Raw genomic sequence first — 70,330 nt, 5'->3', positions numbered from 1 at the left:
TCCTGAGATGTGAATAGATTGAAGTAAACAGTTTGAGTGTAATGGAAGTTTAATCAATTTACTATCATAGTATATACTTCAATTCTGATGGAAGATCTGCATGCACATTGATGAAGAATTAAACATGAAATCACGTGGCAAAGGTGTGGGCAACTAGACAAAAAGCTCCAACACATTATGGGTTCAGATCTATCAAACGTTAGTGGTATCAATCTCAATTTTTGTTTTATGGATAATGTTCTATAGAAAAAAGAAATACTACGTATTGTAAGGCAAGTATCTATTTTTCCCCAGCTTTATTTACATTATGTTTGTTGATTAAACAATAGTTAAGTCTGTTTCGGATGAAAACAATGGGGCCTTGCCGAAGGCCTGCTGAAGTGGCTGAAGATTGGTCCGGTCCAGTTGATGTTGGGCCGAAGGTTTCCTGCACAACTAAAACACGTAAACTGGCCTCGGGGGTGGATCCGAGGAAGACCCCTCCGATGCCGAAGTCAAACAGTGTTTAGAGAGAAAAAGCTATGCAAGAAATTTAATGCTTGAGGCTTTGTTGTGTGTATGAATGAATGAATTGAAGGCTTTTATACCTTTGCACATGATGAGAGGAGAGTAATTGGGCCTTTAAATAGTCATGGGCTGACCATGGCAATTCGGACCAAAGGACTCTTGGTTGACTTGGCTTGATTGGAGGCTCGGGCCTTGACCTTGGAATATGAAGTCATTTAGTGACCAGGCCCAATAAGATAATTGGACCCAAATACATGACTAGGCCCAATTAGATAAATTGGACCCAAACAACTTGCCCCCCAGACCCGATTCGGAAGGATGACGGGTCGGGTTTGAATCCGATAGGAAATGGAGGGAAGTAAATGATTTAATTAAATCAAAAGATTTAAATTCTTTGAACAGTTATTAATTAAATAACTGTAATTTGGATAATTAACAGGAAGTGGAGTGGATAGTGGGCGGTTAATCAAGAGAAAGAGTGTTTAACGGTTAATTAAGGAGGCATTTACGAGAAATTTGAACTTTTCGACCTTTGGGATTCTCCTTCCTGGAATTATAAGGTCTGATTCGCATTTCAACTTCATTTCTTCACCAACTTACACTCAAATTCTCGCGCAAACCCATTTTCGCTTTGAATTTCCAGCGTACCATTTTCGAATCCAAGTTCGAGACTCAAATCCATCGCTTCCACTGATTTGACCGGCGTATTCCGGCCAATTTGAAGGTAATTTTCTCCGAGCTTTTTCGATTTTCTTGCCCTTTTTTAGGGAAATTCTTCTCCTCCTTTCTTTCCTTCTCTGAATTTGATTATGGCTCGAGAAAGGAGGCGTCAGCCGGGTCGACGGGGTCAGGCTAGGGATCCCCGTGACCGCGCCGACATTTGGAACGGGGAACAAGCCGGTGAAGACCCGGAAAGGGGGATTCCGGCAGTTCCTTTAAACGCCGCGCCGCCTCAGCAGGACGTCGAGGCCGGCGAGGCGGAGCAACCTGAGTAGAGAGAACAGGCTGGGCAGGCTGAAGATTTTCCCCCTGTACTCTAGGACCTGCTTCCTGGGCATGCGGAATGGCAGGACGCCGAGGCCCAGGACGCCATGGTGAGAAATACCCCATACTCATGGTGGGTTCGGCATGCCGAAACCTACCGATTCGCCGAGCAAATTGAGTTGCACTACGGAATTTTTGAAGAGGATAGGCATTGGTGCCGAATGCCCTCGCCGACTGACAGGATTCACCGTCCCCCTCCTGGGTATGTAGGGGTGTACACTCGGAAATTGCAATACGGGCTTCGGTTTCCTTTGGATCCCTTCGTCAAGGACATTTTAATAAAGTACAGGATCTCCCTGTGCCAATTAACACCCGTTAGCATTCGACGGGTGATGACTTATCTCTGGGTGTGTCGGTTTTTTGCTGTTGAACCGAATTTGCACTGCTTCCGAAAGATGCATCAGCTAGTGTAGAACCTCCAGAGCGTGTACGGCCAACACGGGTCTTCAGGCTGGTGGCGAATAGAGAGCCGCCCCCAATATCTGACTATGTGGACGAACGACTCCTCGGATAAGGATTGGAGGGGTCAATGGGTCTGGGTTAGAGTTCCCGCTGATCCGGAGCATCCATATTTTTTCGGGGCTCCACGATACCTCTCCAGGCCTGATCCGAACATGCAAGACTTGGGTCCTGAGGACCCTGATGCCACTAGCCACCCGAGTTATGAGCAAATGAGCTTCTTCGGGAAGCAGAATAACCCTGGGGGAGTTGGCCGAATGAGAACTCTCCCGGCCAGATGGCTTCCGGATAACCATTACACTTTCCAAGAGAAGATGTTGGCAGTTGTCGGCCTCAGCCGAAAGTACAGGGGTGGTAAGTATGTTCGGCTGGGGCCGAGGACTTTAACTTAGTCAATTTTGATTTGTCTTTGATGCTTATTCCCTTAGTCTAACCTTCGTCTGTTCTTTTCAGAGCTGAGCGAAGCTACCTCGGGAATTGATTATAACCGGCTCGGGGTGAACGCTGAAAGGGTCATTCTAGACCGGGCTCCGGCAATCACAGCTCCGAAGAACCATCCGCTGCATCTGCACGAAACGGGTCTTCAAATTGAAGCCGCTGCCGAATACACCAAACAGAAGCCTTAGTGGGAGAAGCGAGATCCCCTTCGGCCTTTATTACCTGAGGAAGCACAGGCTGCTCAGACAGCAGCTGACGTGTCCCGAGTAATCAACTCCTTGGAAGGAGGTGTTGGGACGTCTGGTGCTGCTGAGGGGGATATCCCTGCACCTGGAGTTCAGCCGAGGGTTCCAGTAAGTTCCTGACTTGCTTGGTTTTTTTTTTTTTTTTTTACTCATACTTTGCTGCCCCCCCCCTTTCTGCAGTCTGAGGAAGGGAGCGGAAGAAGAGAAGGAAAGGCGCCTGCTCGTTCTGAAGATCCATCTTCGTCAGAATCTGAAGAAATGGACGAGCAGCCCTTAGCAAAGAGAAGGAGGAGGTTGGCCGTGCTGGGGCCTCGGCAGTTTCAGATGGGGATGAGGCCTACCGGGGGCATCCTCATACGAGAGCCTGATGAAGGTAGACGCTCGCCGAGGGCTCCCCCTCCGCCGGAAGCTCCGCGTCCTCAAACCCCCCCTCCACCTCCCGAAACTCAAGAGATGGAGGTGGACCAAAGAACTCCTAATCCGAAGGGGGGGTTCAGGGACACCCTGCTGAAGAATATGAGAAGCCGATTGCTGAAGGCTTCTCAGATGATATTGATAGGGAGGTTGACGCTTTTCTTCGTCAACTTGATCTGGGGGAGGAAGCAGAGAAGGTCGTTGCTGCTGACCCTGGTGGAGACCAATTGGGCTCCGCCGAAGGAGAAGGTCATGCTGAGCCTGAGAAGATTCAGGAGGTTCCCTCTTCCTCCTTCCCCTTATTCCAGATGCTGAACTCTGGAGATTTGGGTTTCTCGGCCCCCCGTATCACAGTCCCAGAACCTGTTTGGGAACGAATTTGGGGCCAGAACCGTGAAGGGGCTGCAGGCTACTTCGACGACTTGACTAGCATGTCCGAAGTGGACCGAGCAAGGGTGTGGTCGTTGAAGGTCACGGCTGGGATGGGAGAATCCAGCCGAAGGGTCCCTGACCCTGCAAGAGACAACCAGCGTTTGCTGATGCAGGTACTTAACCTTTTAGTTTCTTTGCTTTCACTCAACTCTTTTCCTCCTTTCTGGCTCTTTCCCTTTTTTATTACTTTATTTATTTCAACTGATGTGCCCCTGCAAACAGGTTGTGCACAATCAGACTCTTACTGTAGAGTTGATTGACACCCTCCAAGACAAGTTGGAGCATGCCTGGGAGGAGGCAAAAATTGCCCGGGAGGAGGCGAAGCTTGCTGAGCTAAAGCAGCAGGTTGCTAAAGAGAAGCAGCAGCAGAGCAAAGAGTATGAAAAGAGGGCTGCTGAAGCCATTCAAACCTTCTGCTCGGCTATGGAGAAGGAAGTTTTTCCCCCGCTGATGGAAGGGGAGAAATTCCTTCAGGAGCAAATGGGAGTGGACATCTCCAAATTTAAAGCTGCCATCGAGAGCCGAATTAAAGAAGGAGCTGCTGCACAAGCTGAAGTGCAGCAGAAGCTGGAAGCTCTTGAGGTCAGCAAGATGGCTGCTGAAGAGGCTCTACAGGCTAGGGATGTTCACCTTTCTGCTGCCCAAGCTGCTGCTGAGAGTCAGGACCAGAAGCTGAAGGAGTTGGAAGATCAGCTGAGAGTCAAGGGAGATGAGCTGACCCAGGCCAAAACCGAAGCTTCCAACGTCCAGCTGGAGCTTAATGAGCAGAAGACTTCTTCCTCCAAACTCTCAGAAGAGTTAGAAAAATCTAAAAAGGATTTGGAGGAGAGTCAAAAGAAGTTGGTTGATGCTGAAGCCCTACTCCAAGTCCGCCTTTACACCCAAGAAGAATATGAGATGGGCTACATTAATGGGTTTAAGGTGGATCGGAGGTTGGCTCTCCATGCTGAGCCCTTGCTGGATTGGTCCAAGTGTGCGCTTTGGGCTCAGGACCCCGAAGATCCGCACATGCTGTATGCCACTCCTGCTGAGCATGAGATCCTTCAGGCTGAACAAGCCGAGGAGGAAGCTGAGCGGCAGGAGTTGGAGGCTGAACAGCGAGCCGCTGAAGCTCAGGCAAGGGCCCAACCTGCCTCCTCTGCTGGAACCGAGACTGCCCCGGGGCTTGGCCCGGTTGATCAGCCTGATCCTCCAACTGAAGCATAGGAAATCGGGCAGTCGTCTTCAGAATCTTGCGGATCAACATGTGCTTAACTTCAGACTCGCCGCTTTCTGAATCTCTTTTTGCCTTATCTTTTTGCTTCAGCTTGCCTTGATGTACAAACAGTTTATTTTTGTTTCTGTACGTATTTCGGCAGTTGTTATTTTCCGCTTGTGGGCGGCTGCCGATATAGTCTTTAATTTATTTGAACTTATAGCTCACTTTCTGAGCATGAATCATTAATCTGATGTTCCTTTCTTCAACTGCTTTGCCTTATTTTGAGTGTTTTACTGTTTTTGAGCTTGAGAAATTCTCGCAAAAATTTGCTAAGTACAAAGCTTTCAGCTTTGAAGAATTCTGCTGAACATAAACTTGCACTGGTAGTGTCTCTTGCCCTCCCAGAAATCTGAAGATTCAAGTCTTTGGATTACTGAGCTGGGTTTTGTTTCTCTATCTTTTAAAAATAGATATCCGAAACAATGCTTCGGATAATGGCTTTCTTGGATACAAGGCTCAGTTAAGGCAATATCCCAGACTTGTCCATGGGCTCGTGTCTTTGGAGAACAAGTCTTACTGAAGTTTGACTTCAGCTGAAAGACCAGAGTTCTTTAAAAAGGCGAGTTTGTCAGCAATCTGAAACCCAGTTACCCGGAGGCGAAGGTTTCAGACGAGGCTGAATAAAAAAAAAAAAAAATTCCAACAGTTGCTGTTATCCTTGATTTTCTGTCTATCTTTAAAAAATGGATATCCGAAACACAGGGCCAACTGAAGGCAATGTTTCGGATAATGGCTTTCTGGGATACAAGGCTCAGTTAAGGCAATATCCCAGACTTGTCCATGGACTCATGTCTTTGGAGAACAAGTCTTACTGAAGTTTGACTTCAGCTGAAAGACCAGTGTTCTTTAAAAAGACGAGTTTGTCAGCAATCTGAAACCCAGTTACCCGGAGGCGAAGGTTTCAGACGAGGCTGAATAAAAACCCTTAAAGAGTAGATAGATCAAAGAAAACTTTGAAAGAATAAAAAGTTGCAAATATTTATATAAATGGTGGCTCCAAGGCCTTTCATTAATTCAAAATGTACTTACAAAGATTGTTCTGCCCCGAAGAGTTTACACATGATATTTCTTCAGTACATCAGCGTTCCAGTGATTTTTCAACTCAGTTCCATCCAACTGTCGAAGTCGGTATGTCCCTGGCTGAAGCTCATCACAGATTTCATAGGGCCCTTCCATGCAGCTGAGAGTTTCCCATGGATTCAGCCTTTCTGAACTACAGCAGCATTCCGAAGGATAAAGTCTCCAATTTTGAGAGGCCTTGCCTGGACCCTTCGGTTGTAAAATTTGCTGATTCTCTGCTTATAAGCAGCCATTCTGTCTTGGGCTGAGTCTCTTACTTCATCGAGGAAATCGAGAGATTCCTTCATCAGTTGCTCGTTCTCAGCCGAGAAGCGGTGCACTCGCAAACTCTCAGAGCCGATTTCCACTGGAAGGACGGCTTCGGCACCATACACCAGTTCAAAAGGTGAATAGCCCGTTGCCTCTTTTTCAGTTGTCCGAAGGGACCAAAGGGTTCCTGGGAGCTCCTCCAGCCACTTGGACTTTTGATCTTCCACCCTCTTTTTGAGGGCGTTAAGGATCTGTTTATTTGCAGCTTCGGCTTGTCCGTTACTTTGCGGGTGGCATACCGCTGAATATGCCAGTTTGATGTCGAACTGATCTGTATACCGTTTCAGCGGTAAGTTATCGAATTGCCTCTCATGATCGAGGACAAATACCTTCGGGATGCCGAAACGAGTGATGATATTCTGCCAGATAAACTTTCTGACAGTTTGCTCTGTAATGTTCGAGGCTACTTCGGCCTCGATCCATTTACTGAAATAGTCAACACCGACTATCAGCCATTTTTTCTGGTACACAACATCTGGAAATGGTCCCAGTATATCCAGTCCCCATTGGGCAAACGGGAGTGGATTAAGGATCGGCTAAAGATCCCCAGCTGGCTGATGGATAACTGGTGCGAATTTTTGACATTTTTCGCATTTCCGGACCAGCTCCTTAGCATCTGAGATCATGGTGGGCCAGTAATATCTGGCCCTCAATGCCTTGTGGGCTAAGGTCCTTCCCCCGATGTGGTTCCCGCAGATGCCGAGGTGAATCTCCCGTAGGATATAATCTGCATCTGTTGGTCCCACGCATTTCAGCAATGGGGCTGAGAAGGACTTTTTCAGAAGCTCCCCCTGAAGACAATGAACCTTGAGCTGGTTCTCTTCAGCTTGGAGGCCAAAATTCTATCTTCGGGAATTTCTCCCCGAAGCTTGAAAGCTAGGATGGGGTCCATCCAGCTAGGCTCCGGGTCAGCGAAGCACACTTCAGGTGCTTCGTCGAAACTTCTTTCTCGACGCACTTCCACATATACAGATTTGTTCAGCTCAGTGAGAGTTGAACTGGCAAGTTTGGAGAGTGCATCGGCTTGAGTATTCTGACCCCTTGGGATCAGCTGATCCTCAAAAGTTCTCAGCTTTGCAATGACTGATTTGATCTTGGCAAGATAGGCTATCATGGAGGGCTATTTGGCCTCGTAGCTGCCACTGATCTGATATGCAACTAGCTGAGAGTCTGTTTTCAGGCAGACATGCTCGACTTCTAGGGAGATGCACAATTCTAGGCCAGCGATTGCTGCCTCATATTCAGCTTCGTTGTTCGAAGCCTTAAAAGAAAATTTTAGTGCATACTCAAAGGATTTGCCTTCGGGAGAGGTTATCACTACCCCTTCCCCCGAACCATTTACGGTGGAGGATCCATCCGTAAACACGGTCCAGACTTTCCTTTCATTGTCTAGCGTCTCTTGGTACGAGCATTCGGCCAAGAAATCCGCTAGAGCTTGAGCCTTGATGGCAGCCCTCGGCTGGTAGCTGATGCTGAATTCGGTGAGCTCAAAAGCCCACTTGGCCAACCTACCAGATTTTTCAACTTTGCCGAGAACTTTTTCCAGCGGCTGATCAGTTAAGACCACTATCTGATGGCAATCAAAATAGGGCCTCAGCTTCCGAGCAGCTACCACTACCGCAAAAGCGACTTTCTCGAGTAGAGGGTAGTGAGTCTCGGCATCCGTCAGAGTGTAACTGACGAAATAGATCGGTTGCTGAATTTTGCTTTCTTCCTTCAGCAGCACTGCACTGATGGTGGCTGGGCTAACAGCCACATACAGATACAAAGTTTCTCCCTCTGCTGGGCTAGCCAGCGTTGGGAGTTGAGCCAGATGCTCCCGAAGCTACTTGAAGGCTTCTTTTTGCTCTTCCTCCCAAACGAGATCTTTTGTTTTCGGGAGTTTCAGGGCTTTGAAGAAAGGTAACCCCTTATCCGAAGCTCTGGAAATGAACCTCGAGAGGGCTGCCATTCTTCCGGTGAGCCGCTGAACATCCCGCTTTGTTTTCGGCTCAGGAAGGTTGAGCGCTGCTTTGACTTTGGAGGGATTGGCATCAATCCCCCTCTTGCTGACCATGAACCCAAGGAATTTCCCTGACTTCACGCCGAAGAGACACTTCTTCGGATTCAGCTTCATTTGATGCTTTCTTAAGGTGGCGAAGGTTTCAGCCAGGTCTTTAACATGGTCCTCAGATTTTTTGCTTTTGACGATCGAATCGTCAACGTAGACTTCCATGTTTCGGCCCTTTTGATCGGCGAAAACTTGATCCACCAGCCTTTGATAGGTTGCCCCCGCATTTTTCAATCCGAAGGGCATCATTTTATAATTGTACACCCCGACGTTCGTGACGAATGCCGTCTTTGCTCGATCGTCGAGGTGCATGAAACTAAGCAAGGCATGGCCACTTGTCGAATCGACTAGCTGATCGATCCTCGGCAAGGGATAGAAATCCTTCGGGCAAGCCTTATTTAGGTCCGTGAAGTCAACGCACATCCTCCAGGTACCATTGGCCTTCTGAACCATCACCACATTTGCCAGCCATTCTGGATATTGACAAGGCTCGATGAAGCCTGCCTCCAGCAACTTTTTGACCTCGGCTGCGATGTCTCGGTTCTTATTAGCGGAGTAATTCCGCTTCTTTTACTTAATTGGTCGACACGTTGGGTCAACATTAAGCTTGTGGGAGATGAGGTCTGGACTTATCCCGGGCATATCAGCTGCCGAGAAAGCAAACACATCTCTGTTGTCCCGAAGGTGCTGAATAAGTTCACAACGGGTGTTCGGATCTAGGTCCATCCCGATTGTTACACATTTCTCAGCGTCTCCTTCAGCCAACTCGACCGTTTCAGTCTGCTGGTCCATGTCCATTGCTGATGGACTGGACTCTTCACAATCTGGCCTGTTGTCTATGTCAGTAGGTGTCCCAGTCTTTTTGTTCTTCGGCTGGCTCTCTGAGTCTTTCGGCTCAGCTGAAGAGCTAGCCTTTTCCCTTTCTGGCCCTTTTCCTCTGGACACAGATCCTTGGGCCGAAGCACTTAGGCCTTTCGGCTTTTTTGTGCTTGGCTCTCTTTCTTTTTCTTTCTCCTCCTCATCCTTGTCGTCGTCATCTGGGCGACTAGTGGATGGCTTGAGGTAGTTGCACCTTCGGGCGTCCTTTTGGTTGCCCTGGATCCTTTCGGGGAAGCCGGCGTCTGAGACGTAAATCATCAGCTGATGATAAGTTGAGACGACCCCTTGGATCTCGTGAATTATGGGTCTCCCCAAGATCACGTTGTACACTGAAGGAGCGTCAATGACCAAGAATTCAGTCATGACATTCCTGGCTGCCTCATCGCAGCCGATGGTGACAGGAAGTGTCACCTTCCCATCTGGAAAAGTTGAAGCCCCGTTGAATCCGGATACCGGGTAAGGTACCGGCGTAAGGTGCTTGGGCTTCAGCTTGATTTGATTGTAGGCCTTTCGGAACAGAATGTTTGCTCCGCTGCCACCATCAACAAGGACCTTGCTGACGTCGTGGTTGGCCACCGTGGCGATGATCACCAACGGGTCCTAGTGAGGGAATGTTACCCCCCGGCAGTCGGCGGCTGTGAAAGTCATGTTCGGCACCGACGACTGGGGAGGCTGAATGTCAGCGTTGTTCACCTGGTGGGTCAGAGCCCTAAGGTGTCGCTTGTGTTCCCTCCGAGAGCATATTCCTCCCGAGATAACATTGATCGGAGAGAATTTTCCCTCCGCATTTTTACAGTTCTTCTGGGGGAAGTCGAGGTCTTGCCGAGAGTCCTTTGCTGACTTCTCGGCCTCCTTTTTCTCGCGGTGATCCGCGATGTATTTTTTCAAGTATCCCTTCCGGACCATGTCCTCGATCTGGTCCTTCAGCTGGATACACTCCTCAGTGTTATGTCCCGGAGATTCGTGGAACTCGCACCACTGATTTTTATTTTTCCGCTGATACCACTCTGGGAGTGGTCTCGGCTTTCGGTAACTCTGCTCTTCCTTCGTCACGCTGTAAATTTTGGCGCGTGGAAGAGAGTGCGGAGTGTAGGACTCGTATCTGCCTGTGTATGAGGCAGATTTTTCCTTCTTCGGCTCGTTGGCCGAAGATTGTTCCGAGGCCTTGGCCTTTCCCTTTGTCCTCTGGCCTTGACCCTCAGACAAGGGTGTTTGTTTTTGCTTCCCTCCCCCAGATTGAGGTTGGGTTTTTGTTTTGTTCCACTCTTCGGCTCGGATGAATTTATCCGAGGCGTTCAGAGCTTCCTCCAGGGTCTGCGGGGTATGCATGACCATGAAGTCTAGGAACTTCCCAGGCTGAAGGCCATTCTGCATTGCAAAAACGGCTAGCCCTTGGTCCAGCTGAGAGACGCTGGATGACTCGTTGCTGAAACGGGTCAGATAGTCTCGGAGGCTTTCGGCCTCCCCTTGTTGCAGACCCATGAGTTCTGCAGTAGTCTTCTCTCGGCGGTTTGCCGTGGAAAACTTGCTCCTAAACTTGGTGGACAGGTCATCCCATCCTGTTATAGAGCCTTGTTTCACTCCCTTGGAGATCCACGCTTGCGCGACCCCCTTGAGAGTGGTTGGAAAATATTTGCACCAAGTCGCTTCGGACCTGGGGCAAAGATGCATATGAGCCTCGTACGAGGCAATGCGGTCCTTCGGATCTGAAGTCCCATCATATTTGATGTGCGACGGTATTTTAACCGTGGGCACGTGCTCTTCCAGTATCCATTGCTCGAATGGGGAACTGGTGGGTAGCATAACGGCCTTGCCCTTGTTCCTGGCCGAAGGGACCGCGCTCCACCCTCTTAGAGAGGTAGGAGTGGTTTTCGTCCCTGGCTGGGAAGTATGGGCCTCGGCTGCAGGGAACAAGAGGCGACTGTGCACGCTCGGTTCCTTGCCGCCGAGTCGGTCGAGGACGCTTCGGCGAACAGTCTCAGGTTGTTCTCGGCGAGCAGATTCTGGCCGAGAAGCTGAGATGCTGCTCTTATGCGTTTCTGGTCGGGGGGTTGAGGATCCTCTGAAAAATTGAGGGTTCTTTTTCCTCTCTCTTTCAGTTCTCCAGGTATCCTCTTCCCACTTTTCCAGTTCCCGGAAGGAAGGAGGTTTCCCACCATCATGGTCTAGCTTCCTCCGCTGATGCCAGGTATGCGGAGGAGTTCGATCGCGAGGTGGAGGCATATTTTGTGCCCTCATTGCCTCCATGAGCACTGCTAGCGCTCTCACCACCTCCTCCGAGCTGGGCCCCGTCAAAGGGGTCCTCGGCTGAGTGTGGGAATGAGAGCGGATGGTCGATGGTTGGCTTTGGGGCACTGAATGAGTCCTATGATCGGACTGACCTCTGCTAGACCGAGAGGGACTCGGCCTATGATGAGAGTTGTGAATTACGGGAGAAAGGGAATCCTCCCTGTATGATCCTCCCCCCGAACTGGCACCCTTGGGAGAGTTCCGGTCCGGTGAGGGTGATGGTGTAGGAGTTTTAGGCTTTTCGCCTGCTCCTTGACGGAGGCTTTTGCTCTTGCGGTTCTTAGCCATTGCTACTAAGATGATTGCAAGATGATTTTGATTAAAGATTTGGCTTGAAGATTTTTGAAAGTCTTCCCCACAGACGGCGCCAAATTGTTTCGGATGAAAACAATGGGGCCTTGCCGAAGGCCCGCTGAAGTGGCTGAAGACTGGTCCGGTCCAGTTGATGCTAGGCCGAAGGTTTCCTGCACAACTAAAACACGTAAACTGGCCTCGGGGGTGGATCCGAGGAAGACCCCTCCGATGCCGAAGTCAAACAGTGTTTAGAGAGAAAAAGCTATGCAAGAAATTTAATGCTTGAGGCTTTGTTGTGTGTATGAATGAATGAATTGAAGGCTTTTATACCTTTGCACATGATGAGAGGAGAGTAATTAAGCCTTTAAATAGTCATGGGCTGACCATGGCAATTCGGACCAAAGGACTCTTGGTTGACTTGACTTGATTGGAGGTTCGGACCTTGACCTTGGAATATAAAGTCATTTAGTGACCAGGCCCAATAAGATAATTGAATCCAAATACATGACTAGGCCCAATTAGATAAATTGGACCCAAACAAAGTCTATTAATGATGGAGTATAAAACATATTAGATGATAAATTGTAATAGTGATGATGAATTTGTGACAGATTATCAACAACAAAAATCTGTACACTCCATAGGGTAATAAAAAAATCTGTACACTCCATAGGGTAATAAAGTTATTTTTATCAAATTATCGATTAGTGGAGAAGTGGTGTTCTTGTACGATGTTTGTAATTTTTTCGCTTAGCTTAATTACAATTAGAATTAAATTATCATTGATATTCTTCCAAATATAACTAATATACATAAGTACATAAACAAGGGATGAATTCTCGGTAGACTGGTAGAAAAATATAATACAAGTAAGGTTTAGAGTTATTTTCAATGCATAGTATTTTAATAGCTTAATAGGGTCCAAAAGAGAAATAAATGGATGACCTTTTGACGATTTGAGGGTCTATGTCCATACTATTCATCATTCAAAAAACTCTCAACTACGACTTAGTCATTTATAAGTTTCTCATATGCAACACGGTGCAAGCTATACATTCGAGGTAATGATTCATGTATATTGAATTTTTATCAAAATAATGCATGTATGATATATGTGAATCCCTTAATTTGGGATCGATCCGAAAGAAGCTTTATTAATGACAAGCCCAAAAATAGGTTGTCATAATATCAAATTATCAACATAAAAACTTAAAAAGCCAAATGGAAAATAAAACAAAGTCATCAACAAATTATACTAGGTTGTTGTCAATTTCTCATAATTACACTACACTTTTTGCCTATTTGTATGCTTCATAATTGCTTCCCTTAATTGATGTTTTTTTTTACACATTCCCTTAATTGATGTTGAAGGAGACATTATTTAGATACTAAAACAAATTTACTCATTTATTACTTCTATAAACATGTACGGATTATGTGAGAGATATAGTCGAATGGGCCATGGCCCAGGATTGCTCAATTGTTCCCACTGCCTACAGGTCTAGTCCATCTTATTTCAGATTTTTGCATAGTTAGTGCCGTTTAGACTTTAGAGTTAAACAATGTTGGAATAGATCAAGTTAATACACTTTATATCTAATAAAAATGCACTATCCTTCATCCTTTCAAAAAAATATAAACATTCACCCTGAGATGTATCCCTAGGACCTCATCAAGACTTTTTGCTTCCGGGCCCCGTGACCTTCGAAATTCTTCAAAAACGTGAATAAAATTTTGGAATTTTTTTACCTTTTTTTCGTCCAGACATAGAAATTACCGAGATGTTTAGCATGGTCTTAAAATACCCTCCAAGAGTCCAATTAGGTGTGTAGAACCATCCAATTTGCCTTAAAACGGTCAATTTACCAGTTCACAACTTGCACCAATTTCGTGAACTCAAGCCTACCACGGACATTTATGACAACATATAATGGTCATATATGGTTACAAACGACATTATATTATCCTGAGATGTATCCCTTAGGGCCTCAAGTCTTTTCGCCACGGGGCCCGTAACCTCCGAAATTTCTCAAAAAACCTTCAAATTTGGAATTTTATGACCTTTTTTCGTCCGGAAATAACAATGGCCGAGAAGTTTACCATGGTCCTTAATATCCTTCCGGAGTACAATTAGATGGGTGGAACCATCCAATTTGCCTTAAAACGGTCAATTTATCCGTTCAAAACTTTTACGGATTTCGCGAGCTTAAACCTACCACGGACATTTATGACAACATAATATAATGGTCATGTACGGTTCAAAACGACATTATATGACCTCGAGATATATCCCCTAGGGCCTCAAGACTTTTCTCCACCGGGCTCCGTGACCTCCGAAATTCCTCAAAAAACATGGATAATAGCCTTCAATTTTGGAATTTTTTGACCATTTTTCGCACGAAAATAAATTTTTTTGAGATGTTTAGCATGGTCTATATGGTTCCAAATGACATTATATGACCCTAAGATGTATCCCCTACGGCCCCAAGACTTGTTTCTACCGGGCCCCGTGACCTCCAAAATTCATCAAAAGCGTGAATAATAGCTTTTAATTTTGGAATTTTTTGACCTTTTTTCGCCCGGAAATAAAAATTGTCGAGATGTTTAGCATGGTCCCAAATACCCTCCAGGAGTCCAATTAGGTGGGTGGAACCATCCAATTTTCCTTAAAACGGTCAATTTACCAGTTCATAACTTGCACCGATTTCGTAAGCTCAAGCCTACCACTGACATTTATGACAACATATAATGGTCATATATGGTTACAAACGGTTTTATATGATACTGAGATGTATCCCCTAGGTCCTGAAGTCTTTTCGCCACCGGGCCCCGTAACCTCCGAAATTCCTCAAAAAGCGTGGATAATAGCCTTTAATTTTGGAATTTATTTACCTTTTTTCTCCCGAAAATAAAAATTGTCGAGAAGCTTACCATGTTCCCTAATACCCTTTAGGAGTACAATTAGGTGGGTGGAACCATCCAATTTGCCTTAAAACGGTCAATTTACCCGTTCACAACTTGCAGCGATTTCGTGAACTCAAGCCTTCCACGGACATTTATGACAACATATAATGGTTCCAAACAACATTATATGACCCTGAGATGTATCCCCTACGGCCTCAAGACTTTTCGCGCACCGGGTCCTGTGACCTCCGAAATTTCTTAAAAGTGTGGTAATAGTCTTCAATTTTGGAATTTTTTTGACCTTTTTTTCGCCTGGAAATAAAAATTGTCGGGATGTTTACCATGGTCCCTAATAACCTCCAGGAGTCCAATTAGATGGGTGGAACCATCCAATTTGCCTTAAAACAGTTAATTTACTCGTTCACAACTTGCACCGATTTCGTCAACTTAAGCCTATCACGGACATTTATGACAACATATAATGGTTTTATATGGTTTCAAACGACATTATATGATCTTGAGATGTATTCCCTAGGGCCTCAAAACTTTTCTCCACCGGCCCGGTAACATCCAAAAATCATCAAAATGCGTGGATACTACAGAGTACTTAATTTGTTAGCTTAGAATCTTTGAGTGGTTTAATTTATTAAGAGTCAGCGGGCTATTTGACTGACATATTTTGTATCACACAGTCACACACTTTTAAGTTACAAATAAACTAAACCCAAAAGAGAAGGTAAAAATGTCTAGAACTTCCCTAACTATACCTACTCATTTGTTAATGCCTTAAAAAAAATCTCAAAGTTACTCGAACATAAAAATGTTAATTAATCTATAATTTGATATCGTTTCATACAAGATTATTGCGTAAACTAAAATTTCAGTCTTCTATTTTTAATTTTCCCTCCTTTGAAAATTCAAAAGATTCGTTCTCTAATGGTCACATCTTTTTGACATGGAATCCTGGGGTAGGTAAATTTATTTAGAAAAATCAACTTCCTTTTTTAGCAACTACTAGTGATTTTGCTGATCAAATTATAAGATCAATATGAGCTGATCATATCCAAAAAAAAAAAAAAAAACTGTATTTTGGTCTTTGAGAGAATCTCATGTATACTATAAGTTCAAACTTTTACAACCTACTTTCATCTTACTCTTGCTAGATAATAGATACTATTAACATATGTATCTCTAGTCACTCTAGCTAGCTAAGTAACTCTTTCCATCTTAATTGATTACTTAATCATAAATTCATAGATATAACTCTCAATATATAAACTATATATTTGGGTTATTCCAAAAAAAATTAAAAATTGATCTTAGTTTCACTCAAGCCAAAATCAGTTTTTCTCTATTCGTTTGTACCAGTAACATAATTTTTACATAGAAATTATACTTGTCGTTCCTGTATTGATCCAATTTTATAGGATATCTCAAAAGAGACCAGAACATAAGCATTAAACAAGTTAGTCATTACATATGTAGTACAAAAGAAAACAAACTTTTCAACTCTTGAAGACGGCCCTTTTGTGTAAGATTGATCCTCCTCTTAATCTAGCCTTAAACACAATCCTATGAGCGAAAGCATAGATTATGAGCAGAGGAGAAGTGCTTAGAAACAGCCACCAATTGAAGTCGGCCTTGATCAGTGGTGTTAAATGTCGTCGTCGTGGTGGTGGTAACCGTAGGTACCGGTCGTCTAACTTCTCCTAGAGAAGATGCACCAAAACATGCATATAATGATTTGAGTAAAAACACCAAGTACCAACTACTACTTATGACCTTCAACATGTCAATAGTTTTTAAGAAAGAGCACAACAAGATTGATTTTGAGCAATACGTTGCTAGTTCTCACATTTAAATAGAGAGAAGCTAGCTTGGGGAATACGAATAAGTTGGACCCATGCATGAGTTTGAATTTTGACTAGTAATCTAATGTACAGCGTTTGAGCAAAATAAATCATCCAATGACATAATTTATAGTCATATTGAATTATTGATTGACATATTCAATTAATGTTTTCGAGATTTTTCTTTTCTTTTTTTTTTTCTCTGGTTTGGAGGGCCAAGCCACATCATATTTTATACTCAAGAAATATCATTGGATGTGACTATGCGAGGTAATGTATTGAAACTTTGGTAATTGGTAGTGCTCTATCACTTGCAAGGAGTAGGAATGCTTTTGTTGAATGACAAATACTATGAATTTGCCCTTTACAATTGTCTTACTTACATAATTACATACATGTGTATTCACAGTATATCATATGGGAATTTAGTAAGAATCTTGGGTGACACATGTCCCGCCATTTTAAAACATCCCTGCGTTGAAAACAAAAAATAAAAGATATACATAGTAATAAGTATTTACTCTGTTGAATTGGCAATTAACAATGTCCCACCAATTTAATAATCCTAGACCCGCCTCTAATACGCATGTCAATTCTTATGTGCTTAGTGTACATTGGACATGTATTACTTTAAAAGTCACACACATAGTGACATAGTGCTAACATGTTTCATTTTCATTCACACGTCATAAAATCCTTTAGATACATCCAAGTATATATAGAATAATAGAATCCACACACTATATCAATTTCACTTAACATAAACTTTGTAGTAAAATTAATTTTATAGCCAACCACAACATAGTGACAGTGTAGTTAGATTGTTAGAATTACTCGGGGTTTGTTCTCCTCCACAACTTTCTTAAAAGTATCACAAGCATAATGCAACTTTTTTAACAATGATACATCAATAAAGTACAGGATTAATGTGATAACATACTGTTCTTTTCCTTTTACTTAACATAATTTGCTCTGTTTTAATATAAGAAAATAAGAGAGATACAAAGTTACAACCTACAAAGTATAGAGATAATAGTGAGGCAAAAATTTCTAATACTACAACATCTAGCATAATGTTAGAAAGACTTCTGTCTAAGTTACTGACGAATCAATAATTTCTAACAAAAATTATATGTATACCATCTAATTCATAATATTATTCAAAACCTGAAAGTGTTCCTTCTAATCATACACAATAATTTAAATAAAGCTACCAATCTAGAGGTTACTACAGCACAAAATTCGTCGGTGAATGGATTTACAATAAAATTTCACCCATGTATTTCTAATCTATTTGAGGCGCAGCCAAATGCTTCTTACTGGACCTAAATAAGTTGAAGCAATCAGCCAAAGAATCGGAAAGTGCCACTTGAAAGCAGCAGCGCGAAGAATTTTCAACCCCTCCGATTTTTTTCTATGTACATGATCTTAAAGATAAGCTATTTGTCATCTTTCACTAGCTTCAAGCTCTTCTTGGTCCTCTAAGTGTGTCTCCTCCCGACTAGCATTAACTCCATTACTCGCCCCTTGATTTTCCGAACCATGTCCAAAGAAAAATGAGGAAATAAAGCCATCATCCACATAAACTTCATCATCACTTTCCTTCTCTTTTAGCCTCGAGTTAACATTAACACCCATCCAAGAAGGGCAACTATGCTGAACCTTAAAAGCATCTTGAGGGTTGAAACCGGAAGAAGGACTAGTTTTTCCCCTCGAGCAAGAACACTCAGGAACAGGATGCGAGAGAAAGGAGATTGGCTTTGAAGTGTTGAATGCTTCCAGGGGACCATCAAGCAATGTTCTTCTTAAATGCTTGCGAATCGATGAAAGCCATGTTCGGTTAGCTGGGTGCATGCCCTCACGGAGATCATCTACGAATTTGGCTACTTCTTTTCTGCAGCAATCAAGTAGAGAGAAAATCAGATTCAGTTATAGACTTAGCTGTTCCTCTTTGGCACTTTTATTAACAATGTTTACCTCCCAAGTACCAATATAAACCGCCCTCATTTGCAACGAAAAAGTACCGACTTTTTCATTTTTATACAAAACTTCTATTTAAATAAGAAAGTGCAAGTTTATTGCAAAACACCGGCAAGAAACTCAAACATGACAGATTTAAATTTCAAAGCACAGAAAAGAGAAAAGACTACCTGTCAGGCCTATATGTCACAGAAGCAGCAGACTGATACATCCGATGCCCCATAACCAAGCTAGCAAAATTCGGGCGTCCCTTACCATCACGATCAAATCCCGGAATAAAAACATCAGCTTCAACACAAACAATATAATCAATGGCTTCCCAAAGCAATTTATGTGCATTAGTTCTAAGCTCCATCACAGTACTCTCAGGCTCATTATCACTCTCCGCTACCCAACCCCACCACCCTTCAATATTGTACGGATACTTAGACCGTGCAGGAGGAGGTGGTAATGGACGGGGTCGTGGGACCGACTTTTTCCATGCTTCAAGCTTCCTTTCTTCTACAACTGAGGGGGGCGCTCTTGGTGGAGGGTCAACAAAGTTTGCCTCACGGCCGTATAGCCTAGTCAGCTCATAATTTGTGCTGAGGGAAGTCCTATCTGCTACATTATCAAACATGGCATGCAGAGGAATTAACAATCTCTGACCGCCAAAGACTTCTCCACCAGAAATGTATATCACTGAGTCTGACCGATATCCATATGCACGGAGAATGATGCCAATCTGAATAAACACAAGGTTCAAAATCTTCTAATGCTAAAAAAAGAGTTGAAAATGATAGAATTACGATATTAAAACACTTACAAGGAAAAATAGATCATTTTGTTCTGTATTTCTGAGTAAAATTAAATTACTTTTTTAATAATCAAACATGGATAGTTTCATTGAGATACCAGACTTGGGCTATGTAATCGTGTATTTCAACTTGTACATTTTTTAAAATTGCAGTTGCACAATCATGATGAAAGAGCGGCAAGTATAACTAAGATATACACTTTATCATGGTACTCAAGAAAAGTGGACCTCACATGATTAACACTTACAATGGGGTTAAAAGGTTGTTAAAAGCATAATTAAGTGGACCATGTGCTTTATATAAAGGTAATAGTACAATTTTTACCATAAAAACCTTTCTTTTGTAGTGTGTTGTAGCTATTGTGACACTATGTGACATTTTCATTTTAAGGTAAGTGTTGCAACTACAAAGAAACGGAGGAAGTACTTGAGTAATTTTGGATAACAAAATATGTTGACAGATTTCTAACCTCTTCCGGCATGAGGGGGCAAGAACCATTGAGCCTTTGTTGAGCTGAATCCACAGAAAGCTTTCCTTTCACAATTCCCCGCTTCAACATCCACGACCTTTTGTGTTGAATAAGCTCGGTATGCACATCCTTCAGAAGTTTAAGACAACCTTGACATAAATCAACTTGCTTCTTCGCTGATCTACTATTAAGCATTGACCAAGTTTTTGAGAGTCATTACCTGGAAAAGCTCTGCACAGCCATAGTATGCCAAAGCCTCTCTGGTCATCCCTGGTTCATATGCAATGAACGGCCTACCAGGTGACCGTAACCTAGAAGGAGAGTTAAATATAAGCTACGTTTCACATTTATTAAAAAAAGGGAGGGTATTAGCTAGAGAACTTGAACCTTCTTAATATCTTGGTGGCAAGCTCTTGGACCTCATGCCGAAATTGTAGGGCATGAAATGCAACCCTGCATCTCAACCTCTGAAGTTCTTCAAGATCAGGAAGAAGGTTTGACTGCACCAGATACAACGAGACGATGTCAAGTGATTTAGAAAATCAAAATGCAGTATTTCGTAAATTGAGATGTGAGATCATCAGCAAAAGAAATGTGCTCCCTTACATACATTCTCACAAATCTTGTGTATTTGAACACAACCATGCATATATTCCAACAGTCATAATACACTTGACAAGAATCCAAACAAATATTTGCATTGCAAGAATTTTAAGAAATACAAGTAAGAAATTGATATAGGAGAGGGGAAAAGGCGATCACCTGCAAGCATCCACCGTCTGAGACAACAAGTTCGACAACTGAGTGCTTCCTCAACGTTGGCAAAACTTGATGCATATAGAAATAAGGAGATGCTGAGCTCGGTACCTTATATAAAGGGATCGCCTTCTTCCTCCTTGCCTCCTTAAGATTCTTAGGAAGAGTCTTAACAATATTGACATCTTTAGCTAATGCTGCCATGAACTGATCTTCATTGTACAAGTAAGCAAAACTTTTAAACTCGGAGCTGCAAATATTAAATCACCCAATCAAGTTAATTGATGAATGTTTTTCAAAAACCATTCTTGGCAAAAAACAAAAAGACATGGGTGTGATTGGAAAGGGCCATCAAGAATATCAATCACCTAATTCCCTTGCTGCTAGTGGTTGAGAGGATTTCAGGGATCACAAGAGTAGCATTGATCAGCCGTGCTATTGCAACAGCATCCGCAATCTACAACCAACGATGAGCCATTATAAAAGATAGAAAGAAAAAAAAAAGGGGGGGGGGGGGCTCGAATAAATATATATCAAATGAAGTGGTGGTCTTACTGCATTCCGGATATCATGGAAACCACCTCGAATCCTGACAAAAAGGAAGCCCGTTGATTGCAAGCTGGGAGCTGTAACAAGTTAGGAAGACAATACAATCTCAAGACAGCATACCAAGTCAAGAACTGTACAACTTGAAAAGAGAAGCAGATGTAGGCAAGCCAAATTCAAATCTAAAATTAAAACTAGGCCTGTTAGCATGTAAATACAACTAAGGGGATGGAATTGAACCAAATATATCTTCATACACTGCATTGTTGTCTTACTTGAACCCTTTATTATCACTTGTTTGAGAATCTTTAGGGAGTATAGACTTATAGCAATATGATACTCGGATAGTGTAGACTTAAAAGTGGCAATGGATTGTTTTGACCGAGATTAGTCTATGTTCAATTCCAGAAATGAGGCATTTATTTCAATCACATCATAAGGAGTATTTGTTTAAAAAAAAAAAAAAAAACAGCATGAAAAAATCATTCAATATTAACTTTGTTAATTTCTACACCGAGTCAAAGTCAGGTTATCTAGTTTCAAATATAGTCCATGTCTAGGTCGGATCAATTTTGCCAAGCCTATACTCAAATGCTTCATAGTAAATCCTTAGATCAACATCCAAACCATTACTTGACCCCCAAGCCCGTAGTACAATAAGAATCGAAGGAGTAAAATTTCGGGTGACAGTTGTAAGTGACCTCTAGCAAACACCCGAGGGGTTAACTTTTCTTACGGAACATGGATGACTTAGACATTTGAAACAAGAAATTACAACCCATCATACGCTCATTTCAAACACATTTTCTACAACCGAACAAGTCATACCCCCTATGATAGCTTAGACATTTTAAACAAGAAATTACAACCCATCATAGATCATACGCTCATTTCAAACACATTTTCTACAACCGAACAAGTCATACCCCCTACGATAGCTTAGACATTTAAAACAAGAAATTACAACCCATCATAGATCATACGCTCATTTCAAACACATTTTCTAAAACCGAATAAGTCATACCCCTACGAAGTCAATCATACACACATTTTTCAATAACAAAACACAAAAGATACTAGTAACAGCAAATTATGTAATTAAAGGAGTCACCTAACTCTTATCTGATTTTCAGAACCAATACTAAATGAAGAACAGACCATACCACACCATAGAATAGTAAGCAAAGAAAAATAAGGCAAAGAAAGAGAAGAATTCACTGACCAGAATAGGGTCCTCGAGGATTTGCATGTGGATACAGAGATCCCAACTCCCTCACTGGGCCCCATAGCCTTTTATGCAGGGGACTCTGCTTTAATACCCAAACAAACAAGGACAATTAACATGAATTTCATTTATGATCATAATATTATTACTTAAGTTCGATAATATCTTGAAGGGTGGTACTCAAGACCTGAGATTGATCGCGGGTACATTACTACCCTTTGTGGGTATTAATCATCGGCCCTACTTTAAGGCCGATGATTATAAATTTATAATGCCCATAAAACCAATCATCTTGAAGAATTAGCTTAGTTTGCTAAAGATTATCTAAAGTATAGGGTCGGTCCATCTAAAGGTACAAAACATGAAAACGAAACTACTTGCAAGTTGAAAACTCAAACTACCAGACACAAAAAGGGGATTACTTTAAGGTTCAATTATTCATCATTACGTTGAAAATTCAATAATTTTTTTCAAAAAATTGGATTAAAGCTAAAAAGCTACTATATTTACTTAATTAACCCTCAAAATCCATCCCTAATCAAAATTAATATAATCAACAATGTAAAACCCTTAATCCCAAATTAGATGGGTCCACTACATGAACCAACATTTTACGACCATCTCTTCCTCCATACTCGAACACGACATTAATCAAACATACATAAACACAAAATGCAAACAATTGAAACAATAATACATCAGTTTCAAGCAATAAAATAGTACGAAAAATCAATAAAATTAAGAGTAAAGAAAGAACATTACATTTCTGGGAAGATCTGAAGTACGAAAAATGGGTTTCCAAGCAAAGATTGAAAAAGAAGAAGATCCACCATAATTATCAAAACCAGAGTGATGTTGTTTAGCAGTATATCTAGCAAGCAATAAAAGAGTGAAGAGAGAGAAAATAGTTAGAGACAGAATCATTACAAAACCACCCCATTTCATTCTTCCTTTCTTTGATTCTCCTGCACCTTTCCAATTGGATACCCATCTCATCTTCATCACCATCTTTACTTGATCCCCCATTTTCTCTCTCTAAATTCCTTCAATTTGCATCAAAAAACCCAGAAATTATAAATTATTACTGTATAATAATACGAAGAATTTAACACTCTGGCTGTCTCTTTGTCTGGTGTCTGATTTTGGGTTTCTGTATTTCAAATTTATATCATATTATAAAATTGGAAAGCAAGAAATTAATAAGTATATAAAATAAAATATTTGTAAAAGAAAAAAGAAGAAAACTTTCATCTTCTCTGTTCCCAATAAATATGGGTTCCTCTGTTTTGTTTGTTTTCTTTAAAAAACCCAGATTTTGTTCTTTCAAATTAAGCAAGAAAGAAAGGCTAAATCTTTGATCGATGATCTCGTTAATTCTCTCTCTAAAATCTACTTGAACAAGTAACAGTAGTACAAACAAAGACAGTAGTAGTACTAGATTAATTTTAAGGTTTTTTTAAAATTAAAAAATGGGGAAAGAAGAAAATTGAAAAAAATAAAGAGTTGGTGAGTTTTGGGTTGGAAGAAAGAGAGAGACGAGTCAAAGGGGTAATCAAGTGAGAAGATTTGCCACGTGAGATGATACGTCTTTAATGTCTCATTGCTAATTTATGGGTGTTCCTTGGGTTAGAGTACTTGGAGAGATTGGTTGTATAAAGAAAATCGGTTTAAGTCGTAATCAGTAAAATTAATCAGTTTGTGTACAAATTAGGGTTTTAAAAGTTGTTCAACTCGAGATCAACTTATAGAATGATCGAATGTGATACGACTATACGAGTATGAGATTTAGGTTGTTCGTTTGAGATTTTTTGTAATTGAATCTTGATTTATTTACGTCGTTAAGGATTTGAACATCCAACCTTTTATAAGAAAGATAGTTACTTAATCATGTAAGTCAATCATAAGCTATGTTATAAACATGAAAATAAGAGAGTGAGGGATAACTCTAGTGGTTAGAGCTTTCCTCCCAATTCAAAGAGATCTTGGGATTGATTCTCACCCCCGCCCTTGTGGCTCTCTAAACACCAAAAAAAACAAAACATGAAAATAAATGTATATAATTGATAATCACAAGGTCTAATTAAGATAGCAAATGGTGTAACACCTGGACTACACACTAGTTATAATATATAAATAGTGTTTTTAAAAAAATAATTAAAAAAAAATAATTTACAATGCTAATTTAATAGTGGGAGACTATAGATACTTCATAATTCATACAAGTAATACAATAATTTTTTTATTGTTTATTTTTAGGATTAGGAGTAATTCAATTACTACGGAGTAATTTGCTTTTATTCCTTATTCTTTTCCCCAACCTTAAGGCCTCACTTGCATAACTAGCAATTACCTAAGTTCAAATCATGTAGTTTTCTTTGTTTTTTTTACTGATGTTATACTGTTACGGTATAATTTGGAAAAATAAGTAAAAAAAAATTACCACAGTTTTGTACTTATACGAATAACTTGTTAGTACTATTCCACGTCAAAAAAAAAAAAAAAGTACTATTCCCTCCCAAAAATAAAACGAAAACTTGTAAGTACAGATGTATAACAAGTTGTAAAGTTCGGTAGATCGGTGGTAAGAGAAAATGAATCTAGGAGAAGAAACTTATACAGAAATACAAGTACAGGATGTCAGTAGTATTTATACTTGGTAATTTAATTCAAGTAAAATGACAAAATAATTAGTAAAGGTGGAGTGGGTGGATTTTTCTGATTAAAAAAAAGGGAAAGTAAATTACACTTTAGCAACACTCTGACATCTAAGGAGGTGAAGTAAAGTAATAAAGCTGGGTTTAAATTATTTCTCCCCCCCCCCCCCGTCAAGATGGTCACAAAATGGTAAAATGGGTTTTAATATTCTACATTGAAAGGTCCTTTGTGTTACCCTATCTTCGGTACCATATTAGTGGATCATCTCAACTAAAAATTTAAACTGATAATTGAGTTCCAAATATATGTTTTATACTCTATTAGTTATTAGTACTAACGGTTATAATCAGTATCAATATAAGTGATATCCATAAAACTGAACCAATGAGTTTATGTATCCGAATTTTAAGTACCCAAATTTTCAGATCGGTTATCGGGTATCCAATAAGATTTTCAACGATGATAACTAAACTTAATAATGTAGTTATAGTATAATATATCATTTAACACTAATTAACATCAATACTACATGATTTTGACCAAATTATTAATAAAGCTACTAATCATTGAAATTATAAAGTGATTATGAAGAGACATATTAGAATAGATTTTGGAAAAATAGATTTAAATAGGATAAATAAACAAAAAATTGCTTATCGAATAGAATTGGATAACTGTTAATTTTAAAATGATACCCAATAATCATACCCGATAACAAATTATCGAAATGGGTACCCGAACCGTTATTGGATCGGGTACCCTAATTTTCAAAATGGTTACGCATTGGGTATTTAGTTTTTTCGGGTAGTTTTGCTCGGCCCTACTCCCCCGGTCTCTAAAATGTTATTCTATTGTTAATACCTTGATTTTGTATTCGCATTGAACCTAAAATAAATCATTCAATCAATTTTTTATCAATAAATACTTCGCAAGGCCGTAATGTTGTAAGTAACACAAATCATGACTTCTTATCTCAAATCTTAAAAGCTCTGGGGTTCAAATCTTGTCAGGTGAGGATACTTGGAGCCTTAGGGAACGGGATCTACTTACCGAGACCAATGAAGTATTATACATAATTACATACGGAGTACTACATATGTGTATACGGGGTATCTACAAGACTACCACCCAAAGATATAGGATGTAGCTAATCTAGCTATAGACTATAGTAGAAATGAGTGGTGTAATAGATTAAGCCAAATGGAGAGAATAGTCCGTAAATGTTGCATTTCAGCATTTGCCATAAATTTGGTGCAGAATATTTGGTTCATAAGTTTGAAAATAATCCACCTACTTTTTCATAGTTTTTCTCCAATTGCATCAACTTAGCTGCAGATTGTAGGTGGAAAGTAATTACTGTACCACACATTTTTATTGGGAACACTATTTTTAGTTTCCCTTTCAGCAAACATGAAATTCAATTTCTACTTTATTTAGCAAAACGTATAGGCTTAAAACTAACACCACTTTATCTTCTATTAGTGCTTCATTATTATGATAGTGCTAATTGCTCTATATTTGTATAATTATGTGGGTTTAAAACTTTAAATGGGGAGTAACGTTTTAAGGTTACATAAGTTTCTCATTGTGCATTTTAGAATTAGAAGAGTATGATCCTCTTAGTGCTTGTAGAGTTGTAGTCACAAAATTAAATCTTGTATGTTTAATCTTGATATGAGACCTTGTTGTATTGAAGATTTGAAGTTAGTGCTTCCATCATGTACCTAACTTAGAGTATGATTGATCAAATCTTGTACGGTCAGCCAATGCATCCATTATGTATAATTGTAAATACTTTAGAACCGTTGCAGAAATTAAATATAACGAACAATAAGTTATTAGACTACTATTCAAAGCCTATGATGTTGTTAAGCCTAGATTGATGAGAAGAAGACGAAAAGAGTAAGAGACTATGTGCTTGTTGCTTGGTTGACGATAGATAGCCTTGAATTTTTGCTGATGTATTCTTTAATTTGAGTCCCTTTAAAGATTAAGAAAGCCGTCACTCATTTAAGCGCCTTGTTATTTGAATAATACTCCGTATAAAACACAATAAATTATCGACCTTTAATTAACATATAAATTACCCATCTTGACTTTCATTGACCTAATTGGCTAATTAGCCATTGAATTGACTTTCATTGACTAGAACTATCCCTTTAAAAGTCAATTCAATGGGCCTATCATGGTTTATTTCATTGGGCCTAGTTTTCCAAAATCAAGGAAAAATGAAGACATGAAATTTACCTTAGGACAATATGGTAAATTAAAGCTTTTATTCTCTCCAGAACTTTCTCAATAGTTGCAATGAAGGGGCAAAATAGGAAAATCAAACCAAACCTTCAATTAGGTCAAGAGCTAGACACAATAAAATTTTATTAAAAAAATATTTTATATAATTTTTTTTTAAAAAATCTTCCAAAATTTTGCAACATTGTAATGCCACGTCACTAAAAACACCTTAAATCACGGAACCACTTCCACGTGGAGCTCTCACAAATGCCACGTAATAAATAATTCTGTTACAAATTACAGTAATCCGAGTTTTTGCAATATTCCCATAAATTACGTACAATAGTAACCTTTAGATTTTCTTTTTGAAAAGGGGCGTTTCGAACTCGCATTTGATTCGCGGGAGAGAGAGAAGAGAGGAGAGAGAGTGGCAAATTTACGAATTAATCGGAAGATCAGCATTGATTTCCTTCAAACCCCTTAAATCTCAACCGTCCGTTGCTGATCTCTCTCCTCTCATTGCGCTAATTTTCCCCGGTTGTCGTGTTTTGTTGCCGGCGGTCAGTTTTCCGGCGGTGAGTTTCTTAAATTTCTGAAATCAAATTTCATTTTTTTTGAAGTTTTTATGGAATTGGGTATTTTGGGTTTCAGAATTTATGTGATATTTTCTTTGATCATGTTTGATTTTATTTTCTTAAGTCCCATTTATTTTGCAATGTTGATCATATGTTCATATTTGATGTTTATGTAAATTTCATTAAGTTGATAATTATTTGATGTAATTTGTAACAAGATTGATTAAAAATTTTATATAGTATGAAAAATGTAGCTGATCTTCCCCTGTTAATACGGTGTGTTTTGGTAGAAATAATTGCATGATCTATATTTCTTTGAAGCTAAAAATCCTTGTTATATACCTTTGGACATTTTATTATACACCCGGGTGCACCTAATGCTTCTAAAAATTGTTTGGATGTACAAAATTTTGTTACATGCACTATTTATACTTTGAAAGGATTGATGTATTATTAATTCATTATTGATTTTAGGCTTTTAGGAGTTTTTGTGATTGTTACACCACTTTCAAGAATATTTGACAACGTCCCTTACACGCACACACATAAAAAGGACATTGTTACGGATAATGGAGTGTATTAAAGAATGCACACCCTTTTTTATATTATTTTGCACCAAGGATTTATATAAAGATTGCACATTTGTAATTGTGGTACACAAAATACGCGATACCCCTTGTTGTGTAATGACATAAAAGTAGGCTTAAATGTCGCCGTATTGGTTTAGGTTATATTCAATTGGTCACGGCTTTTGTTTAATGCCGATGATGTTTGGTAATTTTTTTTTTTTTTTTTTTTTTTATTGGAAACGGATTCAACTTTTAGAGATAAAATAGATTGAATAAATGGGTAAAATTAGAATGTTTACTTTTGTTGTTTGAGTTAGGACATAGAGTATTTATCATCAACTACGTATTTCATATAATTCTCTTGTTGGCTACATCATGTATGGTAGATGTGAATTGGGGATTGAAGTAAATTAGTGGCTTGGAAGGTAAAAATATTATGCTTAGTGGTTCATCGTTTTGTTGGAAGTGAAGGTTTAACAGGGGAAGTGGTTAATGAATTCATCAAGCAAGGATGTTAGAAATTCGTGGCAGAGTGATTAGTCCAACAAAATTCTATACTTTTGTTGTTGGTGAAGAAGAATATAGTCTGGCTCTGGTACTTTGTTTTGTGTTATTCTTGCTTGCATAGCTGGATGTTGTTGGACAGATATTAATATGTATAAAACACACATTACATATATTATGAAATTAGTCGAAAATTGGAGTGACCAAGTTGGTAGTTAAGAGGTCATGCCGTCACCTCAGGAATTGAAGAGACTGGTGGCCTTGCACCAGTATGTCTGTTTGTTTGGAATGTGATATAGAAAGAGACGACTGTTGATGTATGTTTGTTTGAAAAGTATGAATGAAAGCGGTGACCATTGGTGATATTGTTTTCAAATTTGGGACTTTTATAGTTGTATGTTTGGCCATGATTGCGATATGTGTATATGGTTTTAATGTTAGGCTCGTGTCCATATAGCTTCTCTGCATGTCATAGTCAGAACAAATGAGTTCATTGTTTAGGCTTTTACATACATCTTGATTTCCCAAGTTGGATGCTTTTTTATTTTCCCTGGGAACATTCGATTGACTAGAAAATTAAAAATACTCAAGTCTGTCCTCCATGATGGGGTCTAATAAGTACCACAAGTCAATTTGTAAATCCTGTATTAGCCTATGAACCATAACTAGTATAAATGCAATCTTAATCAAATGACTATACTTCCAAATTCTCGTACTGTACCACTAAATGTATTTGAGGACTAGGAAATTTGAAGAGTGGGATTATTTTCCTCTCATTATATTAACATATTTTAGGTGTGGGGATAATTTATGTTGGGTTTTAATTTATTAGAAATTAGTGTGGCGTTCTTGCACAATTTTATATTAAAAAACCTTTTATGTTTATTTATTTACACTTTTTAATGATTTTTTCTAATCTAAAACTATTTCACCAATGCCTGTAAACTATTTCTAATCTAACACTAAAACTATTTCACAATGATTGTTTTCAAATAGGCATTATTTACAGCCCTTATTGTATGTTAAAACTTTATTGAAGTTTATATAATATGTGAGGATTTGTACTTCATAGAATTGGTTCTTTAAATGTATATCAGTATTGCCTCATTATCCTCAGGACCTATTATGAACTAGCTGTCTAGCTTAAGGCGGCTGTTTCCAGATTAATCTAAATTTTGGTTTTTGCTATAAGTTGCAAGCTGTGCACTTATGTTGAGTTTATGAATACAGAGAAATGTCTTATGTTTTCTGATCAGGATATGTATGTGCATTCTTGATATTGTTTGTTTCGTGTCGTTAAGTAACTTAATTGTCCGTTTATTTTTAAATGCTAAAAAAATTATTAATCTGTCTACAAATGTTTGAACTTTGTCATATCCCAGCGTAGTGGTCAGCTTTGCCAATGTAGTTCAGACTCAGTCTTGACACTGAATCAATCATAACTGAGATCCATGGATGCAAGTTGACTCTGGCTATGTTAACTATGATCATTTGGATTCCAATTATCAAATCTACAAAGTCAGTGCCAGCACGGGGGCTTGGTCTGTGCTCCGGAGAACAACTTTCTGCAGTCGCCACAGCAGAAGCTGAAAGGTTCCCATTTCTTTCTTCCTTTCATGTTTCTTAAATTAGTAAGCTTTGTACAGAACTAAATGGCTGCAGCATCAGTGAGAGGGCCTCTGAGGGGGGAATCATGCCTCAACAGTAAGACAATGGAAGGTGATCAGGCAGGAAGAAGACGTGTCTTTGTCCAGACTGAAAGTGGTTGTGTCATGGGAATTGAGTTGGATGGATGTGAAAATGCTCGTACTGTGAAGAAAAAACTGCAGCTTTCTCTCAATGTCCCGACTGAGGAGACGTCATTGACATGTGGGGATACAGTTTTAAAAAATGATCTTAGCACCGTCAGAAACCATTCACCGCTTCTTTTGACTAGAAACTGCTTGCACCGAAGTTCATCTACACCATGTCTTTCTCCTTCTGTTAAGGATCTTTTTCAAAGAGATCAAAGCAGCCCAATAGAAGTCATTGGTTGCTCAAGTAATTTCTTTGGGATAAAGCAACTGGTGAGTGATATTGTGGAGGCCTTGAAGAATGGCATTGATCCTATGCCTGTGCGTAGTGGTCTTGGTGGTGCTTACTTTTTCCGTGATTCTAATGGTGAAAATGCTGCAATCATTAAGCCAACTGATGAAGAGCCTTTTGCTCCAAATAACCCTAAAGGTTTTATCGGAAAAGCTCTTGGTCAACCGGGACTCAAATGTTCAGTTCGGGTGGGGGAAACGGGTTTCAGAGAAGTAGCAGCTTACCTTCTTGACTATGATGGTTTTGCCAATGTGCCTTTAACTGCTCTTGTGAAGGTAACTCATCCAATTTTCAATGTAAACAATGACGGGGTAAATGGGAATGGCCACCAGCAAAGAGGGCATACAACCAAAATTGCTTCATTTCAGCAGTATATTCATCATGACTGTGATGCTAGTGATTATGGGACCTCTAGCTTTCCTGTTTCTGTTGTGCATCGGATAGGAATTCTTGATATTCGCATGCTAAATACAGATAGACATGCTGGAAACCTTCTGGTCAGGAAGCTTGATGATGGGGATGGGCGTTTCAACCAGGTAGATTTGGTTCCTATTGATCATGGCCTTAGCCTCCCAGAAAGTTTGGAAGACCCTTATTTTGAATGGATCCACTGGCCCCAGGCATCAATCCCTTTTTCTGAAGATGAACTTCAGTATATAGAAAATCTTGATCCTTTTTATGATTCCGAGTTGCTCAGGGTGGAGTTACCGATGATTCATGAGGCTTGCCTCCGGGTGTTGATCCTTTGTACAATTTTTCTAAAGGAAGCGGCATCTTTTGGGCTTTGTCTTGCTGAGGTTGGTGAGATGATGAGTAGGGAGTTTAAAGGCCATGCAGAGGAGCCAAGTAAGCTAGAGCTCCTATGCATCGACGCCAGATCACTCTTGCAAAGGAGTGAGATGGGGATAAATACTAGTCCAAAAGATGAGGATGGGTTTCTATTTGATTTGGAATGTGAGTTTTTTAATGGGAATTTAAGCAGAACTTTAGAAGACAAATTATCATTTCAAAAGACTTCTGGGAAAAATGGTATGGATTTTCTTTTTGAAGTTGAAGAGGGCTCTGAAGAAGGGAAGAGGATAGACACAGCTACTGGTACCAAGAACAAAGAAGGCAGAATCGGCGATGTGGGGGACAACACTTGGATACAACAACAAGCAATACAACAAGAAAGATGCTTTAATGGTACACCAATGAACAAAAGTGCAAATGAGCTTTTCTCCTCAAGTTCAAGTTTTGTAAATCTGGTAGATATGAATGAAGACGAATGGCTGGCGTTTCTTGATAACTTCCAGAAGTTCCTGCGCCCGACATTTGTGAATCACAAAGCAGGGAGGGCGGGTCAAAGGCTTATGCCGAGGTTTGGAACTTCATGCAAGTTCTAATAAGCCCTACTTTGCGGAAGTTATGGGTACGAGGTTTAAAAATAAGAATCTAGAGTGAGCTATATAGATCTTAGGTTCTTTTTCAGCTTCGTATATGTCACTGAAAACAGGGCTGTTGTAAATATTTTTGCTTGCTTGCGAGTTCTAGTTGTCAATCCTATGGAAACAACACCTCTAGTGTTTCCTTTCGTAGATCTTCCTCGTGCGGTTGTGCCAAGGGATGACTATGTTCATTACTCCTCTCTGTCCCTCGCAATCTTTAAGGGATGGGTGGGGTATCAAATACAGTGGGATAATGTTGTTTTATACTTGTGTATTTAGTTGCAACTATAGTGTATGCAGTATACTTCGTATTTTTCGCAACGTCCTATACAGTCATACTACATACATACTTGGTAGATCTTTGCTACTGTTTTATGAATATACAATATTTGTATCATCTTGTACGTCTTGAATTCTTAATTGTTTCTCGTTTGAGAACCAAACATGGTGTGATGTAGTATCCTGTGGGCATTCTTTCTGTCCTCGCTCAGAGCTCATGACAATCAAGCACCGTGAGTATAGTTATCGCAGAGGAGTTCGTAAGTCCTACCTGCATTAGTTTCTTATGTTCCATGTATTTACATTCACTACGATGTACATTGTACATAGTACAAACCAAACACAATCTTTCTTCCTGAAATTTGCTGCTTATATGTATTCTATGTCGAACCAATTGAGGGATTGTATTTAGTATTTACAACTGCGCTTTGTGGAAAAAAAAAAACTAGGATGATCTTAATTTTCATTCTGGCTCAAAATTTTACTCAACTCCACTTGTTGGTCTTCAATCATACTTGTTAATCGGTTAAGATCATCCCCAGCAAATGACATTGTTCCAACTTTAGGCAGACGTCTCTGTTTTATCTTTACTATAGCCTGAGAGATTTCTCCGCTACTAGGGCGCTTCCTTGGTGTCTTATGTAAACATCTGAAAGCAATTTTAGCCAAACTCTTCGCTTCTTCCGAGCTGCATTTCCCGATTAGTCGCTTGTCAAGTATCTCATCAACTCCTCCATCTGGGTCCATTGTCGCCTTTACAAGTAAATAAAAGACAATCTCTGTCAAGATTACAAGATTCTAAAATAGAATTTAATTCCTCTAATAAGAAATTCTGTCAAAGAACTAGCAGAATATCAAGTGTTTCAGAGACGTGGAAGGAAAAGACTCACAAGATTGACATAATCCATCAAGTTTTGGTGTGGATGTATGGCAGTTATAAGCTCAAAAAAGATAACCCCTAAGCTGTAGATATCACTCTTTAAACTGGACTTGCTTGTAGAGATATATGCAGGATCCATGTAGCCATATGTACCTTTCAGGCTTGATTTACGTCCATCAAAAACCTCTTCCTTTGAAAGCCCAAAATCAGCGACCTAACAACAAATGCACAATTTGTATCAAGCGAATGAGAGTAATTGTTTCTAGAATTCTTGTACATACTTTGAATAAAGCCTGAAGTCATTTGTTTAATGACTTCAAACAAATTTTGTTAATTATGCTCTGTAAACATAGCCACCACAGCATGCAGTCCAAAATCTCATATGAACATATCTCAGGCATTGGCATTGGCCTGTTGCTTGATGGAAGCATAATCATTTTTCAGGAAACTGCTTATGTTTGTTTTGTAGAGTAAACCCAAATGTTTATTCAATAAGGGATCAATGGAATACAAATCCAATATATAGTGCCAGAGAGTACTTTTTTTCTTAGCTTTTATGCTTACCTTTGCTCTCATAGAGTGATCCAGTAATATATTAGCACTCTTCAAGTCCCGATGTACAACTGGTGGAACTGCCTGTTGCACAACACTCTGTCATGATCAGAAAACTTGAGCAAAAAGAGTATGGTAAAACTAGAAATTGTAATAGACTAACCTAAGGAGGGGTAGTATGAGTATTCTAGTAGTATTAGTTCACTAGGTTAATAGTCCTTATTATAAATAGAGAGGGAGGGGAAAGAAAAGAGTAGGCATGAATAGGGTTATTGGAAATGGAACATAGCAACATCAAGTTGTATAGGAGATTTGTAGGCTAAACCTACTACCTTTGTAAGCTTTCGGCCATTATCAATCAAAACATCAAGCTATCATCTATTCATCTTTATTCGTTTGCTTTGTTAAATCAGAATACTAAGCTAGAAAATCAGCCTATTACAGAAATTGGTAGATATCACATAACATACCCCCTCATGAAGATACTCAATTCCATGAGAAATATCAAGAGCAATTTGAAGTCTCTCATCCCAAGTCAATGTATCATCTTCACCTGTCATTATTTAAATCCATCAATTAATTTTTAGAAGAAAAAAAAAAATACTTCGTACATGGTTTCAAAAATATATATATATATATATATATATATATATATATATATATATATATATATATATATATATATATATATATATATATATATATATACTTCGTATATAGCAAGAATAACGTCCGCTGAAAAAAAAAAAAAAAAATTGATACAAAACCTTAGCTTTAAGGCCTTCAACATAAGTAAATAATGCAAGAGCCCAATTTGGGATGATAAAAAACTTGAGAGTAGATGGAAGGACCAGTACATACTGTATAATCTTTTTTCCAAACTGCCATTGCTCATGTACTCGTAAATTAACATGTATTGCCCTTTATCCACACAGTAGCCCACCAAATTCACTAAATTTCGGTGATGCAGTCTACCTAACAAAGATACCTGCATTTTTAAAAAAGTATTGTTATCAAATATTTGCACATTAGGTTGCAGACAAATGCTATACATTGTTCTGTCTATTTAGATTAAAGAATAGGCCTGAATGCTTTTAAGGTAAAGTCATAGATCGAGTCTTTACCTCGGTCTGGAACTCTTTCTCACCCTGCCTAGAGTTGGAAGCTAGTACTTTGATGGCTGCCACTCCACCCGCAGGCATTGTTGCCTTGTATACTGGGCCAAACGATCCCTCTCCCAATATGTTTGTGAAATTTTGAGTAGCCTTCTGAATATCCCTGGCATTAGAATAGACCTGTTAGAGTAGCAATTGCAAACATCTCCTTAGTATGAATCACTATAATAAAGTCAGAAACAAGAGACACTGACCATGTAAACCAAAACAACACCTAAACTTGTCTTATTACAACAATAAGCCAGTATTTATTCTGTTGCTAGCAGAGTGATAAGGTCAACATATGACCTAACATTGTTTTGGTAGAATCGCCTTACTCTTTAGTTGGACAAAGGAAGAGAAGAGTCTGTTTAAATAATTTAAATTGAAGACATCAAAGACACATTTCAGATAATCCTGAATCAGAACCAAGTATCATAATAGAGAAAGTGTCAGAGTAACTTAATTTCCAAATCAGCCCAAAGACTATCCATTTATATTTTCATGGATGTTCATTTGCATAATTGCATCATCACTAACATCTTGTCAATACTCAATAGTACAAGATATTAAATAGATGATAGGTACCTTTCTCTACAAATATTCAAAAGTGTTGTAATAAATTTATCCCAACATATATGTCACTAAAGATGGTTCTCCATGTTCGTTTGTTTCATTATGAAATGACAGTAAGCAACCATTCTCCACTTGTCCCCCAATATTTTTATACAGGCAAAACAAGTTGCGAGTTGACCTATAAATTGTAGATGCATTGACCCAGCAAGAAACAGGTTAAGTAGCTTGACCAACAATATTTTAATCACAACTGCAAAATAATATGCATAAAACCTATGTCAAAATGATGAACAACTAGAACCAAGGTATTTGCCATTGGCTCATTTTCTACCCCATCAACACTATGGCATGGTCATCTTGAAATAATCATGATTTCAGGACTTGAAATTTGCGTTTACTTGATTAAAAAAAAAAAAAAAAATAAGGGAACAATATAGGAGTTTTTATTTTTATTTTTTTTGATAGATAGGCAGATATCAAATAAATGACCAAGGTAAAAAAAAAAAGCTACCCCCACCCTCCCTTCCTGATATATTATACTAGTATTTCTCTATATACCCTATGACTCAATGAGAGAAGCATCAAGAGGCAGAACATCGTAAAGCACCAATTGAGACCATAGAAAACCTACTTGTACAAGTATTTTGGTATGCCTGAAACTGAAGTTGTTCGATCCTTATTATGATGATTCAACCATAAGGGTGGCAAGCTTTTGGCTGGGAGATCTGGTAGAGGGACAACAACAGATTCTGACATCGAGGCACTCGAGTCTAGTCCCAGGCCACAGCCATTCTTGCGGATCGGGCGATTTGATATACCAAGATTCTCAAAATCTGAGCGCCTTTTGTACCATCTAAAACAGAAAAATACCACTGACGATATGAAAATGCCTAACAAAACTCCTGCAGAGGAGCATATAATGGCCAACTCAGTTTTGTTAACCATGCTTTGATTTCTTTATGTATGTAGGCAATGAGAGCATCTTAAACTTCTTTTGAGCTGACTGCATAACAAAGTTAAATAAGAGGTGAATTACAAATAATTGATTGAAAACAAAACATACAACCTAGGTAGTGTTTAACTGAACATCAATTCCTTGAAATATAAAAACAGATTGCCTCTATTCTTACATGACTGCCCAAGCCTTATTATCATTGAGCTACCAAAACTAATACCGTCAAGAAGAGCCAGGATAACAACACTAATAACTGAGCAAGCAAAACACATAAATCTTGTGAAACTTTTGCCCTTACACCTACTGTCATATGAATGGGAAACTCTGTAATCTATCAGGTTGCAACTAGCTAATCTTGTTGACCACTATGTATCCATACAAAGAGAATTAAACAACAAATTTGAGTTGCACTATGCAAATGGTTCCACACATAAATTCTAAACATTACATATTGTACAATTTTGTCCAGGGAAGGAAACTTTGTATTACTTGAAACCCGATGTTTTTTTACCTATTTTGGCAGAGAAGACAGTCTGCCTCCACATGCCCCAATTATAGTCTCAACTCTCAAGGGCACTTAACTCATCTATTGAATTACTCTGATTAGGATTAAGTGACAAGTCATAAAACTTTCAAATGGACTTAAATCAAAGAAAACAGTGGAAAAAAAGGGCAATGTCAGCCCTGAATAAAGTATAGCACTAGCTAAAATAGTTAGATGATCTATAATGTCCTTGCATACAAAATTTTGAATTTTGATACGGCCTTACCAAGTTGTCATAACCTGAACCTAAATTCGTAATCTATAAGATTGCCTAACATGGACCGGACAACACGCGATGAATCAATGACTATCATCATGATGGCCTAATGTGCACCGGTGTAGGCACAGCTTTGCATCAGCAATTTTCCCTTCAAAAAAGCAAAATCCCCATTCTAACTTTTTTTTCTTTAACCTTAGAGTCAATACAAACAAATGTGGAAGATCAAAACAAATCCTAAAATTTCCTTATTCTTAAGATTCAAAGGTGAGCCCTAATTACATTTGCATAACAGAGATTTTTAAAAACACCCTGAAATAGTTATTCACTGCTTAACATGACAATGCTATTCCTAAAAATACCAACAAATTCTTCTCATTGGAACTATTTACATAAACAATCATACAAATACAATTAGGGTTTGCAATTATCGTTCACCATTTTGCCATATCATACAATTAAACCAAGACAACAAAATCTCACAAATAAACACAACAAACAAAGATCATAAAACAAACAATTAATGGAAATCCTGAAGCTTTATGATAAGTTCATGAACTGGGTTTTGCGCAAACAACAAAATTAACATCAAATTGCTACAGAAATTATGAAAAATTGCATAATTTTCAAAAATATAATCATTGATCACTAAAGAGAACTTACCCTTTTATTGCAACAAGATGAAAACCCAGAAAGATTGTAGCTTTGCAAACCCAAAAATCAAAATTATAGTGGGTTTAGTAGTAGTTGTTTAGACGATTAAAGAGGGAAGACTTGACTGATTCTTGATGGAGTTGGTAGAAAATGAGAGTATTTGTTTTTAATAAAGAATACAAAAATGAAAGAGGAATAATTATGTAGAGCAAGAAAAAGAGGGAATTGGCTTAAGTGATGTTTGCTTTAGGAAACAAACAACTCATACAACTTACAACCAAAATGACGCGCTTGTGTTAATTAGTCCAAGTGGAAGAGGGGTAATGGTCCATAACGGAGTGGAATGGACCCGTGCATAATATATTATCCGGATTTGAAAATACAATATTTTAAGTATCGTGTATTTAAGGGACAAGAGGTTTATACGGAGTAGTAAATGAAGTAAATCCGATTCAATGTTTTAACATGGGAAGTGATTATTGAAGTTGATGATGGAAACCCGAATTCCTTATCTTCGTGCTTTAGAGATAAAAGTTCATATTAGTAATTACATAATTAATAATGTCTAATCTTAGAAGCTATGTATTGGATGTGATTCATTTATAGTACAACAAATTTCAACTGTCTAATCTTCAATTTTCTATTTATGTACTTGTTGATGACAGATCAATAGATCATGTACCATCATACCATATACCTCTAGCATATATGATTAATTCCTTACATTTGACTGACACTTCTTAAATATTTTAAGTTACTGATTTAGAATGGGGATAAATCTATGGTTTAGTGTCAGAGATCTAAGTCTAATTGTTAATTGTTTGTTTCTGATACTACCAGTGCACCAATAGGCAATAACTGATGTAAAGCATCACAAGTACATGAACTCCTACATAGGACTTATACAATTAATTGTGACCGGCTTGATCATTCACTGAGGCAGCAAGCAAGCAGTGAACCGCCGTGAGGAGTGAATGTATGTGTATCACTGTATTGGTAGGGTACAAATTTGCTAACACTGTTGTTCCTAGCCTTAACGTATGATATCAATACTAAGGCACGTAGCACCAAGAAGTGGCGAATGCGGGTTTGGTGCGGTTAAGAAGGATTGAAGGGATATTGTGGTTGTTGCATCACTTGTTGGATATCCGCTTGCAACAAAGCCCATGGAGGTGTGTTCGAAGTGGAGGGGGAGGGAACCTTTTTTTTTTTACTAAGTAACACTAAGCTCTCTGTTTTGCTAGTATTGTTATGATAGACTTAAGAATAGAGTAATATTTTGCTACTAAATATAGTTTAGGTTAATCTTTCCCTTCAAAAACACAATTTTGAAAAGAAAAAAATGAATTAGCCTCAAAATCATAAACTGTTTAAACATTTAAGGTCTTATAATCATAGAACTTAATTAGTAAATTGTGAAATTAGGGCCTTATCATAGAACTATATGCAAATTTAGGGTCTTATCATAGAACATTTGCTACTAAACATTTATTATTTTGCTAGTATCATAGAACATTTAGGGTCTTATCATAGAGCTATATACAAATTTCAAAGATATATAATTAACTTACATACAAGTTCTAGTGACATTGTAGTACGAATTTATAATGGACAATAATTTCAATTAAAGCATAACTAAAAATCTACTTCGTATGTGTTTTTACTTGCTTATAACTTAATAAGCTTGAACACACAATGTGGCTGTCCTGGATGACACCATGGATTGTAAGCCTTGTACTGAGCCCAAAACATGCTATGACAAGCCAGTCAATAAAGCCCATTAACAAGAGGCCCAATAAAATACCCATCATACAGTTTTCCAAGAATTGATACTTCTCCATCAGTCCATCATACTGAAATTTAGGTTCAAATCAACAAAATCAGCTGCCATGTGAATATTCCATCCAACCATATAATATATAAAAATAGTATTTCATATACGTAGTATTTTTTTGGGTGCACTACCTAGTTCACCCTTTAGGCTAATTTTAAGAATGTATCTTACAAATGTCATTCTATGTACTTCATGTATAGTATAAGTGCAAAGTTATAACAAAGTAGGACGTTAGATTATTTTCAAATACCCCATATAATATGAAAATTTTAAGGTGCAGGCAGTTGTACCTTACTTGGTACAACCAAAAAATGCAAAAAGAACATGTAACTATTTTGTAAAGAGCATACAATTATTTTGTAAAGAACATATAGTTATTTTATAACAAACATCTAATTTTATATATTTTTTTCATATCTAAAGAACATCTGCAATATTAATAAAGAACATGATAATATTATGTAATAAACTTTATCTATATATAACCACCCTAATTTGAAGACAAAATTTAATAAACATTTCACATTAAGCAATGATCATTATGTTGCAAATAAAGTACATTACACTAACTGATCAATGAACATAAACATATTTTCTTTTTATTTATTTTTTTGGTGCAAATATGTTCTTTTCACTCTAGATATATGTTCATTACATTTTAATAGTATGTTATTTTTACTTTAGGTATATGTTCATTACATTTTAATAGTTTGGTCTTTTCACTATAACTATATGTTCATTACTTTTATATATCATGTTCTTTCTTACAAAACGACTGTACGTTGCACCGTACAGGCACCTGTAGGAACCAGCTATTGTTATATAATATATTGAAGAATAAAATAAAAAATAAAGAAAATTAACTAATTAATACTAAGACCTCTTCACCTTAAAAAAATAATATTAAGTAAAAGTACGTTCAGTTCAGTAAAAAAAAATTCAGTTCAGTAAAAATAATTTCAGTTCTGTAAAAATAAGTTCAGTTCAATAAAATTCAGTTTTCTTAAAGAAAAATTATAATAGAAAATCAGTAAAAATAATTTCAGTTCAGTAAAATTAATTTAAGTTTAGGAAAAATAATTTAAATTCAGCAAATATAATTTTATTTCAGTAAAAATAATTTCAGTTCAGCAAAAAAATAAGGTGAAGAGACGGGCCTAAGTGACTAGAAATTTTCTGTTGCAAACTTTTGCAACAAAAGGATTAAGAATACCGTTGAACAATAGCGGATATCTTGAGAAACCTTAAAAGTGTGAGTTGTCTAGCTGGAATAAAGGACTTTTTGCCTCTTTCTCATAGAATGAATGAAGCCTGCGTAAAGACTAAAGAGTTATTAAAAAGGGGGGGGGGTGTTAGATGGGAATTGGAAAGTGTTGCTATGTTGATGATTTAAGGTAAATTAGACAAAGTTAAAATTAATAAAGTGTTTTTTAAAAAATTAAGGTAAGGCTGGGAGGGTAAGAGATCTCCACATTTAAAGTGCCTTTTATTGGGATTAAACCCCAACCTCAAGGTTGAAAGGTGCAATCTTTTCCATTAAATCAAGCTTATATTGAAGTGAAGATTCGAGGAACATTGAACTAATTCACACCCAGCCACCACATACCACTAACTGTAAATTTTTGAATCCATCAATCATTGCAGAACATTGAAGTTTATATTGAAGCGAAGATTCGAGGATATACTTTACTATTTTAGGGTAAGATATTATTCAAGGTGAGATATGTCTCCACTTGAATTTGTCTTGATGATAAAAATCGGCGATTTCGAGTTCATCTCAGAGATATCAATTCTCATTTATCACACAAGCCACATAAGCATATTTTAATATTTTTAAATACCAAGAGGTGGGGTCCTTATTTTAGTGAATTGACGACGTTACATGACCATTTAACGGAGGGGTAGTTGCTGGAAAACAAGCAAAACACCAGAAACTTTTCTAATCGAGCTTGCCCTGTTCGCTGTTACCCTTCTCTCTTTGTTTTCTTCACCAAACTAAACCCACCCAGAAAGTAGCGAAGGGTAAGCTGTCCGGAGCTTGGATCTATGGAGGATTCGTAAACTTTGGTCTCCCACTGCCCTTCAGACGAATTCATTCGTTGATGTTCGGCCTGGATGCAAGGTGTTGTCACTTATAAAGGTAAGCTCAATGTCCTCAGTAGTTGAGGTGTACGTAGTTAATATCGCTGTTGCTAATTTAATTTCGACAATTTGTAGTGTGAATTGGTCGTAACCTTTGATTTGCGACCTGTGTAGTGGTATATTCTTCTAATTGTTATTGTATGAATTATGAATTCTGATTGCTATATGGGTGACTTCATTTCTGAATTGTTTTTTGAATTATTTGTAATGCAGTTTGGGTGAACTGAATTCTGAATTGATTCTGAAATTTTTGGTAATGTGAAAGAATTATGAAATTTTGGTAATGTGAATTAAATTCTGAATTTTTGGTAATGCGATTTTGATTAGGTTTATTTCTGAATTTTTGGGCCTATGTGTGTTTCCTATGTGTTTGATTACTGTCTTTACTGATATTGCATTATTCTATAAACTGCTGTAGTTGATGATACATAATTTGTGTTTTATATAGTTTGCAGTTAGTTATGTGTTAAATTCTGCTGTTGGTGGTCATTGGTAGCTGTGGGTAATGGATGAGAATTTTGAAATGGATGCAGATAGATTTAGTCCCTTAGGAGGGGTGGGGTGTGATGATATTGGTACGTTGATGGAGATATGTGTAGATGATAATGAAAATGAAGGCAATATTACTTTGGATGAAGAGAACTTGGATAATATATCCCTCTCACAGACCGTTGAATACAATTCTCCTTTACCATGTATCAATGACAACTCTTGTAGTCAAAACCATCAAGGTTCCCCAGTTGAGAGTGTAGAGACCTTAAATACAACAGTGTCAACAAATGATGTGATTGAAGGCACCTCTATTGAACCTCCAAAGGCCGGAATGGTTTTTAAAGGATGGAAGGATATTGAGTGTTATTACAAACTATATGCTGAGGAGTGTGGCTTTGGGGTTAGCCGGGTTCAAGGATCATATACTACTAGTAAAGAGAGAAGGGGAATCACTTGGAAGTGTGAATGTTATGGTGCACCGGATATGAGGGCGAAGCGAGAGGCTAAGAAAAGGGCGAAGCAAATGGATGTTGGCGGTTGTGGAGGAAATGTGAATGGTGTAATAGGGGAGGCAGAGCTATCACGTGGGAAAAGGAAATCTAAAAAATGTTATTGTAAAGCTAGGGTATATGGAAGTGTGAATCGTGAAGGGCTTTGGGTGTTGCAAAGAGTGGAGTTGGAGCATAATCATGATCTGTGTCCAAGTATGGCAAATTTAGTGAAAGAGTACCGTATGAAGAAGATGACCTCCACTGTTCGCAAGCGGTTGGTGAATTATTATGAGGTGGGTGTACCTGTGAGTGTAATACGTCGATGTTTAGGCACGGAAAATCCTAATTTGCCTAATGTGAAGGATATGCAGCATGAGGTTTACAAACAACGGCGGCTTAAGATGGCCGGTGGAGATGCTCAAGCCATGATGGCTTACTTTGATTACATGCAAGCCGATAATCAGAATTTTTACCATGCACATAGGTTGGACGATAAAGGTCGTTTAAAGGACGTCATGTGGGTTGATGCTCGGAGCCGTGTAGCTTATGAAGACTTCGGTGACGTCGTTTGCTTTGATGCCACGTATCTCACAAATGAGTATGAGCTACCATTTGCTAATTTTGTAGGAGTCAATCACCATGGCCAGTCGATCTTATTAGGTTGTGCCCTAGTTTCTCATGAAGATTGTGATACTTTTCGATGGTTATTTAAACAATGGTTGTTGTGCATGGGCAATAAAGCCCCTCTTGCCATCCTAACTGACCAAGCCCCTGCTATGAGGAAGCCATTTGTTGAAGTCATGCCTAATACACGCCATCGATGGTGCATATGGCATATTCTCCGGAAATTTCCTGACAAACTTGGGAGGTGTTCCATGTAAGTTTTCTAGATTGGTTTTATTAAAATTGTTTTTGTGTTTATAATGAAACTTTTCAGATTTCTTTTTGTTTTGTTATGAAGAATCTTCACCTGTTTTGTGGTTGTTTTGTTGTGTTGTTTGCAATATCATATTGGTATGTTTGTTGCCATTTAAGTTTTCTGCTATTATTTTTGTTGTGTTGTGTGCAGTATGATGTTGCCATATTTGTCAGTGAAATGGTGTTATAATTGATACCTGCTATGTATCAAGAGAGTCAGTACCTGCTAAAAGGAATAGTACTTTATTGAGATCCAAGTATAAGACCTTTTTATTTATTATAACAGCTAACAGTGCAGAAAGGAGCGTTACTAGGTTAATTTTCGGGTTCAATACTGAATTAAACATTTCTATAGAGTGCCTTCTATAACTCATCAGGCGTGGAACATCAAAAACTCAAAAATGTTGCCAAAACTATGGATTGTTAATAAAGTAAAATTGGATCTCCTTGATCACACCTGCTCTAAAACCCCTTCCTAATCAATTAGACATACGCAGATCTAGCAATATAGTGTGGACAATAAATTCTCTAACGAATAAGGTTAAACCATTGATGTGGTCAAGCATATTAACTACAGACATTTCTCCCAATAGAATGATATCTACTCAAATTCGACAACAAAATAAACATCAATTGTGAAATTCAGCAACAATATCATATTAAACTACAGACATTTCTCCCAATAGAATGATATCTACACATTGTAAGTTCCACAATTAGTTAATCTACAATTGAATATGAACAAAGAGGAGTAAAGGGTTTGTAGCTGATAAACCCTAGGACAAAATAGGGTTCAAGGGTATCAAACAAGTAAAGCAACATCAACCAATCAATCAATTAAACAACACAATCAATAAAAAAAAAATCCATTTAATCCAGTATGCAGCCCTTTCATATGCGGTTGCCTAGATCCATTACTAACCTGTATTCACCAAATAATTTCGCACCATCACATGTAGAAACAAGTTCATAATTTAACCACTACCTCTGACTAAAACTTGAAAATTAGATAATGCATACCACCTTATACCAGACCCATCATCTAAGGAACACATTCTCCTATGTGAATTAACTGCAAGGAAGACATTCTCCTATGTGAATTAACTGCACATAATTTACTCAGCTTGTTAATCTACGATAGCTTCAATCGACAACATAAGATAAAGGGATTGGAATAGTCATAATCACCTACATGAAGACCTCGACAATGGGCTAGGTACAAAAGGAAGATGAGACCAGACGTTCTAAAATGTAGAATGGTCAACATGTCAAAATTTAAAGAAACGCTCTCCAAAATAGAGAGTTTCAAATGGTTAAATACGAAAATAGCACAATAAAGACCCAGGAATGTAAACCAATGAACCAAAGAACCAGGAATTTCAAAATAGAATCCCCAACACTTCATTTGACATTGTACGATGAATTGCAAACAAAATCAACTCAAGCATGAAAATCAGAAGATGTTACCTAAAATTCCCTCGCAAAGATTCATAAATTAGATTAAAGAATATGACTGGTCACAAGGCAACTATATTGACTATTTTCCTATATAGTAAGATTCAATGTTTCTTCAAAAAAAAAAAAGAATAAGGGTCCTAAAACCTGGACACATACTGCAAAGTGAAGATGCTCAGATAGGCAAAGTCAGGCATAACTCAATAACATTAATACAAAGTAACCATTTATGCAAGGAAAATACATACTAATCAAAATAACAATCAATTGCATAATTAGCAGTATAGCAACACATATTCATACAATCAATTCATTGATTAGCAGGACAATCAATTGGTAGCAAAATTCAATTGTTAAATTTAAATTTGCCGAATTCAATTCCTAATTAACCAACATTCAATTGTTCAAATTGCAGGACAATCGATTGATTCTATAAGCATATTAGGAAGCTCAGCATAACTCAGTCGCTTCTATTTAACAACCTCAACATAACTCAGTAAACAATCAATTCATTAATTAGCGGGACAATCAATTGGTTAATTAGCACAATTCAATTCATAATTTAGGAACATTCAATTCATGCAGGACATTCGTTGAGCTTCGACAAACAGATAAGCAAGCTCAACAACACTCAGTCGGGACTAATTATTAAAAGGCTAGAACGTTAAAATGTGAATTAAATATAACAAACGCAATTAATACTTACAGCCAGTCATCAAATACAAAGATATCGACCACGTTTCCGGGTTACCAACACGGAGACCCACCTAACTTGCTCGGAGACCATACAACAACATCCCCCTTCTGGTAACAAGGCCGGAAAAGTGATCATCACGGGTTGCCGGATTCTGCGACCCTTCGTTCTCGATCCACCTCTACACTCGCCTCTTTTATCTCAACTATCACCATGAATGAACATCAACATTTCGTATGTCACATTCTTTCTCCTAGGTTTCCATTAGTCTACTTTGGTCGAGGATAACGTTCAATAAAAACAGCCGTTTCTGAGTCACCTTCTGTTAATTTTAATATTCCAATTATACCCTTAGTCATAATTGCGAAATGACGAATAAACCCCCGAGATAAACACCAAACGTTCATCTCTGAGATGAATGGGGGTCCCCCCGATAAAAATACAAAAAATCCATCATTATCTTGAACCAATATAATTTTTCTGTATATAATACAGAAAACTACTGGATATGTTGTACTCTATTGTATGCATTATTTATCTTTATGTTTGAATGTTCATATATGTTGCAAATTTCACATTGTACATTATAAAGACAAATTTTTAAATAAATCGGATGTATAAATGGTACATCTGTTATAAAGTGATTATTTTAATCATTGTTTGGTTTTCTAATGAATAACGAATAGACGTGCACTTATTAAACTAATGATGTACACTATTCAGCTGGTATAGATTTTTCTAATGATGGGTGTATATGGACACTTCCTAAGCTAACTTACACTTTAGGGAGGGAATTAGTACATGGAGAAATAAATAAGAATAAAATCTTTCCATGCTCGATCATTTCAAAAGTCAATTATAAACAAATTCCCTTAAATTCACCATTTTCCAATTTAAAATACTTTATATAAATGAAACTAATAATGCATATGTAATTAGACATTTGGCAATCGTCTAATTTTTTTTTTTTTTTGAAAGGTTACAATCGTCATTTATCTATTCATAAGATAGTTAGTCAGTTTAGACATGTATAGATAAAAATCATTTAATCCTCCATCCAAAATGATGCATCATACCAAATTTCACCATCGGCCATTTCCTAATTATAAACCATTTTTGCAACGTTTTTCTTTAAGTGAAACTAGTACACCTTAATGCAAATAAAATTACATATACAATTAGAGACTTACCAATCGTACGTCAAGCTGTTAGATAGACAGTTTAGGCCATGTATCAAGAGAACGATATTACTTAATCATCTATCCAAATTAAACGACATTCTCATGGAAAAGACAGTACACAAATACACAATCTCTCAAAGTTGTCAACAAATAAAATAAAAATGATTATTTCCCATATTAGCAAGAAAGCAACGTGACGATTGACGCGGATTGCATCATTAAATCTTGAACCCCTTTTCTTTTCATATTCTTCCCTCTTTATTCTTTAACTAAATTAAAAAGCAACATTTTAGCAAAAAAATTAAATTAAAAAGCAACATAATTTATAAATTCCCACTAATTTTCGTATATAAATGTGGCTTTCATGTTCGACTGTTTGTATTTGATAACCCCTTCTATCTTTTCATCAGGCTTTACAGAACACTCATCTTTTTCCATATAAATACATAAAAAAGCTCCATATTTCTACCAAAAACACAGAAAATAATGGTTCCAAGAAATATATTCTTGCACATGTTATTCTTATTTTTCTCAAATTTTCTGTCCACAAAATGTAGTTCACCACAACCTCTTGTTCCTGCGTTTTATGTCTTTGGTGATTCATTATTCGATAGTGGGAATAATAATTTATTGCCTACGTTGGCTAAGGCTAATTATTTTCCGTATGGTCTCAATTTTCCTGGAAGTTTACCTACGGGAAGATTTACTAATGGAAAAACTGTTGTCGATTTTATAGGTACGTATGTTCTATTTTATATAGCACACTTATTCTTATTGTTCGGTTATTTTTTTAAGTTTAAAAACGTGTACAAATTAATGTTACATAGTGAAAATTTTAACATTAATTTCTTAGTTCTTGCTCCCTTGGAATTCTTGCGGTTGAGCTTCAATTGATTGGTTTGAGTTTGCTATATTGCTATGTATGTAGCTGATTATCTTGGAGTGCCATATCCTCCACCGCGAGTTAGCGTATTCCGGCCAACATCGTACACGGGATACAACTATGCCTCTGGATCTTGCGGAATTCTTCCTGAAACCGGAAAGTTTATCGTAAGCAATACTAATTTAAACTCAAATTGTCGCTTTTAAAATTTTCATTATGTTAGATTTTGTGAAACTCCACATACATGTACATCAGTCCATTATACACATTCAATATGATGCATTAGTTTAATTAGTTAATACTTCCCTCCCGATTCTAGATAATTTTGGATCGATGATCTCTCTATACAACAAAATAAGAGTTAAAATATAATATGGAGTATATAGGCTGAATATATGGTGCCATTGACTGTGTCTTAGAAATATTTTTGCGCATTTCAATGTGATATACTGATATGGAACATTGACACGCATATGGGTATGTTGTATCTTGTATGTATATATTATTGCCATTTAGGCCCAACTTATCTTCATTGTAATATACTTTATTACTTTATTTTTTGGCTAATTTTCATTTTTCAACTATTGTATGCATACATGTATAATACCACCTCTTATCCTACTCGATTAGTGGCTTAGTGGTGATATAATTATGACAGTAAATCAAACAAATAAAGTAAAAAAAATCATACTTTTTGATCTTCCGACATCATAATTTTTATTGGAGATCATATGTTCAAGAATTTACTTAGTTGACATCGAAATTGAAGGGCAATTGTTATTCACTTTTTTTGCGCCCTACGTATACCATGGAGAGTTAATTATTATACCATGTTTTCAAAGTCAAATTATATGTTTGTTCATAAACATGAAATTCTATATGATTAATCGATTTAGCTACTTCTTCCATCCCAAATAGCTAAGCTATAAGTGACTTATAGTCTCTAATTATCGGTACTCCAAATAGATAGGCAGGATAGACTCGTAAGTCCTAACCAAATTTTTTATGTCCTGCTTATTTTAAATATTTTACATTTAAATATACCCGAATGTATGTAAGCTTTTTCTTTATTTAGTTTTTAAATTTTGTTTACTCAAGTCATGTATGTGCCTATTTGGGGATAAAGTGTGTATCTGTTGCAAGACTAATAGTCCAATTGGATTTGGGTTGGAATTTGGGAAGTGCTATAGAAGTAAAGTGAACTACTTAAGTCAAACTTGACCCAAAGAGTGTTCATATGGGCTACAAGAAAGTGAGGCCCACACGTTTTCCAAAGTAACAAAAAAATAAGAGCGAAAAAAGTGCAAAAGAAAGTTCTGATGATATAAGTGTAGTGTCTCTCAATCTCTAATGTCCATGGGACCATGGCCCATGATTATCATAGAATTTGTAAATCTGACTTTTTAAAAGTTTATTTTATTTTTATTATTATTTTTTTTTAAATACCACCTCCATTTTTTTTTTTTATTATTTACAACTTTAGAATATCTATATCTCATAAATTATATCATAAATAATATAAAACGAAGGTAGTAAAAAAAAAAATCCATTGTTTGTCTCGTTTAAAACTTTTATTTTTTTTAATACACAAAGAAATAAATATAATTGCAAGATAATTAATCAAATTGGTTTTTACTTCCTCCGTTTTCTTTTACTTGCAACACTTCCTTAAAAAGGAAATGTCACAATACTTGAAACACACTATAAAAGGAAATTTAGGGAAAAACTATACTATTTACCTTGTTTAAAGCACATGGCCCACTAAATTACACTCCTAATAACCACTAATCCTATTTTAAAGTTTATTATTTCATGTAAACCCCACAATTTTTAATTACCGCGCTAAAGGGTGTGTTGCATCTAAAAAAACGGAGGAAGTATAATACGAGTATTAAATTTTATAACTCCGTAACATATAGACAAAGATATTTATGTTTAAACACAGATATATTATTTTGCAGGGTGAATGCTTGAATTTGGATGAACAAATGAGAATGTTCAAAGAGACAGTGGAAAAACAGTTGTCCTCAAAATACAAAAACTCGGCTGAGCTTTCCCAATACATGGCCAAGTCCATTTTCATTTTCTCAGTGGGAAATAATGATTACATCAACACTTATTTTGGTCCTTTTAAGACAAGAAAACAGTATAATCCTCAACAATTCGCACAACTCCTTGTTGATACATTATCACTAAAATTACAGGTATTAATTTTATCAATTTTTATATAGATTTGTTATTTTTATTTAAATTGTGTTATAATGAGATTATAATTGAGAACAACATTGTGTACATATTTACCAAAGTCGAGAATAATCTTTATTTACTTATTATCAAATTATAGTTTAAATTTCACTAACATTATAAATGAATGTATGCTCTAAGTGAATCTGAATGTATGGAAAAACTGTTGCATCATTTTAAAAATTAGCTTTTGATTATTAATAGTATTTGATACGTACAATTTTCTTGTTAAAATTGCAGAAACTTTATAATTTCGGAGCAAGGAAGATTGTGGTGTTTGAGCTAGGTCCAATTGGTTGCATTCCATCAATTGTTAGAAGTTCAAAGCTAAATGGAAAATGCGATGAAAATAAAAATGAAATCGTTAATATGTTCAACACTAAGCTTGCATTATTGCTCAAGAATTTAACTTCTACTCTCCAAGACTCACATTTTATTATCGGAAAAGCACATGGACTAGGATATGATGCTGTCATCAATCCCTCAAAATATGGTATGCCAACATTTTTCTAAGGGCCTGTTCACACTTATTTAATTTCAGTTTAGCTCAAATTAGTTCAGTTTAATTCAGCTCCAATCAGTTCAGTTCAGCTCCTAATTTCACTCTCTCATAAAATATTCAGTTCAGTTCAGTGCAGCTCCAATCAGTTCAGTTCAGCTTCAATCAGTTCGGTTAAGTTCTGTTCAGTTCTGTTCAATTCAGTAAATGTGAACAGGCCCTAAGCCTTTTCATATATTTCGTATGCAATAAGTTTTAACGTGTCCAATAGACCAATCCTTATAATTGACAACTAATTTGAAATATATGGACCTCGAAGTGACTCATGTACAAATAATGTTGCAGGGTTAAGTGATAGTAGCAATCCGTGTTGCAAAGCATGGGGAAATGGTACATTCTCGTGCATACCGGTGGAAGCACCATGCTCATCCCCCGACGAAAACTACTTTTGGGATGGCTATCATCTAACTCAAGCAACATATTCTGTTATTGCATCTCAATGTATTAGTGGCTCTGATGTTTGCGTTCCTATGAATATCCAGCAGCTTGTTCAAGTTTAAGATTCAGTTTCTAGCTTAATTAGCGAGTTAATGCTTGGATAATTGTTAGCTATTACAGCAAATATCATTCTTAGATATTTGTCCAAAAGTTGTTACAAGTTTGTTATAACTTCCCGGTTTTCTAGGAAGTTTGTTATGGGTTGTTTAACCCATTTATTACATTTATTTCCCCTGTATATATACCTGATTCTAACATTAATAAAATGGATTATTATTTTTCACAAAATTAATTCTCTTTCTTCTCCTTACTCTCTGACTTTCTCTCTCTAAATTCTGGGTTTGTTCATGGTATCAGAGCAAACAGGCGTTTTCCGCCATTGTTTTCTTCTCGATTGATCTGCATAATTGCAGAATTCCTTTCATTTGTTCTGTATAATTACAGAATTTCTTCTCTTCTTCTTACTGATTTTTCGAATCTCTCGAGCTTCTTTAATGGCGGCTTCTACTGATCCTCAGATTCAAACTCAGAATAGTGTGAATTTTGCTGATCCTTACTACCTCTCTAATGGCGATCATCCTGGTATGCAGCTTGGAAATCACATTCTCACTGGTTCCAATTTTCTCAATTGGAGTCGCACTGTTCGGATGGCGTTGATTGCTCGAAATAAGCTTCAATTTGTTGACGGTACTCTTCCTTCTCCTTCTCCTGATTATCAGAAATGGATTCGTAATGACTATATGGTGATGTCTTGGCTTTTGAATTCTGTTGATAAAAGTTTAGCTGAGAGTTTCATGTTTGTTAATTCTTCTGCTGATTTGTGGAAAGAGATTTCTGAGCGGTTTGGTCAGTCTAATGCACCTCAGGTGTTTGAATTGCATATATCTTTGAGTTCTTCAAATCAAAATAATGATAGTATTGCTGAATACTATGGTCGATTGAAGAGTGTTTGGGATCAATTGCAAATTCTTGAAGGATTTCCTGATTGTACTTGTGAAGCTTTAAAACTCTGTAGTTGTGGAGTTCTCAAGAAAATTCTTGAGATGGATCAGAGAAGGAAGTTGATGCAACTATTGGCTGGTCTTAATAGGAACTATGATCAAGTTAAGACTAATCTTCTAAGTCTTGATCCTTTGCCTTCGATTAACAAGGCTTATCATACTCTTCAACAAATTGAACAACAGAATAAGTTGAATTTGTTGGCAACAAATTCTGTTGAAACAAATTCCATGAATGCTGCTGCTAATGCAGTTATGACTCCTAAGGTTTTTCCTAAGCCTTCTTATATGCAGAACCCTGATTATAAGAAGATTAAGTCTGATCTTCTTTGTACTCATTGTAAGAAACGAGGTCATGGTGTTGATTCTTGTTTCAAGTTGTATGGTGTTCCTACCTGGTATACTGAGTTGAAAAGGAAGGCTCCTGCTAATGTCAGGTTGGCTGGAAATGCTTCTGGTTCTGCTGGAATTCTTGGTAAAGCGCCAGTGCAGGGTGATGAACATGGTTCTTCTATTTCTTCTGCTGATCCTACAGCTATGACTCACATGTATAATGAATTACTTCGGATGATACAGAATAAGTCACCAAGTTCTTTAGACAATCCTTTGTCTTCTGCAATCAACTTTGCAGGTACTACTATTGCCTTTCATGTGGATAATTTGAAACATGTTTTTGATAAGACTGCTTGGATTATTGATACTGGTGCTAGTGACCATATGGTTGGTAATTTAGACTTATTTGCTTCAATTCATAAACTGAAAAATCCAATCAAAGTTAGTTTGCCTGATGGAACATTTACTTTTGTTTTGTATGCTGGTTCTGTTGCTTTAACTGTTGATCTTCTCATTCATAATGTTTTCTATATTCCTTCCTTTAAACACAATCTATTATCTGTTGGTAGATTACTTGATCATCACAGTTTAGTTGCTCATTTTGAAAAGGATTCCTGTCTATTTCAGGACCTTGTCTCTAAGCAAGTTAAAGCTGTTAGAACAAGATTTTCTGGACTCTACAAGTTTAGTTCTACTTCTTCTGATTTTCATTCTTCTGTAAATAATATACAGCATGTTGATGTTTCCATGCTTGCTAATAATCTCATTACAAAATCTGTTTTACCTAGTATTGATGTTGTTCATGCTAGGTTAGGTCATCCTTCTGCTAGTCATATGAAACATGTAACTATTCCTATATCAGGCAATAAAACTTGTGATTTTTCTTGTGAAGCATGTGTTCTTGGCAAACATCATAAATTTCCCTTTTCCATATCTTTGTCTATGGCTTCTCAACCTTTTGATCTTATTCATGTCGATTTGTGGGGCAAATATAAGAGACCTAGTTTGTCTGGAGCATTTTATTTTTTGACTGTTGTGGATGACAACACTAGAGTGACTTGGACTTTTCTGATTCATGACAAGACTCAAGTGTTTTCTGTGATTACTGGATTCTTTTCTTATGTTCACACTCAGTTTGGGAAATCAGTTAAAATGCTTAGAAGTGATAATGGTACTGAGATAATTCAGGAGGTTTGTGCTAAGTTCTTTATTGAGCAGGGTATTATTCATCAAAAGAGCATTCCTGGCAATCCTCAGCAGAATGGGAGGGTTGAGAGGAAGCATAGACATCTATTAGAGACTGCTAGAACCTTAAGATTACATGCTTCTCTTCCTTACAAGTTTTGGGGTGAATGTCTGTTAGCAGCAACCTATTTGATCAACTTGTTACCAAGTTCTGTTCTACACTGGAAGTCTCCCTTTGGGTGTTATTTGGGAAGCCACCTAATTACTCTCATTTAAGGGTACTAGGGTGTTTATGTTATGCTGCACAGAAATCTGGTGATAAGTTTGATGCTAGGGCCAAGAAATGTGTTTTTATTGGGTATCCCTATGGCCAGAAAGGGTACAAGTTGTATGATTTGCAATCACACATGGTTGTGTTAAGTAGAGATGTGTATTTTGTGGAGAATATTTTTCCTTTTAAGGATTCTTTCACTGATCAGTCTGCTATTCAGAAAGTTCAGGACAATGGTGAATCCTGCTTTAGATGTTAATCCTGTTACTCAGGATTTTCTTCAACATCTCCCTAATTCTGATTCTGATTCTGATTCTCAGAATCATGCTCTTGATTCTAGTTCAGATCATTCTTTTTCTGATCAGATTTATTCTCCTCTTTTACACCATGATTCATCTTCACCTTCTTCCTCTTCTGATTCAGTTCCTTCTCTAAGAGTTTCTACTAGAATTAAGACACTTCCAAAGAAATTTGATAATTTTCAGGTCAAAATTCCTGGTTTGAAACCTGCTTCTGTTTCTTCTGATTCAGATGCTAGTTCTTCTTTCAATACATTTTCTGAATCTCCAGTTTCTGTTTTAGACCACAGTCTGCAAGTTAGTCTTGCAAATATGCTTACAGCCTTTGAACCTAGTACTTACAATCAGGCTAAGGAACATGATGAATGGGTGATTGCTATGAATAAAGAACTTGAGGCTATGGAGCAGACTGATACATGGGAAGTGGTTGATTTGCCACATGGGAAGAAAGCAATTGGCTCAAAATGGGTCTATAAAACAAAGTTTAACCCTGATAGTTCCATTGAGAGATGTAAGGCTAGAATTGTAGCTAGGGGAGACAAACAGGTCAAAGGCAAGGATTACAAGCACACTTTTAGTCCAGTTGCAAAATTTTCAACTGTAAGGACTATAATTGCTTTGGCTGCTGCTCACAATTGGGATATTCAACAAGTAGATGTGAATAATGCTTTCTTGCATGGGTTTATTGATGAAGAGGTGTATATGACACCACCATTGGGTTATACTAAAGCTTTACCTGGCCAAGTTTGTAAGCTCAAGAGATCTATTTATGGTCTGAAGCAAGCCTCTAGATGCTGGAACAAGGAGCTTAGTGTTATCTGATTGATTCTGGTTTTGTCCAATCAAAACAGGATTATTCTATGTTTGTTAAACATGTTGGGAATTCTTTTACAGCAGTTGTAGTCTATGTTGATGATCTGTTGATTACTGGGAATGATTATGTTGTTATTGCTGGTCTCAAGTCTGCTCTTCATCAAGCTTTTACTATTAAAGATCTAGGGCAGCTCAGATATTTTCTTGGTATTGAGGTTACTAGATCTGATTCTGGTATTCTTTTGAATCAGAGAAAATACATCTTAGACATGTTAAGGGATGCTCACATGGAGAATTGTTCTACTGCTACTTTTCCTTTACCTAAGGGTCTTAAATTGTGTGGTTTTGAAGGCAATATTCTTCCAGAGATTTACAGGAAGTTGATTGGTAAGCTGCTTTACTTGAACCTTACCAGACCTGACATTAGCTATGTTGTTCAGCAACTTAGTCAGTTTCTTCATCAGCCTAGAGATACACATTTATCTGCTATCACACATGTTCTGAAATATCTCAAAGGGACTCTGCATTTGGGACTGTTTTATCCTGTTCAGAATGATTTGGTGTTATTTGCATATAGTGATGCAGATTGGGGTACTTGTGCAGATTCTGGAAAGTCTTTATCTGGCTATTGTGTTTTCTTGGGCAAGTCTCTTATTTCCAGGAAAACAAAGAAACAGAAAGTGGTATCTAAAAGCTTTACTGAGGCTGAATACAGATGTATAAGTTACACTTCTAATGAGTTGATTTGGTTGGATGGGTTACTAGATGATTTAGGTATTCATGTTCCTACACCTATTTCTCTATTTTGTGACAATATATTTGCAATGCATCTTGCAGAAAATCTAGTTTTCCATGAGAAACCTAAACATCTCAGGAGTAAACATCAGAAGTTAGATGTTCATTTTGTCAGAGAAATGGTTCAATATGGTTTATCAAGACTGTGCATGTGAAGTCTGCTATGCAACTTGCAGATTTAATGACCAAGCCTCTTGGAGCAGAACAACACAAGTTCCTGAGTCTTAAACTTGGTCTGATTTCTCAAGTTCCATCTCAAGATTGGTCTTGCTGTGTTCAAGCAATTCAATCTTGAGGGGGGGGTGTTAGCTATTACAGCAAATATCATTCTTAGATATTTGTCCAAAAGTTGTTACAAGTTTGTTATAACTTCCCGGTTTTCTAGGAAGTTTGTTATGGGTTGTTTAACCCATTTATTACATTTATTTCCCATGTATATATACCTGATTCTAACATTAATAAAATGGATTATCATTTTTCACAAAATTAATTCTCTTTCTTATCCTTATTCTCTGACTTTCTCTCTCTAAATTCTGGGTTTGTTCAATAATAGATCAACATTATTATTGATAGATATATTAGCACATTTTTTTGATTAAAAATCAAGGAAATAATGAGGTAGATGATTTTTTTTAATCACGAGATTGATTGTAGTTAATTGTTAGCCTTTTTAATTATTTAAAAAAAGAAAAAGATTTTTCACCACCTAATTGTATAATGACAAAGTGATTCAAATGAAAAAAAATGTTAAAAGTGATTTACTTGTATGCTTTTAAGAAGATTAACAATTACAATAATGTAGACACATCACAAATTTAAAGAGTAAAGATCAACAAAGAGGTATCAATATATCATACTTTTTTGTTTTAATTTTATTTCTATTTTTATTTGGTGAGAGAGACACAAAGATGGATGATGAGAATTGATCCTAGAATCTCCCAAAATCAGAAAAGAAGTGTTAACCACTTGGAGTGCATACACGATTTGATATTATGTAGTTGATATCTATATACTTGTAGAGTTACTAAATGAAATATAGCCGGAGTAATTAACAAGTTAGACACTTATATTGATAGACTTGTTAATTTTGATATTTTTGACCCAATTATTAACCAATAATAGTTCAATACCACTATTTTATCAAACTTTTTTTTTTAATTCTATTGTATTATTACAATGAACATGAATCTTATCGATCGATGAATTCTAGCCTTTTTTGTTTGTTAGATGAATTTTAGGCCAAGATATTATTTAAAGGTAAGTTTTGTCTTCACTTCAATTTGTTCAAATGATGAAACATAATAAAATCCACCATTATCAATCAAATTTCTGCATAAAACAAAAATTGGCCTGGCACTCTATTGTATGCATTATTTGTCTACAAAAAATATCATACTTTTCCCTAAAAAATTAACAATCACGTCAAAAAATAAATAAAATTACAATCACTAATAAATCACTATACGTTAAGACATATGGTCCAGTCTTTTTGTTAATTAGCACATTTTTGTCATTATACTCGTATAAAGATGGTTACATGTCTTAGGCGATTGTTAAAGAAAACAAGTTTTTCAAAATCCGATCCTAAAATAAGACTCTTAGTGATTTGATAACCCTAAGACCTTGTATTACAATCAACACAATAATAGATTGTGATTGATTGTTTGACTTGACTTGATGATTTGATAACCCTAAACAAAGACCTTGTATGAGCGTCACTACTACAAAAAACCCCTATTGAGTCGCCTGTAAATGACCTAACGAGTCGCCTTAAAGGCGACTCTACAACCACTGACATGATAGCTTCCAACTTTAGGAGTCGCCTCAAAGGCGACTCGATAGCTTTTATATAAGTCGCCTATTAGTTGTTAGGCGACTCTATAGGTTAAGTTATTGTGTCACTTGTGGTTAAGGAGGCGATTCAATAGGTTAATCTATGGTGTCTCTTGTGTTGAAAGAGGCGACACGTAAAAAATCAACATTTTTTTCCAACTACATACTTCTATTAGCTCATATAATGTCAATATTTATGACACTTAGGCCCCGTTCTTTAAAGCTGCTCTGCTTTTCTCAAATCAAATCTGCTCTGCTCTGCTCAAAAGAAATCTGCTCTGCTCTGCTCTGTTATGTACTGCTCTGCTCTATTTTCAAATAATAATTAATAATAACAATAATAATTAATATTGTATTGATGATAATAATTTATTATTTTGAATAATTATTAATATTAACAATAATTTTAATAATTATTAATATTAATAATAATTAATATTTATTATTATTAATAATAATAATTAATAATAATAGTTATCATTATAAATATTTAATAATTCAAACTATTAATAATTAATATTTAATAATATTATTTATTAATAACTAGGTTAGTTCCCGTGCCATGCACGGTAATTTACAGTAACCATTATTAAACTATCATTCTAATTAGTTTTTTATAAACAAAAAAAATCTAAAAATATAGTTGACATATTTTTATCAAAATAAAGGATTACATAAGATATGTTAGATATAAAATGATGAAAATTATGTTAAGAATTTTTAGCTATATAAAAATTTGTGTTAAAGATATGTCAAATCTTTTTTATTTGAAGTAATTATATTATATAAGATTAGTGAATTATTTTTGTTAAGATTTGTTTCTTTAATAGAATTTAATTCAGCAAAAAAAAATTAAAAAATAAAACTAAGGATACACCAGAAGATGACACGTGTCATTGCTGGTGTGTCTTTTAGTATATAGTTATTGATTTCTAATAATTATAACAATTCTTTCAAATAAATAAATAAATAATAATAACAATTAATAACAATTTCTTTTATAAACATTTGATATTAGATTCACAATGTGTAGAAACATTATATGTATGTGGGTATTGATTGTTAGTTCATTGAGTTGAATTATTTTTCAAATCTTTCCATACAATTTAAGAATTAAAAAAAAAAGGTTGTTTTCAAGTAGTACTTTGTATATCATTATTATTTTTATGGTTAAAAATATGTTATTAAAACAAATTTATAAGTAAAATCATTATTACTCATTAAATCATTTTATTTTAAAATTTTGGTGAAATAAATAAAAGTAAACCGTTGTCTTTTATCTTTCTACTATTAACATATGTTAAATATGGTATACGTATATTTATGTTTTCACTCACCTAAATCAATGGTATATGCACTTAGTAATAGTAATAGTAATAATAATAACAACAACATTAATAATAATAATAATAATAATAATAATAATAATAATAATAATAATAATAATGTTAAAATCTGCTCTGCTCGGCTCGGCTCGGCTAAAATTTAATCTGCTCTGTTCTGCTGACCCCTGCTCTGCTCTGCCCTGAAGCTCAAAAGAACAGGGCCTTAGCATGATTGATCTCTGGTTCTTTGCCTGGAAGGTTAAAGTTCTTGCCATTAGGCCAAAATTTACTTTATATGTATATATGATATTGTAACTATTTTTAATATATTATAAGAATCAACCTATCGAGTCGTGTCTTACGTATTAGGCGACTTATTAGGTAGTGGCCATATAATAAAGCACCTAACAAGTCGGACTTTCAGAGTCACCTGTATATAAGGTGCGACTTGTAAACATATCGAGTCGCCTCATACTAATAAGGCGACTTGTTAAGTTGGAGTTAAAATCAACAAAGCATCTAACGAGTCACCTAATATACATGAGGTGAGTTGATAGGTTAAGTCGCATCATATATGCATATGACTCAATAATCTGACTTATTTGGTGGCTTAAATTAGATTTTCAAAGTCACTTGTATATAAGGTGCAACTCATTAACCTATTCAGTTGCTTTATACATATTAGGCGACTCATTAGGTGAGAGTTATAGCTATCAAAACTCACCTATTAAGTCGCCTACTATGTATAAGGCGACTCGACAGGTTTTCGAGTCGCACCTTACATACAGGTGACTTTGAATATCTAATTTAAACCACCAAATAAGTCGGGTTATATAGTCGCATGGATAAATGGAGCGACTTGTTAGCCTATCAAGTCGCCTCATATATACTAGGCAACTCGTTAGGTGCTTTGTTGATTTTACCCCCAACTTAACAAGTCACCTTATAAGTATGAGGCGACTTGATAGGTTTGTAAGTCGCACCTCATGTACAAGTGACTCTAAAAGTCCGACTTATTAGGTGCACCTTATCCGTTACCTATACTAATTTGATACAAAAACGCCCCGTAAAACTTAATGCATGCATAACAATGTTCACCTTTATACGCTATATTTAGGAAAATCATATACATAATAGGTTATGAATGAGCTATAGTTTAATGTTTACTGATAAATACATGTTACCTATTTCTTATAAATGAGATTATCAATTCACAAAAATATCAATTTACACCAATTTTGTATTTTTTAACATTAATTATGCCATTCTTTTTTGTTGTCTTATTTTTAAAAATCTTTATATATATTCCACAACAAATTAAAATACATTAATCCAAAGTACATAAAATATATTATTATGTGTGACATCGTTTAATCTGCCTCATAGTGCAGTTTCACAATATGACCTTAAATAAACGAGTTATAATAACATGTATTTAAAATATTTTTTCATTTATATGCGCATTGAAAACTATGAATAATGTTAATAGAAATAAACATAGGGAGTGCAGACAATGTGCCCTTCAGCATAATAGATTAATAGTTGGTTAAAATGTTTATGGAGCTAATTGAGATCAATTTATCCAAATGCCTAGTTGGCGACCACTTTTGATGCATGAGAACATTATTTAGTTAGTCTCATCACAACTTATGTAATCTTAATTCAACCTATTGAATCACATCTAAAGCACAAATTGATCAATTAAACGGATTAGGCAAATACTTTGTTCAATAATATCATGAGCAAAGCATTGGACGTTGGGCTTAGATGTTCCAAGTAAAATCCCAATGTCAAAATATGAGTCGAGAGATCGTATGGCTTGATGACACACACAGCCACGAACGATGGCTTATAGCCTCGCATCATAGGCTAGATGCCAAGGTAAGGCCTTTGAGAGCAACTCCAATGGTTGTAGCTAGGAACTTGCTTGCAATATTAAATAATTTCTAGCTACTAGCTTTATTATTGGAGTTTGAAAATGCAATTAGCTTGGTCAAGCAAATTAGCTTTGTCAAGCTAATAGCTTGGAAAAAAAACTTGCTAAAATAAAACAAATTAGAATAATAAAATGAAATTTATCAACGTATATGGAGGTGTGGTCCATTTAAACAGTAAGCTATTAGCTAGCCATTGGAGCTAAAATGACAAGTAGCTTAAAAGCTTATGTCACATGGCAAAGCTAATTTGACAATTAGCTTGCCATTAGAGGTGCTCTCATAGGCCCAATCGAGGCAACATCATACCATAGCAATGCCACAGACCTTGTCATAGTGTGCACCAACATTCCACGATAGTAGCCGCACAATCACGATGCGAATGGACATTTAGCAAGGCCCAGGCCGCCCAGCAGTGTTGTTGTGCACACATGAGTGGAATGCATGACTAAGACTATTAACACTATTGCCTAAAATGGTCTCGTGTATGGTTTAAAAAAAGGTCTCGTGTATTGGTTGACTTTCTTAAACGACAAATTTCAGACGTTGACTTGCATTGTCGATTGGTGCTCGTACCAAAAATATTGTTTACTCCAATTTTTAATAAAGGAAAAAAAAGGGTGGAAGAAGTAAATAGATGAGAAGTTGCTTAAATCCTACCAAGGGTCCTTCCTTTGCCTACAAAATAGGATACCAACACCCCTTTACTATTCTTTAATTAGTATTAATAAGAGTCTTATTCTTTTGCCTACTTGAACAATAAATAAATAATACCCTTATTTTATTATTGCCCACCTTACTAATTCTCCTATAAGTTTTGTTACGCAGTGTTGGTAGGTTTAATATTTTATTTATCCAACTAAGAATTGAAGGGAGGATCATAGAGTATAAGATGAAGAGAGTATGTGAATTTGGGAAGGAGGTAGAGTGAAGCAAGAAAAAAGTTTTTTTTTTTTTTTTTTTTTTTTTTTTTTTTTGTGACAAAATAGCTATCAAATAAAAAAAAACAACCAAAAACAACAAATGTCAACCCAAAAAAAAAACTTAAAACAAAAAATACAACAACTGACGCCGCCGGGCACAACCAGCCAACCAGTGAGCAGGAGTATCCCACATACGAGGAACCTTTTGAACCTGACAGACCAAAAGAGACTGAACACAAGCCCACAACTCCTGGATAAGCCACCAAGCAGAAATTTCCATTAAGCCAGAAGGAGGAAGAAGAGTAAGGAGGGCAGCACAATCTGTATAAACCCGGATTTTTAAAAAACCTTTGCGAATAGCATACTCCAAACCCCATATACAAGCTTGAATCTCAGACTGCCACGCTGAACTTGCCATAAAAGCCCGACAACCACCTCCCAGGACCTCAGAAGAATGAAGATCACGGACTATCAAGCCTGCTCCCGCCCTATAAGTAGAGCAATCCCAGTCCCCGTCTACCATCAAACATGCCGTTGGAGAAATATAAGGTAACCCCCGCAGACACAGCCACTTGACATCATGCCTAGCCTCCAAACTAACCGAACGAGAAGACCTCGTAAACCTCTTCCAATCTAGAGCCTGCATATTACGAATAACCCAATCTGACGCCAAACCAACAATTGACCCAGGCGACCAAACAATATTCCTAAACCTCAAGTGATTACGAGAAATCCAAATCGCCCAAAGGAGAGAAAAAAAACGAAGCAATGCCCTTCCAATTTCTTGATGACGAAAAAAGAGAAATTGTACCTGAGAACCAAATACTAAACGAAGGAAACTGCATAAGATCCCATTGGATTCCCAACGCCCTATATAGCCAAAGACTACAGATAGCAGGACAATCTCTGAATGTATGAGACACAGATTTCACATCTGCATGAAAAAATTCACAAACTGGATCATTAGTGAGGCCTCGAGAATTGAGAATAGTCGCTAAAGGAAGGGCGTCGTGCACCAATTTCCAACCAAATATTTTCCAACGAGGAAGAATTGGTAAAGCCCAGAACTTCCTCCACCATGCTTGAGAGATTTGAGATGGACTACCAGACATGACCCTAGGCTCACAAAGAAGAGCATAAGAAGATTTCGTTGTAAAAACTCCATCCCTAGTAAACTTCCAGTAAACAAAATCATCCATTAAACGCACAGGTCGATCCAAAGAAAGAATTCTAGCAGCAGAACTAGAATCAAACAACCCGTGAATAATAGTAGCATACTACGCGCAAGAACGCGAATCAAGTAAAGAAGAAAAAAGAGTCGGTCGAACCGACTCGGACGGAAGATTCTTAAAATGAATTGGTCCCCCCCGGAACCCAAGAATCCTCTAAAATACGAACTTGAGAACCTGAACCAACCTTCCAACACAAACCCTTCGACAACAAGGACATCCCCGAAATAAGACCCCTACAACCCCAGGAGGGACGAGAAGTCGAGAAGGAGTTAGTAGAACAAAGAGTTGGATACTTCGCAGACAGAAGCCGAGAAACCAACAACTGAGGGCAGTGAATAAGTCGCCAACTCTGCTTCGCCAACATGGAAGAGTTAAAAGGGGAAATACTACGAATTCCTAATCCCCCTAAACCCTTCGGAAGATGGAGCAACAACGAAGACCGAAGAGCCAATCCTCGATTAGAAGAAGAAGATTTCCACCAGAACCTGGCTAACAAATTATCCATTCTGGAACATATAGATTCAGGAATTTTGGAAACAGACAGGATGTGATTAAAGGAGGCAATGAGCACTGAGTTAATAATAACAAGCTTAGCCGCCGGCGAAAGCCGGAGAGCTGTAAAGTCCTGTAGACGTTTAGCCACCTTATCCAAGAGGAAACCAAACTCAGAGCATTTACTACGACCTAAATCAACAGGAAGCCCCAAATATGAACCCAATCTAGATTCAGATCGCATCTTCAAACAACCAGACATATAAGATCGGTAATCCTCAGGAGTATTAGGACTAAACTTGACAAATGACTTTTGCAAATTAAGCATTTGACCCGAAATATCACAAAAAGCAGAAAGCACATTCAACACTTCTTCACAAGCTGGAGGAGAAACCTGGAAAAATAGCAAAGAGTCATCTGCAATGAACTTGTGAAATGGTAGGAGCCCCCCAAGCAATTTTAATACCCTGAAAAAGATCTTTCGATTCTGCCTTACGCAACATAGCCGAAAGAACCTCCATGCACAAAACAAACAAGTATGGAAATAGCGGATCTCCTTGACGTAGACCACGCTGAGGACGAAAAACCTCTGTAGGTGACCCATTAACCAATACCTGGTATGACACTGTAGATACACACTGCATAATCAGTTGAATCCAGTAGGGAGGAAACCCAAAAACCTAAAGAACCCTACACAGAAAGTCCCACTCAACTCTGTCATAAGCTTTATTCATGTCTAGCTTTAGGGCCGCATAAAAACGTTTCCTGGCTTTGGAAGCATTCATAAATGAAAGAATCTCGTGCACCATCAGGCAATTATCAGATATTAACCTGCCCGGAACAAAGGCATTATGAAAATCTAAAACTATATCTGGAAGTATCCAACGTAGACGACGAGCAAGACACTTAGATATGCATTTATAAAGAACATTACAGAGTCCTATCGATCTAAATTGAGAAACAAGTTCAGGGTGATCTACCTTAGGAAGCAAAACTAAGAATGTTCGATTCCAATCCTTAAGCAAATAACCATGAGCAAAAAAGAGCTGGACAACATTCACCACCTGATCACCCACCTCACTCCAATAGGTCTTAAAAAAGGCTGAAGTATAACCATCAGGACCTGGAGACTTATCATCAGCAATACTAAACATCGCCTGCTTAATATCATCAGCTGAAAAGGGGGTTAGCATGGACTGACGATGCCTATCAAACAAAGAAGGGAGCTGAAGGGAATCCCAAGGGAATTCAGCAGAAGGTCGATCCAAATTCCTACTGTATAAGGACTTGTAAAAACTGAGAACCAAAGAACGAATATCCCCCGTATCCGAAACCCAGGAACCTTCATTGTCCTTAAGCCCCATAATAGTGTTCTTCCGACGTCGGGCCTGAACTGCAGAAAAACCAACTTAGAATGCTCATCACCAAACGTATCCCACTTCACTTTTGCTCGTTGTCTCCAAAAAAGAAATGCCGCTTCAGCCTCCTTTATTCTTTCCTTCCTAAACGTACTAAACAAACAACGACTATTCCGTGAATCAAGATTAAAAAAAGCATTAGTGACATCGGCAACCAAAGCTTTCCAATCAATGCCCCACGCCTTTTTATGAGAAACACACCAAGCTAGTAGACGATGACGAAGAACACAAAGTCTTTTTGATAAGGAAAACATAAGAGACCCAGGGATATGTTCAACAAAAGTAGTTTGAACCATATTAGCAACATCCTCAGAGTGTAGGCACCAGTTTTCAATTCTATAAGGACGTTTGTATCTATCAGAAGGCAAAGAGTCACTTAAAATAATTGCCGCATGATCAGAAAACAAAATGGGCTGATGATGAACAGAGGTAGCCAGCCAATCCTGAAGCCAATGGGAAGTAGCATATGCCTTATCTAATCTCTCAAAAGTGGGGTCCATAACTGTTCTCCCATTAGTCCAAGTAAAAGATGGTCTAGAAAACGGAATATCAAGTAACCCATTATCCAATTTCCACTGTATAAAATCATGACGGCCAGGAATATCCAGATTACCTTCGGCCTTATCTGATAAATATTCAACCTGATTAAAATCGCCAACTAACACAATATTCTGGTAAGAGGCTAAAATATCAGAAATTTTCGACCACACAGTCATACGATCAGAAACTTGAGGTGCACCATACAGAAAAAGGACATATTTTATAACCAAGTTCTCCACAACTCGACACAATATTATATGCGAAAAAACCAAGAGAGGGTCAATCAAAACTGGGGCAAACCACAACACACAAATCCCACCACTAAGACCCACCGAATCCATACCTACAAAACCTGAACATGACAAGGAAGATAATTTATGCATTACAGAATTTACAGACACCATAGTTTCAGCTAAGAAAATAACATCTACACCACAAGAGCGGACTAAAGACGCAATGTAAGGAACTTTAGGGGAGTCCGCCTGACCCAAACCCCTACAGTTCCACGCCATAATCTTCATCTATCACCTGGTGGCCTTGACCGGGCGGCCACCGAACCCTCAGAAAAAGAACCAGAATGAGACACCTGTTGTGAAAAAGAAGTACCAATTCCTTTACGCTTCTTAAACGGGAGGCAAGATAAACTACTAGTAGCAACAATCTCCGAACCTTTTTTCCGAAAACTGTACAGAAAATCCATAAAGGATCTTGAAGCCGATCCCTTCTTATAACACACTGAATCCACCCTCTGTATCGGCAAAGAGCATCGTGCTGCCTTTTTCATTGAAACTGACAAAGTACAAGCGGGTAGAATCTCTTTTTGAACCTCGAGGGTCGAGGAGAGTGAGAAGGTTGGGTAGTAGTATTGGTGGGTGATGGTACGGTTGATAAGAGTCATAGCAAAGTTTGTTTTTTCCTGGATCGTGTAAGCGATGCTTGTGGGTTGAGAGATTAGGTTGGTTTGGTGTTTGGCATGATTCATTTGGAGTGAGGTCAATGTGTGTTGTTGTTTCTGATTGTGATTTCCTTTTTTTCACAGGTGAGAGAGATAGAGTAGTAAACTCACGAGGTCTTTTGAGGGGTTGACTACTCTGGGGTTGGGGTGGGTAAATGTTTTTAAAAAGTTCTTAAGATTGACTATAGTTCTATTTTTTTCAATTCTTCTCAGGCCAATATTTGAATTAGAGAGATTATGGGAATGTAAAATAGCAGGCTTAAATGACCCATTCTTATCAACAACAAAAGGAGCAGGGCTATAATGATTCAAAGGGCAAGAATTCTTCTTATGGCCAACTCTATTACAGTTAGAGCACAAAATAAACATATTCTTGTTGTTTTAAAGAATACTACAAGAAGGGGGGGTGAATTGTAGTATGAGAGTTTAGCCAAACTTTTTGCGGAATTAAGATTAAGTTAGCTAAAGGAACTAAAAGATTAACTAAAGGAACTAAAGAATGCAAGAGACATTTTTACGTGGAAAACTCCTTGGTCCTAACAAGGAGAAAAACCACGACCACTTGGGATTTTGGGAAAAGAATCTTCACTATAATAGGGCAAATGGTCCTATTACAAACTAAAGACTCAAACTCAAATTCCTCTACGAACTTGAAACCCCGAGGAACAAGTCACCCAACTTGTTACTCTTCTCTTCTCTTTCTCTCTTCTCACTTCTCTGTTCTCTCTTCTCTTCCTCTTCTCTTTCTCTTCTCTTTCACTTCTCTTTCTCATACACAAGAGTTCACTCGAACTTCCCCATTCCCCAAATTACAACTCGAAAGATAAACAAACTCTAGTATAAGAACATTAAGAACACTCTAATTAACTTGTGTGGAATTTGACTCTTAACTCGATTAAAGCTTGAAAACTTATGTGAGCAAGGGTGAGATTTTCGATCTGAAATCAATAGCTATTTATAGGTTGCAAAATGTCTTGGAAAATCATCTTTGTGCAGCAACACCATTACGCCACTACTCATACCCACTAAGAAGATCATGTTCCTTAAATTAAGGAACCATGAACTCCTCAATGTGCAACACCATGACTGAAGAAGAACATGGGAGAGTAGGCCGCAAGTTTTGGAAAACATGGTGATTTTATTTTTTTTCAAAAGATATTTTCGAAAATAAGAAAAATAAATAGAATTCTTTTGCATAAGATATTTTCGAAAATCAGAATAAAATAAAATCCCTTTCAGAAGGATAAACGTTTTAGAAAGCAACAGTTTTCTTAAAAACTAGCATGCACATATTTTATCTTTTAGACCAATTCCACACAGATTTTTCGAGTGCAAATTAATATCTTATACTTACATAAATCCTAGAATATAAAATATATTTTAGTCTTCATGTCTTTGATGAAGCTTCTACTCCGAGGCATCCTGTTCCTTCCTGTTCCTTGGAAGGAACTTCTCTTCTCTGATGAGGCTTCTTCTCTGAAGCTTATGTTCCCTGAGGGGAACCTTCTCTTCTCAAGTCTTCATTTCTGAAGCACCAGTTCCTGCAAAGGAACTCTTCTTTATGGATAGCTCTGCTTCTGGCCTTCTTGTTCCTCATGGTATTTTTACAAGACACTTAATTCTCCTGGTATTTGCAACTGAGTACACACTTAAACAATCAAGCACTTATTAGTTTGTAAGTAAGTGAGGTTGGGTCATCATCAAAATCATTAAGTCCAACAATTCTCATATTTGAAATTAATCCATTTAAACCCAGAATGTCCAAGGTCCAAGTAAAAGCCAGAAAATAATGGTTCCAAAACATGAAAGTGAAGTTTTACTCTAACCACGCATCTAATTGATCCAGAATCAGGTTCATCGGAACACAAAATCTTTCCAGCCATAGTAATTATTGGATTAACGACATTAATCTCACATAAGTTCAAAGGAACTTCATCAAGATGAACCCAAATAACAACCTCGTCAAATTTTACATCTCTGATTGACTTACCCTGAGTCCACGGAGTAAAGACCAAGAGAGCCGCTTGGTACCCCGCGGAACCTTGTTGTAGCATAGCTTCTCAATCACGAACGTCCTCACAAAGAAACAAGAAAATACTATTGAATTTCTGGACTTTAATTTCCCCAAAGGTAATCCACTGGCTGGAAACCCACTTTTGGATTCGAGTCTCGGAGAAATTTCTGTAGTTTATGAACTTGCCCAGTACAAGATGATTGCGGAAACAAGGATTATAGCTAGTTGATGAGCGTCGCCGGCTCGAAAGAGCGAATTTATTAACTGCCATCTTAAACGAAGCAGGGGAAAATGAAAAAGGGGTTATGATTTTGAAGGAGGATCACCGAAAAGAACATGGAATTGAAGAACTAAAGTTGTTTTTTGTGAACTTTAATCTGATCCTAGCTTTTGTAATTAAAATTTGAGGTTTGTAAAGTCATGGAAGAGTTGAAAAACAGTGGAAGACGGTGGAAGGCGGTGGAAAAAGTTGGGGTTTTGGGGATGAGGCTCTAGTACTCTAGAGAGAGAAGCTCTCTTTTTAGAGAGAGAATTAAGAAAAAAGTTATCCAAAGATAAAAATTGAACTTATACTTTAATTGAAACTTGCATTGGAAATTAATGGAGAATTACTAGAAGAAAGGGTGGAAATCGAATTTATAAAGGTCACATGACTAGAACGGGTGGGTCAATGCTAAGCTAGAATGTATGGTAAGATTGTTTTCGCAAAATTATTTTTGTTTAAAGTATGTAGTTGATAGGATCTTTGAGAAGGTAATTTCTTACAAAGTGTTATTTATAGGAAATTTTTAAAAAATCACCTTTTAATTATAAGCAAATTTTTGTAATAAACCATCTTATAGTTTTTTTTTTTTTTGCAATGACACGCCTTAATCAATTTTTTTTTTTTTTTTTTTTTGCAAATCAATACCTTTATGTCGAAAAATGAGGTTTGACCCCATTTTCCGGCGTTGACTACCCCAATCTACCCACGAAACCATTTCTCTTCCCACCACCCCCCCACGAAACCACCTCTCTCCCCAGCCCCACCCACAAAACCACCCTTTCATGGCATTGACCACCATAAACGCCTCCTCTTACGACGTTGACCACCCTAAACACACCACTTTAATGACGTTGACCACCCTCCTCTATAGCCCTAGCCACCCTTCTCCCCTCCACTGTCAGTTTTATGGGTGCGGATGGCGTAGTCAACGCCGGAAAATAGGGTTTGACTCTATTTTCCAACATAAAGGTATGGTTTTGCAAAAAAAAAAATTTGATAAAGGTGTGTCTTTGCCAAAAAAAAAATTATAAGGTGGTTTCTTGCAAACAAAATGCTTATAAAAGGTAGTTTTTTTTGCAAAATTTCCTTATTTATATTATCCGATTCTGCTACTGATGTTGATAGCATTGTGACATGTGTCATCTTAGGTTCGCTTTTAGTATACGTTAATAGATAGATAGATTAGATAGATAGATATATGGTTAGAATATAACAAAAATGCAGCCTCGCCAAATGAGCAAACATAGGAAAAATTATGTTTACAATAGGATCTACAACATTATAACTCATT

At 37.1% G+C, this 70,330-nt stretch overlaps 7 protein-coding genes and 1 long non-coding RNA gene across 13 annotated transcripts; 4 read left to right on the top strand and 4 right to left on the bottom strand.

Moving 5' to 3' along the window:
• Positions 1 to 17,557: 17,557 nt before the first annotated feature.
• LOC110705761 (uncharacterized protein At1g04910-like) lies at positions 17,558 to 23,820 on the bottom strand. Of its 4 annotated transcripts, none has more exons than XM_021883682.1 (10): positions 22,988 to 23,820; positions 22,223 to 22,310; positions 21,010 to 21,080; positions 20,823 to 20,911; positions 20,461 to 20,704; positions 20,086 to 20,198; positions 19,919 to 20,009; positions 19,699 to 19,827; positions 18,603 to 19,156; positions 17,558 to 18,346 (listed from the first exon to the last, which is right to left on the bottom strand). In XM_021883682.1, the coding sequence occupies exons 1-10, from the start codon at positions 23,249 to 23,251 to the stop codon at positions 17,899 to 17,901; spliced, it is 2,091 nt and encodes a 696-aa protein (XP_021739374.1). In that variant the 5' UTR covers positions 23,252 to 23,820; the 3' UTR covers positions 17,558 to 17,898. The 4 variants fall into 4 exon arrangements, with proteins under 4 accessions (XP_021739374.1, XP_021739375.1, XP_021739376.1 ...); XM_021883683.1 differs by having other exon boundaries at positions 22,223 to 22,307; XM_021883684.1 differs by having other exon boundaries at positions 21,010 to 21,073; positions 22,223 to 22,307.
• Positions 23,821 to 27,454: 3,634 nt separating this feature from the next.
• Positions 27,455 to 32,591, top strand: LOC110705757 (phosphatidylinositol 4-kinase gamma 6-like). Of its 2 annotated transcripts, none has more exons than XM_021883678.1 (2): positions 27,455 to 27,687; positions 30,148 to 32,591. In XM_021883678.1, the coding sequence occupies exon 2, from the start codon at positions 30,413 to 30,415 to the stop codon at positions 32,228 to 32,230; it is 1,818 nt and encodes a 605-aa protein (XP_021739370.1). In that variant the 5' UTR covers positions 27,455 to 27,687; positions 30,148 to 30,412; the 3' UTR covers positions 32,231 to 32,591. The 2 variants fall into 2 exon arrangements, with proteins under 2 accessions (XP_021739370.1, XP_021739369.1); XM_021883677.1 differs by having other exon boundaries at positions 30,143 to 32,591.
• Positions 32,592 to 32,791: 200 nt separating this feature from the next.
• Positions 32,792 to 46,375, bottom strand: LOC110705760 (calcium/calmodulin-regulated receptor-like kinase 2). 2 transcript variants are annotated; one of them, XM_021883681.1, is made up of 8 exons: positions 46,122 to 46,375; positions 36,345 to 36,716; positions 35,108 to 35,261; positions 34,845 to 34,971; positions 34,454 to 34,536; positions 33,996 to 34,067; positions 33,442 to 33,645; positions 32,792 to 33,304 (listed from the first exon to the last, which is right to left on the bottom strand). In XM_021883681.1, the coding sequence occupies exons 2-8, from the start codon at positions 36,656 to 36,658 to the stop codon at positions 33,008 to 33,010; spliced, it is 1,251 nt and encodes a 416-aa protein (XP_021739373.1). In that variant the 5' UTR covers positions 36,659 to 36,716; positions 46,122 to 46,375; the 3' UTR covers positions 32,792 to 33,007. The 2 variants fall into 2 exon arrangements, with proteins under 2 accessions (XP_021739373.1, XP_021739372.1); XM_021883680.1 differs by lacking the exon at positions 46,122 to 46,375 and adding an exon at positions 38,093 to 38,331.
• On the top strand, positions 41,870 to 44,074 carry LOC110705759 (protein FAR1-RELATED SEQUENCE 8-like). The gene is made up of 2 exons (XM_021883679.1): positions 41,870 to 42,057; positions 42,508 to 44,074. Exon 2 carries the CDS (start codon positions 42,565 to 42,567, stop codon positions 43,921 to 43,923), a length of 1,359 nt encoding a protein of 452 aa, XP_021739371.1. The 5' UTR covers positions 41,870 to 42,057; positions 42,508 to 42,564; the 3' UTR covers positions 43,924 to 44,074.
• Positions 46,376 to 47,259: 884 nt separating the features above from the next.
• LOC110705756 (GDSL esterase/lipase 7-like) lies at positions 47,260 to 51,689 on the top strand. Its single transcript, XM_021883676.1, has 5 exons — positions 47,260 to 48,026; positions 48,219 to 48,340; positions 50,135 to 50,377; positions 50,658 to 50,910; positions 51,262 to 51,689. The coding sequence occupies exons 1-5, from the start codon at positions 47,777 to 47,779 to the stop codon at positions 51,474 to 51,476; spliced, it is 1,083 nt and encodes a 360-aa protein (XP_021739368.1). The 5' UTR covers positions 47,260 to 47,776; the 3' UTR covers positions 51,477 to 51,689.
• Positions 51,690 to 51,908: 219 nt separating this feature from the next.
• Positions 51,909 to 54,206, top strand: LOC110705276. Its single transcript, XM_021883117.1, has one exon. The coding sequence runs from the start codon at positions 51,909 to 51,911 to the stop codon at positions 54,204 to 54,206; it is 2,298 nt and encodes a 765-aa protein (XP_021738809.1).
• An 8,038-nt stretch (positions 54,207 to 62,244) lies between these two features.
• On the bottom strand, positions 62,245 to 66,317 carry LOC110705275. Its single transcript, XM_021883116.1, has 6 exons — positions 65,360 to 66,317; positions 64,537 to 65,240; positions 64,363 to 64,485; positions 63,540 to 64,241; positions 62,935 to 63,400; positions 62,245 to 62,786 (listed from the first exon to the last, which is right to left on the bottom strand). The coding sequence occupies exons 1-6, from the start codon at positions 66,315 to 66,317 to the stop codon at positions 62,245 to 62,247; spliced, it is 3,495 nt and encodes a 1,164-aa protein (XP_021738808.1).
• A 1,011-nt stretch (positions 66,318 to 67,328) lies between these two features.
• LOC110705755 lies at positions 67,329 to 69,938 on the bottom strand. Its single transcript, XR_002508123.1, has 2 exons — positions 68,751 to 69,938; positions 67,329 to 68,408 (listed from the first exon to the last, which is right to left on the bottom strand). It is a non-coding gene; the product is annotated as an uncharacterized LOC110705755 (long non-coding RNA).
• Positions 69,939 to 70,330: the final 392 nt, after the last annotated feature.

Source organism: Chenopodium quinoa, unplaced genomic scaffold (genome assembly GCF_001683475.1).
Source record: "Chenopodium quinoa cultivar QQ74 unplaced genomic scaffold, ASM168347v1, whole genome shotgun sequence".
NCBI classification, from domain to species: Eukaryota; Viridiplantae; Streptophyta; class Magnoliopsida; order Caryophyllales; family Amaranthaceae; genus Chenopodium; species Chenopodium quinoa.
Note: the sequence above shows the minus strand (reverse complement) of the source record. Positions and strands in the feature narration are given on the sequence as shown.

What these genes read in the sequence shown, in the direction of transcription:
- LOC110705760 (XM_021883681.1), bottom strand. Translation starts at nt 36,658, where the DNA reads ATGGTTAACAAAACTGAGTTGGCCATTATATGCTCCTCTGCAGGAGTT. An exon ending in TTGAGTATCTTCATGAGGGG is followed by an intron (nt 34,068 to 34,453) that starts GTATGTTATGTG and finishes GTTGTGCAACAG; the next exon opens with GCAGTTCCACCAGTTGTACA. An exon ending in TGATGGATTATGTCAATCTT is followed by an intron (nt 33,305 to 33,441) that starts GTGAGTCTTTTC and finishes TTACTTGTAAAG; the next exon opens with GCGACAATGGACCCAGATGG.
- LOC110705756 (XM_021883676.1), top strand. Translation starts at nt 47,777, where the DNA reads ATGGTTCCAAGAAATATATTCTTGCACATGTTATTCTTATTTTTCTCA. An exon ending in CTGAAACCGGAAAGTTTATC is followed by an intron (nt 48,341 to 50,134) that starts GTAAGCAATACT and finishes ATTATTTTGCAG; the next exon opens with GGTGAATGCTTGAATTTGGA. An exon ending in CATTATCACTAAAATTACAG is followed by an intron (nt 50,378 to 50,657) that starts GTATTAATTTTA and finishes TTAAAATTGCAG; the next exon opens with AAACTTTATAATTTCGGAGC.
- LOC110705276 (XM_021883117.1), top strand. Translation starts at nt 51,909, where the DNA reads ATGGCGGCTTCTACTGATCCTCAGATTCAAACTCAGAATAGTGTGAAT.
- LOC110705761 (XM_021883682.1), bottom strand. Translation starts at nt 23,251, where the DNA reads ATGGGGGATCAAGTAAAGATGGTGATGAAGATGAGATGGGTATCCAAT. An exon ending in TCCTCGAGGACCCTATTCTG is followed by an intron (nt 21,081 to 22,222) that starts GTCAGTGAATTC and finishes AACTTGTTACAG; the next exon opens with CTCCCAGCTTGCAATCAACG. An exon ending in GCTGTGCAGAGCTTTTCCAG is followed by an intron (nt 19,828 to 19,918) that starts GTAATGACTCTC and finishes AAACTTCTGAAG; the next exon opens with GATGTGCATACCGAGCTTAT.
- LOC110705757 (XM_021883678.1), top strand. Translation starts at nt 30,413, where the DNA reads ATGGCTGCAGCATCAGTGAGAGGGCCTCTGAGGGGGGAATCATGCCTC.
- LOC110705275 (XM_021883116.1), bottom strand. Translation starts at nt 66,317, where the DNA reads ATGGCGTGGAACTGTAGGGGTTTGGGTCAGGCGGACTCCCCTAAAGTT. An exon ending in GAATAGTCGTTGTTTGTTTA is followed by an intron (nt 65,241 to 65,359) that starts GTACGTTTAGGA and finishes GTTTTTCTGCAG; the next exon opens with TTCAGGCCCGACGTCGGAAG. An exon ending in TGTTTGTTTTGTGCATGGAG is followed by an intron (nt 64,242 to 64,362) that starts GTTCTTTCGGCT and finishes CTATTTTTCCAG; the next exon opens with GTTTCTCCTCCAGCTTGTGA.
- LOC110705759 (XM_021883679.1), top strand. Translation starts at nt 42,565, where the DNA reads ATGGATGAGAATTTTGAAATGGATGCAGATAGATTTAGTCCCTTAGGA.